Below are 72,089 nucleotides of genomic sequence, written 5' to 3'. Positions count from 1 at the left end.
GGAAATAAGGGTTAGCTATGGAAGTTGAGGGTTGAAAGTATAAAGAGTCATTAATACAAGTTGAAGGGCTGAGTTTATATTAAGTTGATATTGAAACTTTTCTTAACTTTCTACTTAAGTTACACAATTAACTATAATCAGCTATATATTTGGTTTGATGTCCGGTCTGATTTGATTATGATAACATTGGCTATAACATCATGAATTTATCATTTCCATTTTGTGAATAAAAGAATTAGTGCAATAAAAATGTAATATTACTAAAACTTTTTGGGTTTGAAATTTAATGAATTAATAATTTGAATCATGCCACATCAGAAATTGTCTATGAAGCAGCGATAGGAATACACATACTGATACATCAAATGACATTTAAAAAAATATGAGACACATGTACGATGGAAATAAGTCATATATATATATATGCATTAATTCATAAAAAATAACATTCAATAGTTCGAACTATTTAAACTAAACTATTTTAAGACATTTTCATGATTTTTCTATAAACATTTAGCAATGATTAGCATTTAGTTTTTTTTTTTTTGCAAATTAAAGTGTGAGTTCGGACTAGTTTGATTAATTATTTACATTAGAGATTTATATATGATAATGGTGTTATTCCTAGTTTATATTACACCGAGTTTTTTTACCTAGTTCGGAACTATGTATAGAGGTAGAGTTAGGCTAGGTTTATTTTAATGGTTTTTGTATGTATATATTTTGACAACTCTCTCTCAAGGAATATAGGAGTGAATTATTTCAGAATTCAACATCTTTCAATATATTAATTTTTTTTATATAAAGCCCTATTTTTGAAAAGTTATTTAAAAAAACCCTAAACTTTACCAAATTTACTCTGAAACGTATTTGGAAAGTATCTCCGCGTATCCATGCATATCCACACCATAGTATCCCTATAATTAAAAGAAAAAAAGAAAAAAGAAAAAGAGGGATACTTGTTTTGCCATATCCGGTATATATCTCGATGTATCCCCAACGTATTTGTATCATATGAATATGTCAACCTCTTAGAAGTATCGATGCTTTATAGGAAATTATTCTTATAAATTTCCATGTAGTGTTTAATTCTTGGGACTAATAATAACTTTGTCTTCAGTCTCAAATGACTACAGATCTTCGAGACTTGAATATTGTTTCTAATGAGAACTACTGGGATTCAAACAGAACAAGTTTTAATTGCTTGACTTCACATCTAAAGATTATTGAGATCAACGGTCTCTCGGAGAGTGATGATAATTGGAACCTTGTTCTCAACTTTGTTGAGTTCCTTCTCAAAAATGCAATAGTACTGGAAAAGTTGGTTGTAATATTAAAAGACGTTAGAAATGATTTTATGATTGAAGTTTCTCAACAATTATTAAACTTCCCAAAACGTTCAAAACATGCAATGGTGGAGCTATTATGTTCAAATTAACTTGGGGATTGAGAGGATACATAAGATCCGTCACACCGTTGGGTCTGATTAAAATTAATTTGTATTTTTCGGTCCCTTGCGATTAAAAATGTTTTATCTTGCACTCTATTGCTTGAATAATTGGAATTAAGGTGTTGTTCATTCAATCGTCTCGTCATTGAATTATTGGAAAGATTCCATATCTTTGAAAAGATTGGTTTTGTTTGCCATTGTAGTTGTTGGAAATTTTAGGGAAAATAACAGTTTACATGTTAATTTTCATCACTTTTGAGGCTTATATACACAAGGTTAAAATTAGACCCGGCAAAGTGACACACGACCCGATGACACGACACAAACACGACATGTTTTTTTAGTGTTAGTGTTTAGGGTCTTATGACACGACACGAAAGTTGAAGTGTACAGTTGTGCTTGGATGGAATAAAAATATAGGCTTTCTTCCCACATCCCACATAGGAAAATTGGAGAGAGGCCGCTTCGAAATGGGCATTAAAGGCACTAACGGCCTGAAATAAAGAATGTATCATTAAATACATTGAAGGGCATTAAATGAAGGTCTACTTCGATGGTTGTGGAATCTAGTATAAATACCCTCACTATGAGGTATTTAAGGTACACTTTCTGATTCCCGACTATGTGCTTATTGTTTATTCTTAAGCCATTACTAACTTAAGCATCGGAGTGTCCTCGGCCGAACCCAACCACGCCTCACAGGGAAGAGCTCTGATCAATGATCATCATAGAATGTCTTCCTTAATTGGATCTGCTAATCCCTCAGCCACCTGCATGGGCTTACCCTCTGCTAACCAGACTGTCTCTAATGATCCAATAGGCTCCCCTTGTTCCCTCAAGGAGGCAATATACGTATGATGTGCTACCAATTGGTTCCCTTGGATGATAGCCATTCCTTCGTCCATGAGAATTTGCCAAGTCGGGTGTCTAATAGATAAGGCTCCTGCGGAGCTTGATAAGAGTGGCTTCCCAACAATGGCATTGTACGAAACATGGTGTCGACTACTAAGAACTCTTCTTACTTAGCCACTTAGGCCCTGAATCTACAACTTCCACCTCTAGGCTGATGATTCCAAGTAAGGGAACCGTGTGGCCATTAATCCCCACAAGGGGGGCCATGCTCTTATTCTGCTTCAGTTCCCTAATGTTGAGGCCCTCGAAGATCTTTGTTGATCCGACGTCGTGTTGAGCCTACAAAATAGTGTGCAGGTCAAACGGGCCGAAGTCCGGCAAATCCGCTCCGATATCTAAGTTAGTTTCTGGTTTAGGGAAGAATGGAAAGGTACAAACTAGTTTAGGGATAATAGTCCACGTATCAAACCTTATGTCTTTACATATTTATTTATAGTGTTCAATTAGGTTTACGGTTGTCACCTTGATGGGAATCCTTACGAAGCTAGGATTCCTGATCCCTTAAAGAGTCCGAATCTTGGGAGGAATCCTTTGTCTTGTAAGTTTCTAGAAGATCCCTTGAAGTTTCGAGGTTAGAACCTCGTAGGTCGCGATGGGTTACCATTCGTTAGGCTTGGGCCATGGTGGTTATCTATGTGCTATTGAAATGGGTCAAGGGCCATCTTGGTGTTATGTGGGCCCTTATTACGATTGGCTTGGGCCGCAATGAGAATGTGATGACGTCACACGTGTGACATCACAAGACATCACTTAGCTTGGTTATGATGTTACAAAATATAAGGAGAATTAATGGTTCCAAACATTATAAAATAGGGTTAAACTACATATATAGATGTCTTGTTGTTTCGCCGATTTACAGATGGGTACTTGTTATAATTTCTTTTAATATAAATGCAACTTTGTGATTTGCGACGTTACCAAAATCAAGGCAATTGTCTTAACTCTGTTAAAAGGAAAAGTTAAATTTTCGACACTTCTTCTTCTGGAATTGGATTCCAGCCTTTTGAGAATTGTAAAAATTCCAAAATCAATCGGTGAAACCACATGGTTGCGTTTGTAAATAAAAAAGTATCACATGTATCCATTTAGAAATCCGTGAAACCACAAGACATCTATATATAATTGATCCTATAAAATATAAGGAAAATTAAAGCTTGCAACGTTACCAAATATAATAATTTTTAAATCGTTTATTTGCCCTATCTTAATTCTCATAACCATTATTAATTTAATAAAAATTAAAGCAATTTGAAACATCATTTATCATAGCAAAGGCTTAATACAATAGTTGTCCTCTGAACTTGTCCAAAATGGTTGATTGCCTCCCTGAACTTGCATGTTGTCTTATTAGCTCCCTAACTTTCTTAAAATATCGTAATTAAGTCCCTAAATCTATAAAAAAAAAAAGCTATGAAAATGTATAAAACAGAAAGTTCATTTGTTTTAAAGACTTAAAATCATGAATTATGTCTTTGTTTTTTAAGTTTTGATTTTTTTTACAGATTTAATCAAATTGCAATTTATATCACTTTAAATAAGTTTAGATGACAAATGATTCACTGTAAGCAAGTTCAAAGTGTCAATAGGCCACTTTAAACAAATTCAGTTGGCCAATAGATTATTTTAAGCAAGTTGAGGGGACTAATGAGACACCATGTAAGTTCAAGGGGCAATTAAACTTTCTGAACAAGTTCAATGGGCTTTTGTTATATTAAGCCTTTGTCAAATAGTACAAATATTGGTGTCTTCTATGGTTACTTTGTTTTTGAAAAGTAAACCTTACTTGGTTATTTTCACCATTGGATGATGGAGTATAAAATTCATCCAATGGTGAAAACAAACAGAGTAAGGCTTACTTTATTAAAAACAAAGTAAGCATAGCCTTTACCACAAATATTAGACGTTATACGATGGAAAAGTTATTGAAACATTACTGATAGTTATATATTTTCAAAAGTGAGTTTTTTTTTTAAGTATGGGTTTTTTTTTTTTTTTGAGAAATTTTTTAGTATGAGCTAAGTTTCATTAAAAATACAAAATCACATTAAATAAAGTAATTTAACTACTTTTAAACTTGAATTTAATTACTTTTTAACGTTATAGTATAACTAATGGTAATTAAGTAGGGTAAATTATACCCATGAACACTAAATTTTACCCATTTTAAAATTTATCGTCATTGAACTTCAATTCTTAACAGTATGACCACTGTATTTTGCACTTTCTATCACTAGTTGCTACTCAACGCATCAAAACGACTGTTGACAGTCTCAAAATAAAAGATTTAAAGAGTCAAAGATATTATAAGGAACTTTAATTCTTGAATTTTTTTTTCGTTTTAGATGATTTGGTATTGTTTGGTTATGAGAGAGAATGAACTTTTAAAGGATGAGAGCTCCAAAAAAATGTAATTTTGGAATGTGAAAAATGTGGTTTCATGGTAAATGTGGTTTTGAACAACTTTAATTCTTCAATATTTTTATTTTGAGTTCCTCAATGGTCATTATGAGGAGTTAGTTAAAATTGAATGACAAACGGTATTAAAAAGTGTAATATTAAGTAGCTATACCTTTGAGACTTAAAGTTCAGTAACCATAATATTAAAATGGGTAAAATTGTATAATTTACCCATTATTTATGGTTGTTAATTATGCGGCCTAAGTGGCATTAATAAGTATTAACAGCATTTATGGGTGTTCAAGTATAAAAAAAATGGACGATTACTTAATAAAACAAGACCGAGAGGATAATAATATTGCCAATTAAGTATTCCAACTTTCTTTCCACAATAGCATTAAGTGGTTGGTTGGTAGCGGTTAATAAAAAGTAAATGAGAGTAATGGAAGGTTAATTAGTAAATTAATCTTATTTGAGAGTTGTTTTTTTAGAATAAATGAAGGTTAATGGAAGTTAAACGTTTATTTCCTTTAACCTCAAAACTTTAACCTCCAAATTGAGGGTTAATGAAAGTAACGTAGAATTTAACTTTCATTTACTCCATATTTAAACTCCTAAACAAAGTTAAATATTTAACCTAATTTATATTCTATAAGATTCTAAACAAAGTTAATTTTTAACTTTCATTTCCATCAAATTCATTCGCTTTTCATTACCTCCTTTAACTCTAATCTCCATTGACTTCCAAACTCGCTAACAAAGATTAGAAGTAATTGAGAAAATATTCCCAAGTTTTGGATAAAAAAAAAGAAGTAATTGAGAAAATGGAAAGCAAATGTGTGGAGATTGAGGACAAAGTAGATCGAATCAGTGCTCTACCAAATGACATCATTTACCATATTCTCTCGTTTCTTCCATCAACCAAAGAAGCAATTCAGACTAGCGTTTTATCGAAACAATGGCACAAACAATGGATTCATGTCCCTGCTCTTATATTCGATTGCCATGATATTTCCTCTCAACACATTGATAATGCTCTAATTCTTCATAACTCCTCCAAGCTCAATAAATTTCACCTTCAATTTCGGTGTACCGACGAAAATGATCCTCTGTTTATTTCAAAGATTTTTTTTGCTACAAGGAAAAAGGCGGGGGAGTTATATTTGCGTTCATGGTTTCTTAAATACATGTTGCCGGAAATCTTTTTCAACAATTCTTCACTAGTTAACTTAGATATAGATGGTGCTATTTTTAGGCCTAATGGAAAGGTAAATTGGGGATGTTTAACAAAACTGTATATGCAAGATTGTGACTTGACCGATGAAGCCATGGAACATGTTCTATCGGGCAGTCCGTCACTTAAATCGTTAGAATTATGCGTTTGTTGGTCATTTGATAAGCTTGTCATTACTTCTAAATCTTTGAAAAGATTTGTTGTACATTACCCAATCGGTCTACGACATAAAATTTCGGCTATTGAAATTTCATGTCCAAACCTTGAAGAATTATCTCTAAGAGATCTGATTATGGATGATCCGGAGTTTGCTCAAGCGATTGAAAATGTTCTATCACACAGTTTATTACTTGAATCATTTGAATTAAGGGACTGTGGTGATTTCCAAAAGCTTGTTATTGCTTCCAAATCTCTGAAAAGATTGGTTTTAAGAGATACTCATTACATCAATGGTGATATTAAAAACGTATTATTGAAATTTTATGTCCGAAGCTTGAGGAATTGAAGATTTTAGGTAGATTAAATATTAAAACGGCTAAACTACTGAATTTGACATCTTTAATTTGTGCTACTATGGACTTTTACCATATTATGGGTCTTGATGATGAAATTCGAGAAATTGAACAAAGTTTAATTAAGGACATTCTGCAGCAGCTTAAGCATGTTAAGCATCTACGTATTGGTTCTACGTTTATCAAGGTAACTTTTAAGTATAAAGTATACATTCTTTGTTCTTTTAAATTTAATTGGGTTATTATAAATTTTTAATTATGACTTTTTCCTTTTTCTACATTTTTGTAGATCCTGTCAATTATAGAGATGGGAGGTCAGTTATCTTCGGTGTTAAACATCAAATCCCTGACTTTGGGTTATCCTGATTTTGAAGAGCACTATCCTGGATTTGCATGTATTCTTCGTAATTCACATGTTCTCGAGGAATTAGTTATTGATAACCTGCTCTATAGCCCGGTAAGGTCACGAAACTTTTTAATTCTTAATGCCAAATTTGGTTCAACTATTATTATGAATGTTATATCATATATATATATATATATATATATATATATATATATACGACGAGGAGGATGGAGGGGTACTCGGGGTTGTTGAAACACCTTTCCACATAATTTTGATTTGACAAAATTGTTTAAGTATAATTTAAAATACATATTCTAAACACACTAAGTTTAAATGCTTTGATTTATTATACTAATGTGTTTGTTCAATGTTGAGTTAAAACTGTTATAAGACATAAGAATTAAAAGGCACAAGCCCAATACGGAAGCCAATGCCCAAGTCAAACAACTCAGTACAACTCGGCCCGCGTATGTCAAGACGTTGCCGTTTTGAACAAAACGCAACTCAGCAAAAGGAAGGATCTAGAAGACCTTCGAAAACAACTTCAAGATGAAGCTGCTGAGTAGTCTCGACAAAGCGTACAAGACAGCAGCTGGCGAAGCAAAACTTCCAGACAAAGTATTTCCCCTTTTGGCAAAGTTCAGACGACACAGTATGCTGTCTAGTTGACTTTACCATAAAAGGAGAGACAGTTTGTTGAGCTGACCGAGGACAGAAGATACACAATTCTGATTGGCTGAGAGCTCTAAGCAAGTCAGGATGACAACGACATATAGCCGTTTCCCTCCAACGGTTATTTTGAAATTCGAAATGACCGATGCCCAGACGTCTCTATAAATAGGGCCATCAGAAGCTTCACTCAACACAGAACTTGATCAAGCAGTTACGCTGACCAAATTTCTACACAAGTTCTGCAAGCAAGAAGCAAAGCAAAATCTTACACTACAATTCTTATATCTGTGTAAAAGTCTAGAGTGATTGTTTCAATCGTCTAAAGTGTCTTAGCAGATCTTTGTATAGGACAAAACACTTATCATTTCTAGAGATAGAAAGGAGAGGCTGAGTACTCGGTTTTAGTACTCAGCAAGAGATTAGGATTGAGTAGAGGTATAGAGGAAGGTACTCTTGTCATACTCAGTTGCTGATATTGTAAAAGGTTTGAGGCTCTACCTTTAAAGAGCTCAGTAGAGGATTCAAAATCTCAGAACGTGTTCCGGGGACAGGACGTAGGCTTAGAAGAAGCCGGACCTGGATAAATCTGCTGAGTGAAGTATTTCTTACCTTTAACTCCTTATTTATATTGCTTGCTTGAAATAACTAAAAACTGACCAAGTAAAGAGGTCAAGTTGAGTTGTGCGCGTTGAACGTCTGAGCTCAGGAATAGACTCTAAGTGCTATCTCCTGACTCAAGCTAAGAAACTGACCTAGTCACCAGTTGACTAAGCCAGTATCTTGCTGTTTACTCAACGCCGCTGTTAAAACCTTTTTCCTTAGAAAAAGAAGTCTGCCCTAATTGCAAAAAAAGTTTAAATAGTTCCTACCCCCCCCCCCCCTTGGAACTATACTTGCAACCTTACAAGGGAATTAGTTATTGATAACCTGCTCTATAGCCCGGTAAGGTCACGAATGTTATATCATATATATATATATATATATATATATATATATATATATATATATATATATATATATATATATATATACGACGAGGAGGATGGAGGGGTACTCGGGGTTGTTGAAACACCTTTCCACATAATTTTGATTTGACAAAATTGTTTAAGTATAATTTAAAATACATATTCTAAACACACTAAGTTTAAATGCTTTGATTTATTATACTAATGTGTTTGTTCAATGTTGAGTTAAAACTGTTATAAGACATAAGAATTAAAAGGCCCAAGCCTAATACGGAAGCCAAGGCCCAAGTCAAACAACTCAGTAAAACTCAGCCCGCGTATGTCAAGACGTTGCCGTTTTGAACAAAACGCAACTCAGCAAAAGGAAGGATCTAGAAGACCTTCGGAAACAACTTCAAGATGAAGCTGCTGAGTAGTCTCGACAAAGCGTACAAGACAGCAGCTGGCGAAGAAAAACTTCCAGACAAAGTATTTGCCATTTTGGCAAAGTTCAGACGACACAGTATGCTGTCCAGTTGACTTTACCATAAAAGGAGAGACAGTCTGCTGAGCTGACCGAGGACAGAAGATACACAATTCTGATTGGCCGAGAGCTCTGAGCAAGTCAGGATGACAACGACATATAGCTGTTTCCCTCCAATGGTTATTTCGAAATTCGAAATGCCCGATGCCCAGACGTCTCTATAAATAGGGCCATCAGAAGCTTCACTTAACACAGAACTTGATCAAGCAGTTCCGCTGACCAAATTTCTACACAAGTTCTGCAAGCAAGAAGCAAAGCAAAATCTTACACTACAATTCTTATATCTGTGTAAAAGTCTAGAGTGATTGTTTCAATCGTCTAAAGTGTCTTAGCAAATCTTTGTATAGGACAAAACACTTATCATTTCTAGAGATAAAAAAGAGAGGATGAGTACTCGGTTTTAGTACTCAGCAAGAGATTAGGATTGAGTAGAGGTATAGAGGAAGGTACTCTTGTCATACTCAGTTGCTGATATTGTAAAAGGTTTGAGGCTCTACCTTTAAAGAGCTCAGTAGAGGATTCGAAATCTCAGAATGTGTTCCGGGGACAGGACGTAGGCTTAGAAGAAGCCGAACCTGGATAAATCTGCTGAGTGAAGTATTTCTTACCTTTAACTCCTTATTTATATTGCTTGCTTGAAATAACTAAAAACTGACCAAGTAAAGAGGTCAAGTTGAGTTGTGCGCGTTGAACGTCTGAGCTCAGGAATAGACTCTAAGTGCTATCTCCTGACTCAAGCTAAGAAACTGACCTAGTCACCAGTTGACTAAGCCAGTATCTTGCTGTTTACTCAACGTCGCTGTTAAAACCTTTTTCCTTAGAAAAAGAAGTCTGCCCTAATTGTGAAAAAAGTTTAAATAGTTCCTAACCCCCCCTTGGAACTATACTTGCAACCTTACAAGGGACCAACAGGGGTAAGTTGCACCCATGCCTATTAATTCACCCTAAGCAAGGGCAGAGCCGATCCAGGGCTCGGGCACTCCAGCCCCCTGGCCGCTGGCTCCACCCTTAAGTAGTATGGTTTTGGTACTAGACAATCTTCCTAATTTTAATGAATAAGTGTATTTGTAGTGTTATTACAATATATCAAGATAGTTGAGTTGGTTATATATATATTTTTAATACAATAAATCAAGGGTTTAAACCCCATAAATTTTTGCTTCTTGAACCTTCCTATTCTTAATTATTTTGAAATCCTCTTTATCTATTTAACCCTTTTGAAATAATTTTTTCCTAAAATAATTTTTTACTTTTAAAACCCAAAAAACTTAATTTTTAAATTAAATTTTACTTTATAAACATCATAAGGAATTCATCCAAAGTGGCAAAGTTTATGAGATTGAGGCAAAAAAAAAAGTGCAGCCCTAACGGACTCGATTTCGAAAAAATTCACAGACACTAGTTGCAATGTTAAAATTAGTCCACCCGAATATAAAATCCTGAATACACAACTGCTCTATAGTAGAGAAGGTAGTGTGTATGACTCCTTGGGAATAGAGTTTGGGGTTTACAATTGCACCTCCATAACGTGGCTCAACCATGTTTTTATATTGCTTAACCCTTATAGCTACTTTTTAATACCTCGTATGTTAGAAAGTTTTAACATTTCATGGGTTTTTTAGTTTTTTAGTTTGCGAACAAAATGCAACAACTAAAAATGTTGTAACTTGTTAATTTGTAGCATTTAATGTATAAATAAACCTTGTTACGTCATGAGAAATAATTCCCACGCATTTTTATGTTCCTTTTTCCCTAACAATATTTTTTTTCTAGGGCTATGAGCGTCTCCCAAAGTTGAATTATTTGGGGGAAAACTATTGGAATTCAAATTTGACTCCATTCGATTGTTTGGCATCCGATCTAAAGACTGTTAAAATTGTTACCTTTCCAGAGTGGGAGGACCAAAAGAAGCTTCTGCAAAACTTTGTTCAATTTCTACTCAAGAATGCAAGAGCATTGGAAAAAGTGGTCATTATGTTGGAAGATCCTCAAACAAGTTTTCCCTTTGAAGTTTATCAAGAATGGTGTTCTCAAAAGCCTATTGTTGAGTTGGTAAACTGCAAGTAAATAGGACATGTCTAGATTTAGAACTTTACTGCTTTTGTGAAAATTTGTGTTTCTAAGTATATAACATTTTGGAAAATATAATGAAATAATTTTAGTACCGGTCTGATTCTAACTTGCTATTTTTCAAATATAATAATTTTGTTTCAGCTATATGGAGTTTGTTTACATTTGGGTTAATACATAATTTGTCTGTCCAAAAAGCTTGATTGGTCTGTGTAGCACTTGCCTTAGAATGTTATTATGTAATTCATAAAATAGATTAAACCATATTAAAAAGGAAGCTCTGACTTGTTCAACCGTAAAACTTGTATTCTCTAATATTGGAATCGCATACTATGACCTTGGTTGTTTTAATGTTAAGACGCGTGCAGCAAATTTTCCACATTTAATTTCTTTTTTTTAGAACCAAGTGATTAATTGATTACATTTTACGTGAGTTCGGGAAGTTAACGGAATTATACAAGTTCACAGGTTATGGGAACATTTTGAAAATTTAGGGGGTCAATCGATCTTTTTAAACGAATTCAGGAACCTTACATGTTTCACTAAAATCATGATATAGTATGTGGCGGATCTATGCATTAAACATAATACATCACATAAACGACTAAAGAGAGATGAGGATTTGTTTGACATCTCAAAAATAGATTTTTCTTGTGATTTGTCTGAGATTGAATTTAAGTTGTTGAAATTTCATTGTGAATATGAGGATAATCTTTTCTAACATTCTTGTATTCTTCGAGACAAAATTTACAAAACTGAGCACAAGATTAATTCATTAGTATTTATCTCAAAAAAGAAAAAAAAACCATAAAGTTGAGAAGAAAATTCCTTCTGTTCTGAGCCGAGACATCCCGGAGCCCCTCAAGATAAATAAATTAGTACTTATAACATAAGACATGATTATATAACACAAAATTAATTTTGCAAAGTTGGTCTAAGTGGTTGCTAAAAACTACTGCATAACCAATAAGATTCCAGGTTCGAAATTCCTTCTTCTTTTGTATCTAATTGTAATTTTTTCCAATTTCCCTTAAATCTCCTTTACATCAACTATAATTTTTTCCCTTAGTTCCCTTATATCAAAATGTATTTTTATCCAATTATAAACTTTTCCCTTAAATCTCATTTAAATAAAAAAAATGTCAATATCAAATTTTATTATTTTTCTCCATCATTGTTTTTATTTCCAATTTTTTTTCATTGTAATTTTTCCCTTAAACCCCCCTTAAATCGAAAAGTGTTTTTATCCAATTATAAAAAATTTCCCTTAAATCTTATTTAAATCAAAATGTGAATATTAAAATTTGTTATTTTTTTCCATAGTTGTTTCTATCTAATTGTAATTTTTTCTTAAATTAAAATGTTAATGTTATTACCTAATTTAATTTTTTTTCATCATTATTATTAATTAATTTTAATTTTTTTTAATCAAATGTAAATGTAAATATGATAGGAATTTGGAATCAGACTAGTAGGGATAACAACAATAATTAAAATAACACGCACATATAAATTGTTTATTTGACAAGTGTTGACAACGATTATAATAACTCACAACTCATATGGACCCCAATTACACTAAAGAATTTTTCTCTAAAATTCTCTTAAAGCTTCTCTCTCTCTCAACTTTATGTTTTTCTTTTCTTTTGCGATTATTACAATCGAGAAACTTGTTACCATTTTATACTGAAAACTAATCCTAATAACAGTTAGCTAGTTTCTCTCCACTATCAATTTTTTTTTTCTTTTTTTTAAGGGGATATTTGGTTAGCTAAATTTAAGTTATGGAATGGGAATTGGAATGAAATATTCCCTTTGTTAGTGTTTGATTAAGAAAATATAATTAGAGAATGGTAATCTCATTCCCCCAATTATGAGAATAGTTGAATCGCTCATCTCTTCTCATTAATCAAATTTCATTCCCTTTCCAATTGATTTATATATAAAAAAAACATTACAACCCACGTTTTTTTGAAGCAACAACAACCCACGTTTTTTAATCAAATGGCTATTTCTCAAAAAAAAAAATTATGGTTATTATTTTGTTTGAAATGGTTATTTTTTTGCTAGAAAGTAAAGGATAATTATATTTCATATACTAATATCTTTATATTTATATAACAATGTTTATTTTCTTTGAATTTATAATATAATTTTTTATTTACAATAATATTAAAAGAGTAATCAGTAAAAAACCATTAATTTTTATTTTAATATATTAGATTTTTTACATTAATAAATGATTTAATATTTTTTATATTTATTTTTAATTGATGTTATAATAATAATTATTTATTCGTTCCGATTCGGATCATTAAAGAACCAAACAACTTCAAAGAGAATCTCGTTCCGATTCCAAATTGAAGTAAACATAATAAATAAATAGTCATTCCGATTTCGATTATGTTTGCATTAATTTTTCCAGCTTTTTCTCCTCACTTTTATTTTAGTAATTAATGCTTGTTTTCCTCAGTTCCACTAATGAGGAAATAACCCATCAATCTCCCACTTGAAGACCGATTTTAATATGTTTTAATTCACACCTTACTCCATGTAGCAGAGCTTTCTCGTATGTCACTCAGAGCTTTCTTCGTCAACATATCTTCCGGATTCTTAACCCCTTGATTTTTCTCCATCTTTAACACTTCATCTTCTAATAATGACCGCATAAAATGATACCGAAGTCCAATATGCTTTGTTCTAGAATGAAATGTTGAATTCTTTGCCAAATGTATCACACTCTGACTATCAATCTACAGAACATTATTCTCCTGCCTGAATCCTAACTCAGTTATCAGACCTTGAAGCCATATTATCTCTTACTAGCTTCAGTTACCGCTACACACTTAGCCTCTGTAGTGGATATAGCAACAATCTTTTGTAACTACGACATCCAACTAACCGTTGTATTTCCAACCGTGAATATATAACTGATGGTGCTTTTTCTATAGTCGATTTCACCTCCAAAGTCAGCATCTATATAACCTTGTACTTTAATTCACCTTTACCAAAGTACAAACACTTATCTATAGTACCTCGTACATACCTCAAAATCCACTTCACTGCTTCCCAATAAACTTTTCCTAGATTTGATATATACCTGCTAACAACTCCCACTGCATGTCCAATATTTGGTCTTGTACAGACCATTGCGTACATCAAACTCCCAATGACCGAGGCATAAGGAACCTTAGCCATGCAATCTTTATATTCCCCTGCCTGAGGAGATTGATCCTTGGATAAACGAAAGTGACTTGCCAATTGTGTGCTAACTAGCTTGGCGTTATCCAGATTGAATCTATGTAAAACACGCTTAATGTATTCTGATTGAGATGTTTACAACGTACCTCTATGCTTATCTCTTATGATTTGCATTCCAAGAATCTTCTTTGTATGACCTAAGTCCTTCATGTCAAATTCCTTTGACAATTGCTGCCTCAACTTTCTGATATCATCCATATCTGAGCCTGCTACTAAAATATCATCAACATAAAGTAGTAAAATGATATAACTGGACTGATATCTCTTGATGTAGCAACAGTGGTCAGTATTGCACTTCTGGAAATCTTCCCTATGCATAAAGCTATCAAACTTTTTGTACCATTTTCGTGGAGCTTGTTTTAAGCCATACAAACTTTTCTTAAGTCAGGATACCAAATTTTCTTTCTCATTTTCCAAGAAACCTTATGGTTGGTGCATGTATATTTCCTCACCCAAATCTCCGTGAAGAAATAAAGTCTTCACGTCCAACTGTTCAAGATAAAGATCTTCAATGGCAACAATACTCAACATTGTTCTTATGGTATTGAGTTTCACAACATGAGCAAAAATCTCATTGTAGTCAATTCCTTCTTTCTGTTTGAACCCTTTGACTACTAATCGATCTTTGTATCTCTTTAAGCTATCGTGTTCCTTTTTCACATGATACACCCATTTGTTGCCAAGTGCCTTTTTACCTATAGGTAACTTAGTTAGTTCCTATGTCTGGTTTATAATCAACGATTGCATCTTATCTTTCATTACAAGCTCCCACTTGCTCGCATCACTGGTTTGACATGCTTGATGGGGTCGTATAACGTACGGTAGAGTTTCTACGAAGAAATATTTATATTATGATAAGTGCGTTATGACTATGGATGTGATCTTTCTAAATGCTCTAGCTCTACTATACGCCACAACTTAGGGGCAAGTGTACCCCGTCGTATCAAGTAATAATCCGGTTAAGACCGGGTATCGAATCCACGGGATTTATAATTACAAGTATTAGACGACTCGGTTTTATACGTTATCTAAGTGGTGAATACTTTGAGTTGATTCGGGGAACAACTACAAACTACTCCTAACTACGGGTGAGACAAGTTTATATAGCAAAACTCTTACGAAATGATATGGATGGCGATAAGTTATATGTTGGAAATTAGGCTAAGGTATAGCAGCGGAAATATAAAAATTTAAACCTATTTCCATAAACCACAAGATCCCTTAACCGTTATTTCATATAAAGAGGGATAAGAAGAATTACCTCTTGATGATCAATCTACCGTTGTTAATGAAGTGCCCACAACTCTTCTCTGAGTTCTCCAACACGAAATAAAACACGGAGGATTAATTTGGAATCAACCGTTGAATAGCAACCAAAGTAGATTGCTTCTAACTAATCAACACAAGATCAAGGATAAAAGAAATAGATGAAAATCAATTGATCAAACGAAGCCATAGAGAAATCTCGTCCTCGAACTAGGGGTGTCGAATTTTCTCTCTCTTGGACTAGGTGAATTTCGAAAATCACAAGTAGGGTATGGCTTGCTTGGATTTCGAAAATCTCAAGGGAAAGGGTATTTATAATCTCTTGTATCTAATCCCTAGTTAGATAGAATTAGGTTACTGAATAGGAATTCCATTCGGAATAGAATTCCTAATCATTATCTCACTATATATCTAATATATTAAGGATAATAATAATAACCTTATTGGATAATAATAGGAGTATATTAATCTAATTAAAACTCCTAACTTAATTATCTCTTAATTAATTTAATTCATATTCCTAATCTAATTAGGATTAACAAAATCAAATTAATTATTCATGTATATCACTACATGAATTTCGACCCTCTTATGTCCATGGGCCTTATTGGGCTCAATTGGGCTTCTATCAATTAATTAACATCTATCTCTCTTTTAGGTTCCAAGTCTTATGTGTGATCCATTAGGTTCTTATTGCTTCTAGCCGTATGCAACGTTATTAAATTAATTTTCAAAGAATTATATTTAATCTTTGCATAACGGAATGATGTACAGAGTATGTGATTAGAAAGTCCGTAATCATTCCCCCAGACCTATAAGAAGACAGGTTGATTCTGTCGTTAACCTTTCCGTATTAGTTACAGTATAATTCGATCCTTTATCAACTACATCCTTGAAATGAATCTTATGACTATGGGTGATGTCAAGTCACATATAGCGAGACGTTCGTTTTACTTGTACATGCCGAGTCAACTCAAAAAGATAGGTTAAGTGAAATCTGTATTTCTTACTCTTAAGCTATCACGTTGCAAGGATTTAGAGTCGAGTCTTCCATAAGCGATCCATGGATGTATCTCCCATTTATCGGGAGTGATAAATGCTCAATCCAATATATAACGACTCCGTAATTACTTCCTGTGATACCCAACGTCTACTGTTCACACCCCAGAGTCATCTCTGTTAAGGATCGTGTTACACCAGAGTCAAAGCATCAATTCCGTAATCCAGAATACCAATTAATATTCCTTTAGGTCTGAGGATTAGTTATACCTATTAATACCAATGAGATGAACAGGTGACAAGGATGAATCTACCCATCCTGTTATCTCAAATTGGATCCCCAATCCTAATGAACAATGTTTCATCGGATCTATGTAACTGTCCAGATATCTGTATATATGAAGCTTGTGAGATCAGCTTTCTGTCGAAGACATTGTTACATACAAGTCTCAATAGTGATATGTCAATCCCAAACATATCACTTGACTTGGGGTGGTTTTAAGTTTATCAGTTTACTATAAAGTTTTGTCTTACTTCATGCTTGTATGAACACTTTATAATCACTTTAAATAAACTTACGGATTTCCTTTTATTAGACTTTATTTAGTGCTTAAAAGAGATTGCCTTTATATAGTTATATAACATATATCTCATTAAACAAATGATATAAAGAACAATTCATTTACATTAAGTTTGTATCCTAGAACAATTGTCTATAGGACACTAAACCCCAACATACTCCCACTTGGACTAAAGCCAATTGTTTCTAAAACTTATCCCAGTAGAAGTTAAATGACGATCATGTATTCTCTGGGTTAAAGGCTTTGTCAATGGATCTGCAACGTTGTCCTCTGTAGGTACTCTTTCTATTCTCACATCTCCTCTAGCCACAATCTCTCTAATGATGTGGTATCGCTTAAGGTAATGCTTGGATGCATTATGAGACCGTGGTTCCTTTGCTTGCGCAATGGCTCCATTGTTATCAAGTACAGTGTAATGGGATTGACAATGTCAGGCACCACACCTAGTTCTGTAATGAACTTTCTAATCCAAACCGCTTCCTTTGCTGCTTCCGCAGCTGCGATATACTCTGACTCGGTCGTAGAGAAAGCTACTGCTTGGAACTCTTCCAACTGACCGCACCCCCATTCAAGATAAACAGGTATCCTGATTGGGATTTATAATCATTCTCATCTGTGAGATGACTTGCATCTAAAAATCCTTCTATTCTTAGATCACCTTCTCCGTACACTAGGAACATATATTTAGTTCTTCTCAAGTACTTAAGAATGTTCTTGACGGTAATCCAATGCTCGTCTCTCGGATTCCCTTGGTAACGACTCGCTATAGATAACGCGAACGCTACGTCAAGTCTAGTGCATAGCATAGCATACATAATCAAACCGATTGCGCTGGCGTACGGGACTACAGCCATACGTCGTTTATCATCATCGGTTTTAGGACATTGATGATTGTTTAACTTTACTCCATGTAACATGGGTAAGTTACCTCGTTTCGATTCAAGCATGCTAAACCGATTTAGCACCTTTTGAATGTATGCAGCCTGTGAAAGACCAAGCAGTCTTCTTGATCTATCTCTATAGATCTTTATACCAAGTATATAAGCTGCTTCACCAAGGTCTTTCATTGAGAAGTTACCAGATAACCATACTTTCACTGACTGTAAGAGAGCAACATCATTTCCCATTAATAATATATCGTCCACATATAGTATGAGAAATGCTATATAGCTCCCACTTGCTTTCTTGTAAATGCAAGCTTCTTCGCAATTTTGTTCAAAACCAAATTGTTTTATGGTTTCGTCAAAACGCTTATTCCAGCTTCTAGATGCTTTCTTGAGTCCATAAATGGATCTCTGAAGTTTGCAAACTTTATTTGCATCCTTCGATATGAAACCTTCAGGCTGCATCATATATACATCCTCAAGCAGGTTTCCGTTTAGGAAAGCTGTTTTCACATCCATTTGCCAAATCTCATAATCGTAGTGAGCGGCAATTGCAAGCATGATTCTGATTGATTTGGACATAGCCACATGAGAGAAAGTTTTGTCATAATCAATTCCTTGCTTCTAACGATATCCTTTCGCTACTAACCTAGCTTTGTAGGTGCTAACCTTTCCATCCATGTCTGTCTTCTTTTTGAAGATCCACCTGCACCCAATGGGTATTATCCCTTCAGGTGGATCAACCAAAGTCCACACTTGGTTAGTATACATGGAATCCATTTCAGAATCCATGGCCTCAAGCCATGCTTTAGAATCTGGACTAGTAAGAGCCTCTTCGTAGTTTTCGGGGAGTTCACGAACTCTTTGTGATCTACGAATAGGTGGCACTGGAGCCTCATCTAATGGGACTCCTTCGGGTACCTCAACCGCCTCTGTTATTTCAGTCAGTGTTTCTTCTTCTTGAACTTCGTCAAGTTCAATCATGCTTCCCTTTTGTGTTTCTTCGAGAAACTCTTTCTCTAAGAAGGTTGCGTGCTTGGATACGATTACTTTTTGATCATCTGGATGATAGAAGTAATATCCCATAGTTTCCTTAGGGTATCCAATGAAGAAACATTTATCAGATTTCGAATCTAGTTTATCGGACGCAATGCGTTTGACAAAAGCTGAACAACCTCATACTCTCATAAATGAAAACACGGGTTTCCTACCAACGAACAATTCATATGGTGTGGAACTAGCGGATTTAGTTGGTACTCGATTTAGGGTGAAGAGGGAAGTTTCTAAGGCATAGCCCCAGAACGTCTTTGGAAGTAAGGCCATACTCATCATGGATCGTACCATATCTAATAGGGTACGGTTTCTCCTCTCGGACACACCATTGTGTTGTGGTGTATAGGGAGGTGTCCATTGTGAGCATATCCCACATTCAGTTAGATAATTCAGAAAATCATCTGAAAGATATTCGCCACCTCGATCAGATCGAAGCGTCTTTATTTTCTTTCCTAATTGATTTTCTACTTCATTCTTGAAGCATTTGAATTTCTCAAAAGCTTCTGACGTGTGCTTCATCAAGTAGATGTAACCATATCGGGTATGGTCATCTATGAAGCTTATGAAGAATCTGAATCCTCCTCTTGCTTGGACTGACATAGGACCACATACATCTGAATGAATGAGTCCTAGAGTGTCAGATACACGCTCACCTTTATTGCTAAAGGGTGTCTTTGTCATTTTACCTTTTAAACATGATTCGCATGTTTCCAATGATTCAGGATCGATTGGATCTATAAGCCCATCTGAATGTAGCTTAAGCATGCGTCTCTTGTTTATATGGCCTAAACGACAATGCCACAAGTAAGTTGAATTATCTAGCTTATGTCTTTTGGTATCAATTGGAAAAGCAGGAATTTTGTTATCTAACACATAAATCCCATTTTTTGAAATTCCTGAAAAATAAAAGATCGAATCTTTATAAAAATTGCAACTCTCGTCTTTTATTGAAATATGAAAACCGTCGTTGTAGACACCGAGTCGGAGGACCTGTGACGAAAACCTGTAAACAAGACGGTCGAAGCGGTTGATTCCGGAAGTTTTAAAACAAAATATATAATAAGGAAAGAAAAGTTAATGTGTGGTGCGGTCGTCAAGTGGACGGCTCGCAAGTGCTCAGCGGCGTGGTGCGAGCGCCTGGCGGCAGCCGATGCGTGTCCGACGACAGTTGGACGCACGCCCGGCAGCGCGGGGTGCAAGCTCGACGTTCGTGAGGCGCGGATGCTCGGCAGCGCGGAGCGCGCGCTCGACGACTGTGGGGCGCGCACGCCCGACAGCGCGAGGCGCGCACCCGACGGCCGCGGGGCGAGCGCCCAACGATCGTCGGGCGAACGCCCAACGTTGGTTGGGCGCGCGCCCAACTGAAGTTGGGCGTACGCCCAACAATAGTTGGGCATTCGCCCAACCATGTTGGGCGTTCGCCCAACTAATGTTGGGCGTCCGCCCAGCGAAAGTTGGGCGTTCGCCCAACATAAGTTGGGCGTTCGGCCAACGGACTTTGGGCGACCCCCAATTTTCTTCGGGCGTCGCCCAAAGTTTCCGGGGATCCGATGCCTATATAAGGCACGGATCCCCATGCATTTAAGGGGGGACTTTTGGGAGGAACTTCTCACTCTAAACATTTTTAGAGAGAGAAAATCTTTTTTTGGGAAAAAACATTTTTTTTCCTAAAAATTCCAAATTTCCTAAAAGTTAAAATTTTACCAAAAACACAAAAACACCGGAAAAGCACGATTCGTGGAATCAACCGACTTCAACCGTCAATACCGAACTTGAGGTATTATCCGAGGACTAGACTCGTTTTATTTATTTCATTTATTTTATTTATTTTATTTATTTTTATGTTATAATTTTATTTATTTATTTATTTGTTTATTTATTTATTTGTCACATTTTATTTAATTTCCCGTATTTATTTATTTTCATCCCATGTTAAATAAAAATTCGGTTTAGTTTTGAAATAAAAACCTCGTTTTGATATCCCAATACGAACTAGGATCCGATTCAAAGGTAGTTCGGGTATTAAAAAACGTTGTAATTATAGATTTTAAAATTTTCCCAAATAACGTTTTAAATAAAAAACATCGTTTAAGAACCTCCGTTATAGACTATGATCCAAAACGATCGAATTAGACTTAATTTAAAGCTTTTGAATAAATCTGGAAAGTTGTGGACTGTTTCTGTAATTCTTCTTTTTCTGTCACTGATTGCTGTTTACCTACGGATATTCCATCGGTAAATCTGCTGAAATGTAAAAAATGATGTTTTGGTCCCTCCTTCTCAACTTTTAGGCTTTTGATCCTTTATACATATATGTATATTTATGTAATATATACTTTCAAGCTATTTTTAAATACTTTATACATATGTTTATTTAATGTGTTTATATACTTTCTTTCATCAATTTGATTTAATTAAACTATATGTATATATTTTCTTTTTAATTCATTTAAGCTATGTTGAGTATTATTTTAGAAGGTTATTTACTTGGATATTTTGGGGTAATTAATTAGTAGATGTTTTGAGGATAATTAGATGTTATTTTGATGTTTAATGTATATTTGGGAGAGTTATTTCCTATATATTTATTATAATAGTTATTTTGGGGATAAAGGTTATTTTCTTATGTAAAAACTATTTTTGTGTCAAATGCTATTTTCTCATTTATAAACATTATGCGTTATTTTTTATAAGTTTTTAATTAGGATAATAAGTATACTATTCTTAGTATTATTTTCCTTTTTGTTGGTACATACCCATAACTATAGTGTATATTAGGTTTTACCTTATTTTTAATCTATAGGTGTAAATACCATTTTTATCCAAAATGTATCTATTTTAAAATGTATTTAGTGGGGTGAATCTTGGGTTTAATTTGTTATTTGTTGCAATTACATTCAAGTAAGGGTTAATTGAGTGAAAAAGGGGAAATAAATCACAAAAAGAGAGTTTAATTTGTTGGTGTAAATTAAAGTTTTTCTAGATGTTCCTAAAGTGTAAATAACGTTTTCTTTGCATTTTTAAACCATTTCTTAAAACATCACGTTTTAAAACCTTAATCCGTTCCAACGACGGATTAGGCGAGCCTTGTAATTAAAATCGTTTTTATTGTAAATAATAAAGTTTTGAATTGTTTTCTTAAATGATTTGTACAAAATAAATTGATTTGTATGCCTAACCACGTTTTTGGGTTAAAATTCTTTATTCCACGTCTTCAAACGCTCAAGTCGTTCCAACGGCGATTCAAGTAGATGCCATGTAAATCAACAGGGTTTTGAAACGTACCTAGATCGTTCCAACGTCGATCAAGGTACGAACCATGTAAATAAACTCGTTTTCGGGGAGTGAGTTTAATGTAGGGTTAACATATGAACCGAAGCATAAGACACACTGTAAAATAAATCAATTCTTCCTTCTCCCCCTCTCTCTTTTATATATATTTAGCATCAATGTAAATGGGTGATTCTTTACCAAAGTGGCTTTCAATAATATATGCTCAAAACGGCTTTCAAAACGAGAAAGAAAAGGTTTCAAATGAATTTTAAACTTAAAGAAATATGCGATTAGTCCGTTATTGCCTAACATGCTGAGTAGGAGGCCGGTGGTTCATAACTAGGCGATGTCGGGGTGCCTAGTAGCCTTTCTCCGGAAAGGAGCTAGCCTTCTCGGCTCGTACCTAAGTTTCCCGAACCCTCACCGGTCTCCCACAAGGGATGGGTGTTCATTTTCCCATTCATGGGTGGCGACTCTTCCATACTCCGAGCTCCGGTCCTACCGAGCAGCTTGATTCCACGATTGTTTGCTTTCGGCGCCAATCACCGTTTACGTCTCCATGAGGTGTCCACCCCCCGATCCGCCCGGGAGATTAGGCCGCGGCACCTCGTCTAACAAGTGGCGACTCTGCTGGGGAAGCGAGAAATTTGATTCCGGAAGGCGTGTATTAAGCCCTTAACGGGGACGGATCGTATTATTTCTTTTCGTATGCATTCATGTGCATTATTGCAAACCTTTTGGGTAATTTCCACGAAACCTCTAGCGAGAGTCCATTCGTCGCTCGAAAGAGGCTAGTGTAAGTTCCCCCTTACAGTAAGGCGCCAAAGGGTCCCCATCCATTCGTTAGGGGCGAATTTGTGCGGTCCTGTGAGGTCCCGCGATCAGCCGTGTCAGCATATAGTAGCCTTAGAAGTTTCCATAGGATTACCCGTTACTATTTTTGATGTGATAAATGAATCAGTTCGTGTTTTCAAAATCGCCATGATACGTTTCTAAATCCTAAAATAGATAAAGAAAATGAAACGATACGTTAATATATACTCTTGAACCGATGTACAAACTACCCAAAAATATCGAAACGATTCGATCTAAAGACGACTTAGTCATCTCGTATGAATGAACTCGTGCGACCCGCCTGGTCCCTTTCCGTGTCCCGAAGAAGGCACATGTTCAGGAAATACGTTATGACGTAAGCACGTATTAGTACGAATCGGTTTAGCATTAAGGATAGTTATATCTCGATTCAAAAGACTATATCAACAGTAGCCATTATTCACATTCTTTAAATAGGTTGGGATAAAACGAGATTATGACGAAACGAAAACGAAGAACATTTCTGTTTTGAACGACCCCGTTGTAACGTAAAGAGTTTCGCAAACGTGGCCCGTCCCTTCCGAATAAAAGACGAGCTCTTACGTTATGCCTTGTGTCGTTCTTAAGAGAAATGGACGTGTTCGCAAAAGTGACTAAGAAAGGAAATAAAAGCAAAAATAAATTAACGACCAAAGTCATTCTGTATCTACGATACATATCCATCCCGAGGGTAGTTAAAGAAAATGAACCAATACCGTTAAATACGTGCCTCGAACTGGTATATACGCCGTTTAAAATCATAAAGCTGAGTTAAGCTAAAACCGCATGATTGCACCATATGGACGAGACTGTGGGTTTGATTAAGGGCTCGATCATTTCGACCGTTACCAAAACTACAAGAAATATGGCCCGATCTGCATGTTTGCTTGACTCGTGCCTAACTGAAAGAGAACGGTAATATCCCTGCTTCGAATAAGCATGCGATTCAAACGAAACGTTGATTTTCTATAACCACGCTAAGATGATATGTCCCGTAAATTGGAAAGAATAAAAAGTTGTTAGCCGAAAGACTACCGTGCGCTCAAATAAGACTCGCCGTCTTTTTACATATCCAAAACGAGCAAACGGATTCTTAACGCTAAAAACAAACACGTTACGCGATGAGTCCGTTCCCTAAAATAAAAAGTGCTTTCATCACTGAATGAACACGTGGTTACGTCTCTCGATAGATCCAAAAGATCCCGTCGTAATCCAAAAATCGAGACACGAACGCACGCGAATGAAAGGGAACGAGTCATTGTCAATAACGAATGATTGGACTGAAAGAATAACTCGTACCACGTCTAAAAAACCGAGATGCGCCCAAAGGGAGTCAAAACCCGAACTAATGCGTCTCGTAAAATGACAAAAGACGAGTTATTCCGAAAGTACAATCCAACTTGGTCGATATCTTAGTCACTGAACGTCGATACGTCAAAAAACAAAGTGTATTGTCTGATGGATGATTTACTTTTCCGCAATAATCGACGGCATCACGCGTCCCTTGGACCGCAATGTGAGCCCCAAACCAAAATCCTAGGAAAGAGACTTGGACCATCGAGTGTGTGGAGGAATAAGGGTGGAAGAGAGATGTTGTGATACGTGTAAATTAGACTAACGTTTGTTCTTCATATCTTATATATCCGTAAATAAATAAACACACACACCAAAAATCATGCATATAAAATCATGCATACATACTAATGGATACCATTCGCGCATACTTCATCATTAAGCGGTTGTGGTTTCGCGAGAGTAACCGGCTAGTCAGGCAGTTTGATCAGCTACAGATTGATAGTTCTGAATCGGCAGTTGTGGCTTCGGAATCATCTTCGTCCGAGTATACTCAGTCTTCCGTCAGCATGTCTGCGACCGACGAAAAAGTGGCCGGATTGGAAAACTCTGTGAACAACATTAATGAGCAGTTAGCCGCAATAGTGGCCCAGATAGCTAAGTTGGCCATGAAGGATGACAAGAGTGGCAGTAAGCATGCTGAGAACGATGTGAACGATGGTCCTCGCTTTGGGAATGAGGATGATTATCAGGATTATGTCCGGAATTAGCTAGAGAAAGAGAAAGCTAAGGAAGAGGAGTGGAAGCAACACATCACTCAGGAGGTGCAGGAGCTACGTGGGGGAAGTTCCGGGAGCCAGGACTTTTATAACTTGAAGAATTGTTTATCGGCAACTGCTTTGCCTTTGAAATTCCGGCTCCCTGACATGAAAAAGTTCGATGGAACTGGAGATCCCACTGCCCACATGAATCAGTATGTTGCTATGATGAAGCACACGATCCTGACCGAGGATCAAGTCCTGGGGCTGTTTAACACTTATCTGGAGGGGGCTGCCCTCACATGGTTTCATGCGTTGCCAATGGTGACGAAGAGAGATTGGAAGGAGTTAGCGAAGTCATTCATCGCTCAGTATAGCTTCAACAGAAGCCAAGGCCGCAGTTATGAAACAGAAGCCGCTTGAGCAGGATCAGATCCGAATGGTGGTCGGTAACACATTGCCGTATATTAAGAACGAGCTGCGGTATATGCCTTTTACCGATTTCAATCAGATGTATAGTTGTGCCTTAACTGTTGAGGGGGATGGAGAACCCAAAAAGGCGTACACTAAATGGACGAAGTCTGGGTATAGTGCCGGAGGGCCAAGTGCGAGTGCAGAATCGGCAGCATTGAAAGTGCTTGATCTCAATGCTATCGAAAAGAGGCAGTTCGCCAAATTCGATCAAACCTACCCAAAAGTTTTCGAACGATTGCAGAAAAAGGGGTTGCTGAAAGCTCTTACTCCTTATAACAAAGTTCCACCTTCTCCGCAGATACAGGCTAGAGGATATTGCGAGTTCCACAGTAATTATGGGCACACTATTGAGAACTGTGAGAGGTTGAAGAACGAGATCCAAGATTTGATTGAGGAGAAGAAGATAGCCGATCCTTCGTCAGTGAACCCTTCCACTAGGCGTAATCCATTGCCTAATCATAGGGTGAGCATGATCGGAGTCGGTCTGGAAGAAAGTATAGTGATGGAATCCTTCGAGGAAAATGAAGAGGAGTTGTTGGACTCCGAAGAAAAAAGCAATGTAGGAAATGGTTTATATGTGTCCTTCCTTGGCAAAGAACCGGAAGGCGAACCGATGGATGAAGGGTTGGACGGTGGAGCACCGTATAATGAAGATAGTGCCGAAGAGACCGGGGAAGGGTCGTCTCGAACTATTGTGCCTGAATTGGGTCTGTTTAGTGGTGGAGAGAATCTCGATGTGCACTTGCGTGAATATATACGCGATATGTTTAATGAATCCTTCGGGGTGGACGAGATTGCTCAGTGGTTCCACCATTCGCTGATAGGCGAGCCTTTGGGATGGTTCCACTCATTACCCGACTCTTGCAAGTATGATTGGGAGCGATTATCAGATTTATTCCTAGAAAAGTACCAAAGAGCTGAGGACAGGACAGCAGAGCGCTTCGCGATGCAGATCGGACCTATCAAGCGTCCGCTACCGAGGGTTAGTAAGTATAATGGCAACAAAGATCTGATGGAACACCTTCACTTCTACCTGTCGGCCATGGGGCCTTTGGGTTTTAAGGAAGAAGAGATCACTAGTTTGTTTTGTAATTCGCTGATGGGTGAGCCGTTGATGTGGTATATGTCACTTCCGATGCATGTCAAGACCGATTGGGCGGCAATGACAAAAAGGTTTATCAAAGAGTATACAGTATGGATGCTGGCGGAGCAAACCCCGGACTCACCCTCTTATGAAACACCCGAGGCAGTGTTGGCAATGCCTAGGTATGGTGGATACCGAGATCCGGTTGAGCATGAGAGGTTATTCTGCAACCATATGTATGACGTCGGGTTCCCGCAATGTGAATTACATGAACATTTCTCGAAAACCCTAATGGGAGAGGCCTTGTTGTGGCACCAGGGCCTATCAGAGGAAGAAATGGGTCATTGGATACCGCTTAGGAGTGCTTTTGTAGCAAGATATGAAATGTATGTTCCATGGACGGGATCCCTGGAAGATCTGGATAGGATCAGGCAATTCCCCGAGGAACCATTCGTGGATTATGCTAGAAGGTGGAGGCACCGCTATGAGCAGTGTCATGAAACAATGAGTGATAAGGTGCAACTTATGTGCATACAGAGAGGCGCTATTCCGTTGGCAGCAAGAAGGATGAGTAGAGTATCCCTCAGGGATTATGATGATTTGATAGGCTGGGCTTTGTATGGATCAGCAGACCCCTTTTATTTGAATCCGAACGTTCCTCACGTGATGGATCTAATGATTGTGGACATTTGGGAAAGTTCCTCGAATGAGGAAGATGCTAATCAAAGGATTCCTATCAATATTTGGGATGAATCTGATGATGAGCCGGAAATCGCCGTCATGACAAGATCAGGTCGAGTGGCCGAGGGAAAGGCACCTATGGTTGAGACTGAGATAGGGGAAGGATCGGCCCCCCAGCCAGATGACCAAGTTCTCGAGCAGTTGAAGAAGACACAAGCTAAGTCTACGGTGTGGGAAGTTTTATGCCATTCCAAGTACCATCGTGAAAATCTGATGAAAGAGCTGCAGAATTTGGTTATTTCCACCGATACTGAGCCGGCAGCGTTAGTGGGGGAAATTATGGCTCGAAAGAAAACCGAAATCACGTTTATTGATGAAGATCTCCCAGAAGAGGGGAAGGCTCATAACAAGCCTTTGTACATCCGAGCTGAAATTAACGGGAAAAAGACTAGTTGTGTGATGGTTGATGATGGATCGGCCATTAATGTTTTCCCGCTGAAACTCTTGTCTAAGTTGGGAGTAGAAAGAGGAGACCTGACGGCCTCGGAAACCGTGATAAGGGCTTATGATGATAGCCGTAGGCACATCGAAGGAGTTTTTAAGGCCAAGCTGAAAGTGGGGCCGCTTGAGAAAGAAACAGAGTTCACAGTGCTGGATATCCCGGTAACCTTTACTATATTGTTGGGACGCCCATGGTTCCACAAGTTGGGAGGTGTGCCCTCCACGCTCCACCAAATGATCAAATTCCCCTTCGGGGAGGAGATAGTGACGATCAGAGCGGAAAAATTGAGCTCGGTGGTGGCATTGGGAATTGAGCCTCAGCTTTTCTCCGGATTCCAAGTTTCTGGGATTTACGAGTCTAGCATGACCACCGGTGTGGTGAAGATGATGAAAGGAGGCTTCATCCCTGGTATGGGCTTGGGAGCACACCATCAAGGGTTGCCAGAATTTCCGGACTTCAAGAGTCAGAAAACCCGGAGGGGTTTAGGATATGAGCAGGGAGGTCCGTCCAACGCAAGTAATGAAGGAAAAGTGGGCCTAAGGAAGTATTTCGTGAATGAGGGGAACGAAAAGGTTTATTCGGGGACTCCCGAGTCATGGACTAGCACCGAAGGAAAGATTCTGCCAGGTTTTGAGATCTTCAACGATGTGACCGGCTGGGGCAAAGGAAAGGCGAGCTGCTTCGTCGAGGAGATTATGATGTTAGATTTAAATGCCGAGGAGCAGGTCATTACTATTGAAGCGACTGCGGGAGCGGCGGATGAACCCGGAACCTCCAAAGCCTATGAGAAACCCGAGAACCCTGACGATGAAAATTGTATTACTGCTTTATTTGAATCCGATGATGTACTCGCCAACACTATCAATGAAATGAATTCTGATTTTGCTTACTTGATTGATGTTGATCGTGATCATTCCATGCATTCTCATTCACATAACATGCCTACATTTAAAATCAATACAATAGAAATGTCAACTTTCAATCTTGGCACGGATGAAAATCCTAAACTTATACAAATTGCTCAAGAATTAACTATTGAAGAGAGGAAAGAATTTGAGAGAATAATTAAAAAATACGAAATAGTGTTTGCTTGGACATACGAAGACATGCCAGGAATTGATCAATCAATCGTAACTCACCGTATTCCAACATACCCCGATGCGAAGCCCGTAAAGCAGAAACTCTGACACATGAGACCGGAATGGGCAGATAAGATCAGAGAAGAGGTGAAGAAGCAGTTAGAAGCAGGGTTCATCGAAGTAATCGACTATCCCCCTTGGGTCGCAAATGTAGTGCCCATCGCAAAGAAGGACGACAAAGTGAGAATGTGCGTCGATTATAGAGATCTTAACAAGGCGTGCCCCAAAGATGAATTCACATTGCCTCATATTAACGTATTGATCGACAGTGCAGCATCGAGCGTCTTACACACGAATGTGGACGGTTTCATGGGCTACATGCAAGTTCAGATGGCTGAGAAACACAAAGCGAAAACCTCGTTCACAACTGAGTGGGGAACATACTGCTATAGGGTGATGCCGTTTGGTTTGAAAAATGCCGGGGCAACTTACCAGCGAATGGCTACGGCACTATTCCATGATATGATACACAAAGAGGTAGAGGTTTACGTGGATGACATGATGGTCAAGTCGGAGACAAGAGAGGGGCATTTCGCTGCACTCGAGAAGTTTTTGGCCCGAATTGCATAATTCAAACTAAGGTTAAACCCGAAAAAGTGCTTCTTCGGTGTTTCATCGGGGAAAATCTTAGGCTATATAATCGGAAACAAGGGAATTGAGGTAGATCCCGACAAAGTAAAGGCCATACGAGAAATGCCAACGCCAAAGAATGAGAAAGAAGTGAGAGGATTTCTAGGATAGGTTCAGTATATCAGTCGGTTCATAGCACGACTCACTGCGATCTGCGAGCCGATCTTTAAGCTGCTACGGAAAGATCAACCCACGGTTTGGAATGATAAGTGCCAGCAAGCATTAGAGAGTGTCCGGAACTATTTGTCTAATCCACCTGTTCTAAGACCGCCTAAACTGGGAAAACCGCTTCTCCTCTATGTAGCGATCGAAGAGCGATCTATTGGGGCAATGCTGGCCCAGGAAGGGGACACCGGTGTGGAGCACGCGGTGTGTTATCTGAGTAAGAAGTTCCTAGAGTACGAGCTTAAGTATAATATGATCGAAAAGACGTGTGTGGCAGTAGTATGGCTAATAAAGAAACTACGACACTATTTTCAATCGTATAAAGTGATCATTATTTCCCGGATGGATCCCGTGAAGTATCTGTACCGAACTCCGTCTCTAACAGGGAAGCTAGCCCGATGGTTGTTGCTTTTGTCCGAATTTGATATCGAATATGTAACGAAGAAGGTTATCAAGGGGAGGGCCGTAGCAGAATTTCTGGCCAACCAACCTCTGAACGCAGAAGGGGAAGAGATAAACTATGATTTCCCCGATGAGCACTTGAACGCAATAGAAGTCATACCATGGAAAATGTTCTTCGATGGAGCAGTTAATTCGAATGGAGCCGGAGTAGGAGTGCTACTTATCTCACCGGAGGGAGAAAGGATCCTGATGGCAAAGAAGCTATCATTCCCTCTCACTAATAACATGGCCGAATATGAAGCGTGCATCTATGGGTTGGAGTCATTAGCAGCACTGGGAGCATCATATGTTGAAATCTGGGGCGACTCAAAGCTAATCATCGAACAGGCACAAGGAAACTGGGAAGTGAGGGAAAAAAGGTTGCGTCCATACCTAGACCAGTTGGAGGGATTGGCACTAAGATTCAATGAATGTCGTTTTTATCATATTCCTCGGGCACAGAACCAGGCAGCGGATGCTTTGGCCACTTTGGTGTCAGTTTGGGACAACCCTCGGAACCTGGCCTCGAAGCCTTTGGTATTGAAGAGATCTCACAAACCGTGCTACGAAGACGTAATGCTATTAGGGGCAGATGAAAAGCCATGGTATTTCGATATCGTAAACTTCATGAAGAGTGGAACATACCCGGCAGAATCAGAACTTAAGGATCAAGCTGTGATTAGAAGGTTAGCTCAGCAGTTCGTCATCCACAATGACTTGCTTTACAAAAGGCACGCCGATGGGTTACAACTGAGGTGCTTGAACGAGGGAGAAGCCCGCGAGGCAATGGAGTTAGTACACTCTGGAATTTATGGAGCCCATATGGGAGGAGCAGTGTTGGCAAAGAAAATCATAAGGCAAGGCTTCTATTGGCTCACCATGGAAAGAGACTGTAACGAGTATGCGAAGAAATGCCATGATTGTCAAATCCACGGAGATTATAATCATTTACTAGCCATGGAACTGGACGTGTTAGCACCCATTTGGCCGTTTGCGGCTTGGGGTATTGATATTATCGGAGAGGTGAGGCCTAATGCTTCGAACGGGCACAAATTCATCGCAGTGGCCATTGATTACTTCACCAAATGGGTAGAGGCAGAGTCGTTTGGCAAGTTGGGGTCTAAACAGATGAGGAAGTTTATTGAAAAGCACTTAATCACCAGATTCGGAGTGCCTCATCATATGATCACGGATAATGGGGTCCAGTTTCAAGGAGAAGTGAGAAGTCTCTTCCGAGAGTACGGTATTGAACATCATAGGTCTTCTCCATATCGCCCGCAAGCTAATGGCGCAGTTGAGGCAGCTAATAAGAACCTTAAAAGGATTCTCGTAAAGACAGTAGAATCGCATCGGAACTGGCACGAACAGCTTCCGCTCGCTTTATGGGCTTATCGCACGACAGTTAGAACGTCAACTGGGGCAACACCGTTCTCCTTGGTATACGGTGCAGAAGCCGTTCTCCCGATTGAGGTTGAAAAGCGATCGTTGAGAATCGCAGTAGAAGCAGAGATTCCCGAGACGGAATGGGTGATGAAGCGGTATGAACAGTTAGCATTGGTGGACGAGAAAAGGATGGAGGCCCTTTACCATGTGCAGTTATATCAGCGAAGGATGGCCCGAGCCTTCAACAAAAAGGTCAAGGCCGGTCCTATCAAAGAAGGGGATATGGTGCTAAAACAGATCCGTGTGACGCACACCGACCCGAGGGGCAAGTTTAGGCCAAATTGGGAAGGGCCGTTCTTCGTGAAGAAGATACTAAGCAAAGGAGTGGTGAAGTTAACTACTATGGACGGCATGGAGTTCTCCGAACCTACCAATCTGGATAGGCTTAAGAAATACTTTTCGTAAAAAAAAAAAAGAGAAAGAAAAATTCCTGATAGGTCGAAAACCCGCAAAGGGCGGCCTATGCAACAATAAGGGACATCCCAATGGGTGAAAACCCGAAAGGGCACTCATTTGAAAATTCCGGGATAGTAAAAGGAGAGATGAAAAATCGCTGGGATCTGAAAACCGAAAAAAAAGGCAGGTCCTGGTAACGGTAGTTATATCTTGAGCAATTACAAAAAATAATGTATAAGCGGCTAAGTATTTCTGTTGTTTGTAAATAAATAAAGGCATGAATATATTTGAAGAGAATGATTGGAATCGTTATAATCTACTGAATGCATGGTAATACGAATCATGAGTTATACATTTCTTACCTTTCTTTTCACAATAAAAAGCCTACATGCTATCCACCCCACTCCCTATACACAAGCTATACATCGGGGTAATTCTAATAAAAACAACAAAGCTATACATGATAAGCCTAATAAGGAGGGAAATCCTAGTGGGCCTCAAAATCCCTCAGATGTGATGCCCGCTCCACAGATAGGGACTCCTCGGCGACTCGAAGTCTCTCCTCGGCAACTCGCACTCTCTCCTCAGTGGCAAGGCGTCCGGCAGTCTCCTCCCGCGCCCTCTCCTCGACAGCAAGGCGTCCCTCGATCTCTGTCCACATCACCCCTGACCAGTAGTCGTTCCTCTCCCGGTAGACCTGGCCAACCCTGGCATCGGCCTCCCGCACCGACTCGCTCCGTCTCTACTCGTGTGTATGAAGATCACTCTGAAAAAAAAAAGAAAAAAAAAGAAATGAAAAAAAAGAAGAATACTAGCAAGAATAGAAATCATACATACATATATGCATGCATTCCACTACACTAAAATAAAATGAAGATACTTACCAGGTGGTCAGCACAGCGAAAGCTGAGTCGATCTCGGAGGTAACCGGACAGCCCCACATAATCAGTACAAGTCTCCCTCGAAGTCTGGAGAGCGTCTGAGGGATCAAACGGTATCCTCGACGTAAAGACAGGAGGAGCCATCTCGACACCGGCATAGGCCACCCCAGACTCGTCATAGCAAACAGTCGCGAAATCCCTCCCAAAGTCTGGGACGGGTACGCCTAGAGGGGATCTCTCCGGTCGGGCGGCGCTGGAGGACTCGCCGATATAATAGGGCGGCTCGCTCGTAGACGTTTGAGCTTGGGCACCATCGAAGAAGTCTGATAGGTGAACCCTCCTGCAAGTAGAAACACAATGAACACCACTAACTATCTCGTAAATAAAAATAAATAGGTCGAAACACTCATCGGAACCGCCTCCTGACCAAAGACCGCAGCGACAGCCTCCCCCGAAAACACATCCGCCACGGGGTCCACCTCCATCGCCACCACTGGGGCATCCCTCGCGCTCAATAATGTCGATAAGTAGAGAGCACGGCCCCCGGCATGAACCCACACACCTCTACCAGTAAAGCGGCGGGTCAAATCCCGACGAATGACCGATAAGGGCATGGTCCGCACCGCAAACATGGAGACGGGGATCTCGCATGGTGTCCAATGCGAGGCACTAACCCCGGTGATGCCCCAGTCGCCCAAGTACCATACCCGCACACAAGGGCCGGTGAGCACGCTCTGCTGCTCCTGGATTAGGGTAACGTACGCGTAATCGGGACCGAAATCAAGGTCGTCCCACCTGAATTTAATCTAAAGACACAAAGAAAAAGTCAGGTCCGGTCAAACAAAAATCTAGCACGATTAGAAGATATCTACCTGCCCCAAGGTCCGTGAATCAATCCAATCTAAGAGCTGAGCCACCGTCGGCCTCTCCTCGGTACCTAAATCGAACTCTCTCCACCGAGCCATGAGTGGGGGCCTCGGTACCCGTGGCCTGCGCCGATGCTTGCTGGGAAGAATCCGCCTCTCGTGCCAAACCTTCTTGTAACAACAAAGGTTATGAACGGAAAGCGCGAAGAAGATAAAAAGGGCGAGTCAAGGATGCACCACGTACCAAAAGAGCAAAAGTGTAACCGCCAAAATCCTTGCGCTTTCGGCAAGTCAGATCTAAAAACTTGTACATGAAAGCTAGACCCACTCCTGACCAATCGTAAGACGCCACCGCGTCCAAATCACTGAAGGCCTGAATAAGACCTGCATGAATCGTTCCGCTCTTGGTACGGAAGATCGTCTCGCCCAAAGCGTATATCAGGAAGCTGCGGACAGCCAGGTCAGTATTGTCGGTCCCGCAAAAGTCCCTACGACTCAAAAGCCCCGATGTAGTGATGAACTTCGTCGGGGTGGATTTGACACCCGTGTAAACTCCCGGCCCGATCAAAGCAGCCAATCTAGCACGGTCAACCCGTGGGCGCATCGTGTCAAAAGAGAAGGGAACCGGAGTGCCACTCCCCCGCAGCCCGGTCAGTAAAGAGAAGTCGCGGGGCGAGATGGTCATCTCCCCGAAGGATAGGTGGAAGGTGTGGGTCGAGTCAACCCATCTCTCGCATAAGGCCCGTAGGCCGAAACGGTCGCACACCCCGTTAGCGCAGGGAAACGCTAAAATAAAGGGCTCGAAGCCCAACTCTCGCACATGGGCTCTCGCCGCGGCGCCTAGCATGGAGTACCACATGTGAATGTCGGCTGTAGTCCCGGAAATGCCGATGAACTAGAAAGAACGGAACAGGAAAGTTTAAACGTTGTTCCTAGGTTTGCATCTGATGAAAGCACGTTAATCTACCTAGAGACACTTTGTCAATTTAGGCCGTCATTTCGTGAAATCTCTCCCTTAGGGTTGTTGGTATAGGATTTGATTAATTCATTATTCTTTCATCTATTCACGTGCATTAGTCAAGTTTTACTATTCACGGGCATTAGTCAAGTTTTTACTATTCACGTGCACGATTCGCGTTTTTACTATTCACGTGCATTAGTAAAGTTTTTACTATTCACGTGCACTATTCACGTTTTTACTATTCACGTGCATTTTTCACGTTTTTACTATTCACGTGCACTATTCACGTTTTTTTACTATTGGCATGCATTGTTCGTAGTCTTACTATTCACGTTTTTACTATTCACGTGCATTATTCACGTTTGTTTTTACTGTTGGCATGCATTGTTCGTAGTTTTACTATTCACATGCATATGGTCCGCATTCTTAAAAAAATAAATAAAGTATTACTTGCGTGCAAAGAAATTCATGTTTTCTAACTAAAGTCTTCTAAGGCAATCTAGAGGTTAGCATGCAAATCATGTTCAAAGTAGGGATACTAAAACCTAGAAATTTAGTCAAAAGACGAGGAAGTAAGAAAGTACTTACCTGATTACAGCGGGTCCGGCTCAGATGAGATGTGGGGTCCTGAAAAGGGTCCACTGTAGTAAGGTTCACAAAACCCTCCTCCATGCCCTTCGTGCCATCATGTTGATCCAAATCCATCCCGAGAATAATCCAAATCAAAAGTTAGAGAGAGAGAGAGAAGAGAGAGAAGGTGTGGGGTTGAAATGAAACCCCACCACCTTATATAGAAAACGGGAATGGCATTCGCGTAGATATTGAAAAAGGTACGATGTGACATAAAGGTAAAAAGTAAATAATTAATTACCAGGTGCACAGACCTCCGATTTGCAGTCCGTTTTAGCCTGCGCTTCTGCCAGACAGTGACCAATAATATCGAGATAGAACTCCAGATGACAGCCAATTTTTATAGAACAGTGGCACCAGTCAAAATACAGACGACAGTCGATGAAAAATAATTGTTAGTAGGAATCATTCCGGACTAAAAAGATGTTCCTATCGAACCATTCAAACCTCCAAGACGCTAGCTCCCGTGAGAAAATACAGACAACGGTGTTTTAAAAGAATTCAGAAAGAACCTTTGCTTTTGAGCCATCTTACCCACAGTCGTAGACTATGGTTGCTTTTGAGCCATTTTCACCCGCGGTCGTGGACCAGGGTTGCTTTTGAGCCATTTGACCCACGGTAGTAGACCGGGGTCGCTTTTGAGCCATTTTACCTACGGTCGTAGACCGGGGTCGCTTGTGAGCCATTTTTACCCGTGGTCGTGGACTAGGGTTGCTTTTGAGCCATTTTACCCCGGTCATGAACCGGGGTCGCTTTTGAGCCATTTTACCCGCGGTCGTGGACCAAGGTCGCTTTTGAGCCATTTTACCCACAAGTCGTAGACTAGGGTAGCTTTTGAGCCACTTTCACCCGCGGTCGTGGACCAGGTTTGCTTTTGAGCCATTTGACCCACGGTAGTAGACCGGGGGTCGCTTTTGAGCCATTTTACCCACCGTCGTAGACTAGGGTAGCTTTTGAGCCACTTTTACCCGCAGTCCACTTAGGCTAGGGTCCGTAAGAAGAACATCCGCGGGCAGCCGATTCAAAGGCAAGGATGGAAAGAATCGAGAACGACACCCGAACGCGCAGCGCAAAGGTCAGGTATTCTTCCTCCTACTCTTTATGTGTCTCTTACTTTTATATGTTTTACATTGCATGTGTTGCGTTAGTAAAAAAACGTTTTTCAAAACACACACATCACTGTCAAAATAGGAAAGTAGGGGCAACTGTAGACACCGAGTCGGAGGACCTGTGAGGAAAACCTGTAAACAAGAAGGTCGAAGCGGTTGATTCCGGAAGTTTTAAAACAAAATATATAATAAGGAAAGAAAACTTAATGTGTGGTGCGGTCGTCAAGTGGACGGCTCGCAAGTGCTCAGCGACGTGGTGCGAGCGCCGGGCGGCAGCCGACGAGTGTCCGACGACAGTTGGACGCACGCCCGGCAGCACAGGACGTGCGCTCGACGTCCGTGAGGCACGGATGCCCGACAGCACGGAGCGCGCGCTCGACGACCGTGGGGCGCGCACGCCCGACAGCGCGATCGTCGGGCGAATGCCCAACGTCAGTTAGGCTCGCGCGCCCACCGTTGGTTGCTCGCGCGCCCACCGTTGGTTGGGCGCGCGCCCAACAATAGTTGGGCGTTCGCCCAACTAATGTTGGGCGTCCGCCCAACGGACTTTGGGCGTCCGCCCAACGGACTTTGGGCGACGCCCAATTTTCTTCGGGCATCGCCCAAAGTTTCCGGGGATCCGATGCCTATATAAGGCACGGATCCCCATGCATTTAAGGGGGGACTTTTGGGAGGAGCTTCTCACTCTAAACATTTTTAGAGAGAGAAAATCTTTTTTTGGGAAAAAACACTTTTTTTCCTAAAAATTCCAAATTTCCTAAAAGTTAAAATTTTACCAAAAACACAAAAACACCGGAAAAGCACGATTCGTGGAATCAACCGACTTCAACCGTCAATACCGAACTTGAGGTATTATCCGAGGACTAGACTCGTTTTATTTATTTCATTTATTTTATTTTCTTTATTTATATTATGTTATAATTTTATTTATCTATTTATTTATTTGTCACATTTTATTTAATTTCCCGTATTTATTTAATTTCATCCCGTGTTAAATAAAAATTCGGTTTAGTTTTGAAATAAAAACCTCGTTTTGATATCCCAATACGAACTAGGATCCGATTCAAAGGTAGTTCGGGTATTAAAAAACGTTGTAATTATAGATTTTAAAATTTTCCCAAATAACGTTTTAAATAAAAAACATCGTTTAAGAACCTCCGTTATAGACTATGATCCATTTTTGGTAGTTCGGAGTTCCAAAACGATCGAATTAGACTTAATTTAAAGCTTTTGAACAAATCTGGAAAGTTGTGGACTGTTTCTGTAATTCTCCCTTTTCTGTCACTGATTGCTGTTTACCTACGGATTTTCCGTCGGTAAATCTGCTGAAATGTAAAAAATGCTGTTTTGGTCACTCCTTCTCAACTTTTAGGCTTTTGGTCCTTTATACATATATGTATATTTATGTAATATATACTTTCAAGCTATTTTTAAATACTTTATACATATGTTTATTTAATGTATTTATATACTTTCTTTCATCAATTTGATTTAATTAAACTATATGTATATATTTTCTTTTTAATTCATTTAAGCTATGTTGAGTATTATTTTAGAAGGTTATTTACTTGGATATTTTGGGGTAATTAATTAGTAAATGTTTTGAGGATAATTAGATGTTATTTTGATGTTTAATGTATATTTGGGAGAGTTATTTCCTATATATTTATTATAATAGTTATTTTGGGGATAAAGGTTATTTTCTTATGTAAAAACTATTTTTGGGTCAAATGTTATTTTCTCATTTATAAACATTATGCGTTATTTTTTATAAGTTTTTAATTAGGATAATAAGTATACTATTCTTAGTATTATTTTCCTTTTTGTTGGTACATACCCATAACTATAGTGTATATTAGGTTTTACCTTATTTTTAATCTATAGGTGTAAATACCATTTTTATCCAAAATGTATCTATTTTAAAATGTATTTAGTGGGGTGAATCTTGAGTTTAATTTGTTATTTGTTGCAATTACATTCAAGTAAGGGTTAATTGAGTGAAAAAGGGAAAATAAATCACAAAAAGAGAGTTTAATTTGTTGGTGTAAATTAAAGTTTTTCTAGATGTTCCTAAAGTGTAAATAACGTTTTCTTGGCATTTTTAAACCATTTCTTAAAACATCACGTTTTAAAACCTTAATCCATTCCAACGGCGGATTAGGCGAGCCTTGTAATTAAAATCGTTTTTATTGTAAATAATAAAGTTTTGAATTGTTTTCTTAAATGATTTGTACAAAATAAATTGATTTGTATGCCTAACCACGTTTTTGGGTTAAAATTCTTTATTCCACGTCTTCAAACGCTCGAGTCGTTCCAACGGCGATTCAAGTAGATGCCATGTAAATCAACGGGGTTTTGAAACGTACCTAGATCGTTCCAACGACGATCAAGGTACGAACCATGTAAATAAACTCGTTTTCGGGGAGTGAGTTTAATGTAGGGTTAACATATGAACCGAAGCATAAGACACACTGTAAAATAAATCAATTCTTCCTTCTCCCCCTCTCTCGTTTATATATATTTAGCATCAATGTAAATGGGTGATTCTTTACCAAAGTGGCTTTCAATAATATATGCTCAAAACGGCTTTCAAAACGAGAAAGAAAAGGTTTCAAATGAATTTTAAACTTAAAGAAATATGCGATTAGTCCGTTATCGCCTAACATGCTGAGTAGGAGGCCGGTGGTTCATAACCGGGCGATGTCGGGGTGCCTAGTAGCATTTCTCCGGAAAGGAGCTAGCCTTCTCGGCTCGTACCTAAGTTTCCCGAACCCTCACCGGTCTCCCGCAAGGGATCGGTGTTCATTTTTCCATTCGTGGGTGGTGACTCTTCCATACTCCGAGCTCCGGTCCTGCCGAGCAGCTTGATTCCACGATTGGTTGCTTTCGGCGCCAATCACCGCTTACGTCGCCATGAGGTGTCCACCCCCCGGTCCGCCCGGGATATTAGGCCGCGGCACCTCGTCTAACAGTCGTCAACAAGACGGCTAATAGAAATAATGTTGCGAGACATTTGAGGAACGTATAAACAATTCCTTAATTCTATTACAAGCCCAGAGGGCAAATTTAAAACATAATCTCCAATTGCGAGGGCGGCAACTCTTGCTCCATTTCCTACTCCCAAGCTTATGCTTTCTTTCTTTAGTTCCATAGTCTGATTTAGCTCGTGCATATTTGTACAAATATGAGATCCACATCCGGTATCTAATACCCAAGATTCAGACAGTGAAACTGTATTTATTTCAATATAAAACATACCAGATGTTGAAGCACTGCCATTTCCCTTCTTGAGGGAGGCTAGATACTCCTTGCAGTTCCTCTTCCAATGCCCGTCTTTATCACAGAAGTGGCACTCTCCTTTGGGCTTCTTCACTTCCTTTCCCTTAGCTTTGTAGGGCACGACTTTCTTACCTTTCTTAGGATAATTAGGATTGGGATAGCTCCCTTTCCTTTTCTTTGATCCCTCAATGACAAGAGCCGGTATGGCTTTGTCTTTCTTCATATTGGGCTCAACTGACTTGAGCATATTTGCAAGCTCTTCAAGAGAGGTTTGCAAGTCATTCATCTGATAGTTCATAATGAACTGTGAATAACTTTCTAGGAGGGATTGAAGAATTAAGTCTATACTTAATTCGTTATCCATCGCAAATCCAATACTAGAAAGTTTGGTAATGTAGCCAATCATCTTGACACAATGTGTCATGACAGATGTGCCCTCTTGCATCCTACTACGATATAGCAACTTGGATATCTCGTAGCGTTCGCACCTGGTTTGTTTCCCAAACAATTCCTTTAGGTGCATGATGATGGAATAGGCATCCATTTCCTCATGTTGCCTTTGTAATTCCGGTGTCATCGATGCAAGTATGATGCATCCGGCATGATCATCATCAGCCTTATGCTTTTGGTAAGCATCAATTTCCTCAATGGGAGCATCATCAGCAGGGAGAGGGGGTATCGATGTATCAAGTACATACCCTATTTTATCGAACTTCAAAACAATTTTGAGGTTACGAAACCAGTCGGTAAAGTTTGAACCATTCAATTTGTTATCGGTAAGAATGTTTTGCAAATTGGTTTTAGTCATGATTATAAGAGTGGGTTTAATTAAACCTGAGAGTGAGAAAGAGTAAACGTATGTCATTCATTTGCTTAAAGTATATCAATCTAAAATTATAGGCCTTTTAGTTTATTTTAGATTGCTCCCACTATTTTGCCAAATTAATAGCCCTCCATATTAATTCGAAGAGTTTCACAAATCCTTTAGTGAGCTAGGATCCTAACTCCTGAGATTTCGCCTTGAGTTTTACTGAACAAGCTAGTCTCATTCATTAGGTAGATTCATGTAATCAATCACATCTTTAATGTGATTCCTAGGTTATTGGGTTACTAACCACATTAGTAACTAATATGATATTCATATTAATCCCAACCGTCTTGCCCATTAGTTTATGACAACATGAGTTTACTCATCCAATTATCATAATCTAATTTAAGTATTACCCCATATTCATGAAAAATGATTTTCGATAATTCAGGTGTTACCGAAAGGACCCCGAGCTTGAGTTTACTCAACAACCCAAAGGCCTTCAGCACTGCCGGCTGAATTATAATATTAGGGAGGGGCAACCGATTTTAATAACTTGTTTATTTACTTAACTTTTTAATGAGGGATTTTATTTTAGGTCTTATAATCTAACTTAGTCTTGATTTGCTTTAGCATACATCAGACACATACATTCACATACATTGGCATTATGGATATATCATCTAAATTATTCCGTCGAGCCAGAGACGGAATAAAAGGGCAAACTTAAGGAAATACTAACTATTACATATTTCTCTTTAGGTCCTCATTCTTCTCCATGGCGCCTTGAAATTACATATTAATTTCTATACTACTAAAGAAAACTTCAATTGAATTGAAGGAAATCAGATGAGAGGAGAAATTACAATAGATAATAGAAAGGCAGGACTCGCAGGCCCTATTTAAAAAATACCAAAAGACTAAAGAGGGTCCAAATATGTCCATAACTCCAAACATGCATAGACTCAATTAAATAAATTTAATTGGTTGATTACATAACTATCTTATGTAATATTTATGTTAATCACATTAACATATCAAATTAACTTTCATCCAATTTTACTTCTAATAGTTTCGTATCTTTTATATTAATCTTTAGATTAACATAACTATACAAAACTTTAATTATGCACGTCCCAATTATTTTGATTTTAATTCATTTAACATTTTGATTTACAAATTGGTAAAACAAACTTTTAAACGAATTTTTCATTCGATAATCAAAACAGAAAACTATCAATTTCTGAAACATATGTATTTAAAATATATAAAAACGATTTTAAACAGTTTAAAATCAAGTGGGCCTCGGGCCGGGCCCGAGAGTGGGTTGCTGCCAATAGGTAGCAGCCCTAGCGCGGCTGGACCGTCGCTGCCTTGTGGCAACGGCAGCCAGGCGCCGCACGCGGCTGCTGCCGTGAGGCAGCAGCCGCGTGATAGCGGCGCGACTCGGGCGGTCGTATTATTTTTTTTTTTAATTTTAAACATATATATATATCAGTTCTAAAATGGTTTTAAAACGATTTTCAGAAAATAGGAAAAACTACTATAGATTTCCGTTTTATCTTTAGAATTAATAAAACTGATTTTATCAATCTAACTATAAAACTAATAGATTTTGTTATAATGATTATCAACCAAAATAATTAGGAACATACGCATAATCTGTTTTAATTAACAATTAATTAAAACTTATTTATCTTTAGAATTAATTAATCAAAACAATTTGTTAATTAATCCTAACTATAAATATTTATTCAATCCTATTGAAAACTTCTAAATTTTCATATATGAAATAACGGATTTAACGTTGGCTCTGATACCACTGTTGGAAATTAGGCTAAGGTATAGCAGCGGAAATATAAAATTTTTAACCTATTTCCATAAACCACAAGCTCCGTTAACCGTTATTTCATATAAAGAGAGATAAGAAGAATTACCTCTTGATGATCAATCTACCGTTGTTAATGAAGTGCCCACAACTCTTCTCCGAGTTCCCCAACACGAAATAAAACACGGGAGGATTAATTTGGAATCAACTGTTGAATAGCAACCAAAGTAGATTGCCTCTAACTAATCAACACAAGATCAAGGATAAAAGAAATAGATGAAAATCAATTGATCAAACGAAGCCGTAGAGAAATCTCGTCCTCGAACTAGGGGTGTCGAATTTTCTCTCTCTTGGACTAGGTGAATTTCGAAAATCACAAGTAGGGTATGGCTTGCTTGGATTTCGAAAATCTCAAGGGAAAGGGTATTTATAATCTCTTGTATCTAATCCCTAGTTAGATAGAATTAGGTTACTGAATAGGAATTCCATTCGGAATAGAATTCCTAATCATTATCTCACTATATATCTAATATATTAAGGATAATAATAATAACCTTATTGGATAATAATAGGAGTATATTAATCTAATTAAAACTCCTAACTTAATTATCTCTTAATTAATTTAATTCATATTCCTAATCTAATTAGGATTAACAAAATCAAATTAATTATTCATGTATATCACTACATGAATTTCGACCCCCTTATGTCCTGGGCCTTATTGGGCTCAATTGGGCTTCTATCAATTAATTAACATCTATCTCTCTTTTAGGTTCCAAGTCTTATGTGTGATCCATTAGGTTCTTATTGCTTCTGGCTGAATGCAACGTTATTAAATTAATTTTCAAAGAATTATATTTAATCTTTGCATAACGGAATGATGTATAGAGTATGTGATTAGCAAGTCCGTAATCATTCCCCCAGAGCTATAAGAAGACAGGTTGATTCTGTCGTTAACCTTTCCATATTAGTTACAGTATAATTTGATCCTTTATCAACTACATCCTTGAACTGAATCTTATGACTATGGGTTATGTCAAGTCACATATAGCGAGACGTTCGTTTTACTTGTACAGGCCGAGTCAACTCAAAAAGATAGGTTAAGTGAAATCTGTATTTCTTACTCTTAAGCTATCACCTTGCAAGGATTTAGAGTCGAGTCTTCCACAAGCGATCCATGGATGTATCTCCCATTTATCGGGAGTGATAAATGCTCAATCCAATATATAACGACTCCGCAATTACTTCTTGTGATACCCAACATCTACTGTTCACACCCCAGAGTCATCTCTGTTAAGGATCGTGTTACACCAGAGTCAAAGCATCACATTCCGTAATCCAGAATACCAATTAATATTCCTTTGAGTCTGAGGATTAGTTATACATATTAATACCAATGAGATGAAAAGGTGACAAGGATGAATCTACCCATCCTGTTATCTCAAATCGGATCTCCAATCCTAATGAACAACGTTTCATCGGATCTATGTAACTGTCCAGATATCTGTATATATGAAGCTTGTGAGATCAGCTTTTTGTCGGACAGAAGACATTGTTACATACAAGTCTCAACAGTGATATGTCAATCCCAAACATATAACTTGACTTGGGGTGGTTTTAAGTTTATCAGTTTACTATAAAGTTTTGTCTCACTTCATGCTTGTATGAACACTTTATAATCACTTTAAATAAACTTACAGATTTCCTTTTATTAGACTTTATTTAGTTCTTAAAAGGGATTGCCTTTATATAGTTATAAAACATATATCTCATTAAACAAATGATATAAAGAACAATTCATTTACATTAAGTTTGTATCCTAGAACAATTGTCTATAGGACACTAAACCCCAACATTATAAATATGACAAATAATGACTCTCAATATATAAACGGTTAATGTTTTACTCTTGCAATGACGACTACGTGTAGTGTGACTGATAGCTCCCATTTGTATAGGGTTTTTAGGCCCCTTTTAGCTTCCTTTTGCTTTATTTGCTTTTAATTTCAGTAGCGTTTTACTATCTTTTAGTTTAAATTAGCAATTTCCCTTATTTTTGGCATTTTCGGTGTTTTCAGGGACCTTTCGTGCATTTCCGAACCAGACCCAGGCCTATTGGAGCATTTTCGAATCATTCAGGGACCATCAGAGCACTTTTGGGATTCGTCAGGGACCATTAGAGCACTTTTTGGAAGCCCATGGACCTAAACAGATAAAAACCGGAGCCACAGTTCCTCAAATAGGACCTGTCTCGGCGAGACATCACCTGTCTCGTCGAGACAGGCCCTTGTCTCGTCGAGACAGGCCTTGTCTCGACGAGAGGAGGCAGGGGAAGGCGCGCCTGTGCCTTCCCCTTTGCTGAAATTCGCGGATCAAGGCCCTAAAAGCCCATTTAACACTTTGTAAATGCCATTTTTACCCCTGAGGCATTAGGGTTTCCTTCCTAACTCTATAAATAGGGAGATAAACCTAATCCTTGAGGGGGGATTAACCATTGAATAAATTAGAGAGCCGATAGGGTTTTCTCTCCTCCACAATGTAGATTTTTATTTTTAGTTTAGCTTTTCCTACTTTCTAGATTAGGTTTATTTTCTGTTTTGTTATTTCTTTCAAGAACAATTGATGGGAGAAGCTCCAGATCTTCTATTTTTGTAATCAGAATCGACAAGCGGGTTTTGGATTTCTATCTTTCCCTTTTATCTTTTGCGATTATATTTAATTGAAGCTTTTTCCATTATTCCTATTATCATTTTTGCTATGATTGGTTTGTCTATGAACTGATCTCCATCCAATTTGGGATGGGGATGAAATTGGTTGTATGAATATGTATGATTAGGGATCTAGGACCTTTGATTGATCAGTTTATGCATGCTTAATGCCTAGACATTGTTAGAAACATGATTTATGCTAGAATGAACATTGATAATGATCAACTAGCCTTTTATGTATATAATGTGCTTAATGCCTGTGACCCTGACATTAAATAGGATTATAGATAGATGAGAACCTGACCACGGAATCGTCTATCCCGAATTTGTATTAACCTGACTTCGCTAGAGACCACTAGGAATGAGGCTTTGTGGCTGGGCTACGGCTTTAGCCTTAGTTGTCAATAAACCTAATGCTTTGCATGACCTAGGGTATATGCCTAATCAAGCCGTCACCCGAATGCATGTGAATAGGTTAGACAAATCCCGTATAAATTTGTCTTTCACTTAGGACAATTACCTTCAATCATTGGTAAAACACAAATCTGAACTCCCTAAACCTATACCTAAGATTTAATCAAAGGAATCCTCAACCTATGTTGTGCCATCCGTCAACTCACCTTCTACCCTGTCAATTGTTCACTTTATTTTGTTATGTTTATTTCCTTTAATTCAATTAGTTAGTTATTAAAAACCCAAATCTTTATCCAATCCTCTAAACAATTAGATCATTCTAGGTACATTTACTAGTTATAATGAATAGTCTTTGTCGTTCGATCTCGTGCTTAGCACAATATTACTTGTTGCGATAGGATACACTTGTCCTATTAAATGCTATATACTTTACGAGCATCAGTGACCGATCCATGAGGTCTTTAGACTACGTGGTTCCTAGTCAAGGCGTGTCTAATGCTTGGGACCAGAAATTAGGGCCCGTAAGTGCCGTGGTTTGTCAATTCCTACGGTTTCCGGAGCGTCACTTCCGGTAAGGCAACACCTATATGAATCCCTAAAGATAGCCTGAATGGCATCGGAAATCGCGTTCTCCTACACAATAATCAATTACGAGTATCAAAACAAGTAGCAACCATCAACACAAAAATAGAGAGAGAGATTATGAATCATAAATTATAAATATGAAGAATGTAAATGTGAAATACAACCAAGCCTAGTACATAGGAAGAGTACAAGCTAATTAGCAAGTGAAAAGGGAAGAATCCACCCTCGGAACTAGCTAACCGGACTCAAGGCCGTCTCTTAGGACTTGGAAGTGGAACTGTCGAGCTTGGTGAACGGAGATGGAACGGAACTTTGATGGAATGCCGGGATCAACGAACAAGCTCTCAGAGTGGAAGAGAATTGCTATGTAAACTAAAATCTCAAACTATCTATCAAGAACTATATTAAGTATCAAAAAGTGTATACAAAGTCTAAGATGTGTAAGGTAAAAGAGATGATCAAAGATGGCTAAATGAGTGCTACTCAAACTTATTTATACACATCAAGCTAGGGTAAAGTTGTAATTTCATAAGATACAAGCATGGAGGAACATGATTTTCTGCAGATTTCCCATGGCACGCCTCGCGTATGGTGGAGTATGCCCCGCATAATTGTCCATTCCATCAGAAATCTCCTGCATGTGGACCAAATCCAGATCTTGTTGTCTCAATCACGCCTCTCGTAGACTGGGACGCGCCTCGCGTGTTTGAGTTTCTGAGATTTTATTGCTTGAATTGGGCCTTTTATGCACCGCGTAGCTGAAGCACGCCTCGCGTAAATAAGGTGGTACGTCCCGCGTAGGGTAGTTGACTCAGGGAGACCATGCAGTCTGACTTTCAGGATTAGGCTTATCATTTCTGACACATGTTCCACGCCTCGCGTGGTGGTTGGTACGCCCCACGTATTGGTGACTAGATCCCACGTGGTGCCTGCGGATTGAACAATTATTTCTGACCAAGTGTTTCACGCCCCGCGTGAAGGGAGATACGCCCCGCGTATGTTGGTGGAATTTCACTCCTTGCTCGTACCTGAAATACAATTCTCGAGAGCCGAGTTAGCTTGACGTTTTATTTTCTAAATTAATCAAAAATAAGGAAAATTATCCGAAAGTACGGAATTTATTTTTATTTCGTTATTTTATTTAAAACACTCTATTTTTGCAATTAAACTTATTTATTTCATCTAAAACTAAACCGTAAATCACGCTAAAAGATAGGGACGAAATGCCCCTATCAAACCTCCTCGGACTTTAAAGTTTTACTTGTCCTCAAGTAAAAGAAATCGAAAGACAAGGGATTGAGATTATTAAGAAACAAACCGTCGGTTGGTTTTGCCAAGTGCGTGATTCCGAAGCTAAAGTTTTATACAAAGTTTTCGGTAAGTACCTACGCAAACAAATGAGTGACCAAAACTTATTTGAAACTTCCATGATCAAATTTAATAGGCAATATTAACGGGGGTTGATCATCTTTTGAGAACCCGATAGTACCTCACCAAGGGATTTCACTCTTACGCTCAAATCTTGGTGGGTCGGTGTTTTTGCACTCTTCTTTGCACTTACTCGAAGTCACTTTGAGTTTGCATTTTCATCCAGGTTTTTCCTCCTATGTTATGGTCTAGGCAATATTAAAAATGAACCCGGATGGGGGTTGTAATGTGGGTGGTTTTTTAGTGGTTAATTTTTTGAAACTCGAGTTTAAACACCATTTTGATGATCGCACCGTGTTTTTATTTTGGCCTTAGTAGGTTCGTAAAATAATCTCGAAATTGCTCAGGTGGAGCTTGAGAATGCCTTTTGCTCTTTATTGAGTTTTTCTTTTTCTTTTTGTTTTGAGAGCGGCAAAAAAACCATCTCGAGAACTTATGGTGCTTACTTATCAAGGCCTTGGTTTATTTCGGGTGCGAATTGATTTTGTTGGTATTTAAACAAGAGAAAAAAGGGTTAATTGTTAAAAGGGTACTAACAAGAAAAGTCAGTTAATAGGCTCGAGGGGGTTTCCTAGAGGTTGATGAAAACGAGAAAAATAATTTAGAAAAAGAATTAGACTAAGTGGGTTCGTTTTATCATCTATTGCCATTTAAACCAAAATAAGTGTACTTAACCGGTATTAAGTGCAAACTCTATGGGTCGAGTGAAGTCAAAGCTCTCGAAAAATTATGAAAGAAATAGAGTTCTCGTACGAACTCATTTAGGCTCAAAATTACCTCACAAAATTTCGGGTTAACCGTGTACGTTCAAGTTCTCGTCAAATTTTCAACTATCCCGTTTTTATTGCCTTTTTGAATTCCATTATGGAGATGACCTGTGGGTTAGGACTCAATGCTTTTGTTTAGTACGAACCTAGGCTTTGCATAAATTCTAGAGTTTCAGAATTAAGACTAAAATTTCTTACTAAAACCGATCCTTTGTATTAATGTCTTTACATCTAAGGACAAATAACGGAACTTTTAATTGATGTCCGAGGGGGTAGTGTGTCAGAAAAATTAAAGAATCAATAAATTAGTTTAATTATTTTGTTGTTTATTTAATTTTGTATTTTTGTTTTTGTTAGTGCAAAACAAACGGTAAGTGCGGGGTTGCACGTCCCTCCGCGTTATTAAAATGACGCCTATTCCAAAGGCATCGCAAAAGAAAAGAAAAACAAAAACAAAAATAAAGATGGAATTTAAAGTAAAAATAGGACCCTTGAAGGTCAGGTCCTACGCGAGGCGTGCCCAGGGGGGCGCCCCGCGTAGGAGGTGCATTTTTAGCCATTTTTGGCAGATACGTGGGGCGCAGTAAGAGGGGCGCCCCGCGTGTTTGAGTTGCTGGGCTTTTTATGCAAGAAAAGTGACGCGCACGCGGGGCATAAAAGGGAGTACGCCCTGCGTGATTTGCCAAAATGGTGCCAGAGACTCAACTGCGCGGGGCGTGCTGGTGTGTACGCCCCGCGTAAGAAACTTGGATTAGTATGGGATTTGTTTTTTTTTCGTTGATTTTAATTGAAGAAGATAAAAAAAAAGGAAAACAAACGGATATGATACATATAAACAAAGGGTTTGAGGAACGCAAACCAAGGCTACGTTTAGAGTCGGAGTAGCTCGACTTTCTCATGATGTGCGCATGCTTACGGTGTTTGGAGGAATGTGGCTTCGCCGTGTTGTGGAAAAGTGCCTCCGCAGTATATTTTCAGACGGTGGCCGTTCACCCGGTGGGTTGCGTTGTCGAAACCTTGGATGTCGACTGCTCCGGACGAGTGGGCCTCAATAACGGTGTACGGTCCCGACCACCGACTTTTTAATTTTCCTGGGAATAGGCTGATGCGTGCCGTCTAGTGGTCGTATTTCTTACGACGAAATGTATATTACGATGATTGCGCTATGACTATGGATGTGATCTTTCTAAGTGCTCTATCTTTACTAGACGTCACTACTTAGAGGCAAGTGTACCTCGTCGTATCAAGTAATAATCTGGTTAAGACCGGGTATCGAATCCACGGGATTTATAACTACAAGTATTAAACGACTCGGTTTTATACGTTATCTAAGCGGTGAATACTTTGAGGTTGGTGTGAGACACAACTACAAACTACTCCTAACTACAAGTGAGGCGAATTTATATAACGAAACTCTATGGAGTGATATGAATGCGATAAGTTATAACTATGACAAATAATGACTTCTAATGTTTATACGGTTGATGATTTGCTCGTGCAAAGATGACTACGTGTAGAGAAACTGACTTGTAAAGTACTTAGACTACGTGGTTCCTAGTCAAGGCGTGTCTAATGCTTGGGACCAGAAATTAGGGCCCGTAAGTTCCGTGGTTTGTCAACTCCTACGGTTTCCGGTTTGTCACTTCCGGTAAGGCAACACCTATATGAATCCCTAAAAATAGCCCGAATGGCGTCGGAAGTCGCGTTCTCCTACACAACAATCAATTATAAATATCAAAACAAGTAACAAACATCAACACATATATAGAAAAGAAGATTATGAATCATAAATTATAAATATGGAAAGTGTAAATATGGATCACAAACAAGCCTAGTACATAGGATGAGATCAAGCTAATTAGCAAGTGTAAAGGGAAGAATCCACCCTTGGAACTAGCTAACCGGACTCAAAAGCCGTCTCTAAGGACTTGAATGGTGGAGCTCTCGAGCTTGGTGTGCGGAGATGGAGCGGGACTTTGATGAAATGCCGGGAGCAACGGACAAGCTCTCGAGATGGAAGAGTTTAGTTACACAAAGCCTAAAAACAAATCTAAACTACAACAATCAAAACAAGTATAGTTTTTGCTCTCTCTAATGGTATATCAAATGAGTGCTAGACACTCTTATTTATAGATCAAGCTAGGGGCAAGATTGTAATTCCACAAGGTGCAAGCATGGAGGAACATTATTTTGTGCAGAAATCCCATGATACGCCCCGCGTATGGTGGTGTACGCCCTTCGTGTATGCCCATTCCGTTAGAAATCTCCTGCATGTGGACCAATTCCAGATCTTGTTGTCTCAAACACGCCCTACGTGGAATGGCATGCGCTTTGCGTGTTTGAGACTCTGACTTTTTATTGCTTGATTTGGTCCTTTTACGCCGCGCGTAGCTTGAGGCACGCCCTGCGTAAATGAGTCTCTGAGCTTTTTGCTTTGAAGAACTCCCTTACACGCCCTACGTGTAAGGTGGTACGCCCCGCGTATGGATCGTTGACTCGGGGAGACCATGCAGTCTGACTTTTCAGGATTAGGCAATTATTTCTGACATTTGATTATACGCCTCGCGTAGGTTGGCATACGCCTCGCGTATGCTGACTCGATCCCACGTGGTGTCTGTGGATAGGGCAATCATTTCTGACTTGATGTTTCACGCCCCGCGTATGGGATGATACGCCCCGCGTATTGGCATGAATTTTGCTTCTTCCTTGTACCTGAAATACAATTCTTGAGAGCCGAGTTAGCTTGATGTTTTATTTTCTAATATTAATCAAACATAAGGAAAATTAACCGAAAGTACGGAATTTATTTTTATTTTGTTATTTTATTAAAACACTCTATTTTTATAATTAAACTTATTTATTTCATCCAAAATTAACCCGTAAATCACCCTAAAAGATAGGGGTAAAATACCCCTATCATAGGCGGAGGCGAGAATTATATAGGAGGACTTGGTCTCCTTTGTTGAATTACCTGATTTGCACGTGCTTATCGTGCCATTTCTTCATAAGTTTCTTGTAAATCTTGGCATTTTTGTACGAACCGAGACGAAGTTCATCAAGGGTATTGAGTTGGAGGAGACGTTAGTCCCTCGCGGCCTGCACATCAAAATTTAAAAATTTCAGAGCCCAATAGGCCTTATTTTTCAATTCCACCGGTAAATGACACGATTTCCTGAAAACTAAATGATAAGGAGACATCCCGATAGGCGTTTTAAACGCCGTGTGGTAGGCCCAAAGAGCGTCATCGAGCTTTAGGCTCCAATCTTTCCTAGAGGAACTAACCGTTTTTTCTAAGATACGTTTTAGTTCGCGGTTAGAAACCTCGACTTGCCCGCTAGTTTGCGGATGGTAGGGTGTGGAGACTCGGTGTGCAACCCCGTATTTTTGTAAGAGTTGGTCGAATTAGCCATTGCAAAAGTGGGAACCCCCGTCACTAATGATGGCTCGAGGGGTTCCAAACCGAGTAAAGATGTTTTTCTTTACAAATTTCCCTACTAGCTTAGAGTCGTTTGAGGGTAAGGCAACAGTCTCCACCCATTTGGAGACATAGTCAACCGCCACAAGAATGTAGGAGTTTTTATGCGACTTAGGGAAAGGCCCCATAAAGTCTATCCCCCAAACATCAAAAAGTTCGCAAACTAGGATCCCTTGTTGGAGCATTTCATGTTTACGGGAGATGTTCCCGCTCCGTTGACAAGCGTCACATGATTTGACGAAGTCTTGGGAATCCTTGGACAAGGTAGGCCAATAAAAACCACATTGTAGAACCTTTGCCATGGTCCGACTAGGGCCAAAGTGCCCCCCCGGCTCTTAGGTGTGACACATATGCAACACATGATTTACCTCTTCTTCCGGTATGCACCTACGAATGATATTATCAGCACAAGATTTAAACAAGTAAAGTTCTTCCCAAAAATAGTTCTTAGCGTCGTGAAAGAACTTCCTACACTGCTCGTAAGTAAGGTGCGGGGGAAGAATATTACCGGCTTTGAAGTTCGCCATATCGGCGTACCAATGTAAAGGTGTTACCGCATAGAGAGTTTCGTCGGGAAAGGTCTCCTTGATCTCCACAACTTTCGGAGATGCGGCTTGCTCGCTTTGTAATCAGGAAAGATGGTCGGCTATGACATTCTCCACTCCTTTTTTATCCCTAATTTCGATGTCAAATTCTTGTAGGAGTAGAATCCACCGTATCTATCGTGGTTTGGCATCCTGCTTAGTAATTAGGTACTTGAGAGCTGCGTGGTCATTGAGCGTTTTGCTCGCATAAAAAATGGGGCAGAAAATTTTATCCACCCGTTGGCCCAAACAAGAACCTAGAGCCAAATCACTCGCATCACACATAAGTTCAAAGGGGAGACTCTAATCGGGTTTCACCATGATGGGTGCATTAATTAGTTTTTCCTTTAGCGTGTTAAATGCAAGCAAACATTCGGAGGAAAAACTAAATTCCGCATCCTTTAAGAGGAGTTGGGTCAAGGGGGTTGCTATTTTAGAAAAATCTTTAATGAATCGCCTATAAAACCCCGCATGACCTAAGAAACTCCGAATCCCTTTAACATTGATTGGAGGAGGCAATTTCTCAATCACCTCAATCTTGGCCGGATCGACCGCGATTCCTTCCTCGGACACCTTGTGTCCTAAAACAATACAATCTTGAACCATAAAGTGACACTTTTCCCAACTAAGAGCTAGGTTAGTGTCCTCGCAACGTTGAAGGACTTTATCAAGATTGCTCAAACAAATTTCGAAGGACGACCCAAAAACAGAAAAATCGTCCATGAAGACTTCCATGAAATCCTCAATCATCTCGGATAATATAGTCGTCATGCATCGTGGAAAGGTGGTGGGAGCGTTACAAAGCCCAAACGGCATCCGCCTATATGCAAATGTCCCATATGGACAAGTAAATGTCGTCTTTTTTTGATCCGAAGGATCAACGGGGATTTGCATATAGCCGGATAGGCCATCGAGGGTACAAAAGAATTTATGTCCCGCCATTCTTTCCAACATTTGGTGAATGAACGGTAAGGGAAAATGATCTTTTCGGGTGGCTTCATTAAGTTTCCTATAATCAATGCATACTCGCCACCCTGTTATCTTTTGTGTGGGAATTAATTCCCCTTGATCATTTTCCATCACCGTAGTGCCCCCTTTTTGGGAACGCATTGGACCGGACTAACCCACGGACTATCGGAGATAGGAAAGATTATACATGCGTCGAGGAGTTTGATTACCTCGGCCTTCACTACCTCTTTCATGTTGGGGTTAAGTCATCATTGCGGCTGCACGAAGGGTTTGACTTTGTCCTCCATAAAGATGCGATGTGTGCAAATGGTGGGGCTAATTCCTTTAATGTCGTGAATGGTCCATCCAAATGCGCCCTTGTGTTTTTGTAACACCGCAACCAATGCTTCCTCCATTTCCGCTGTCAAAAGTGAAGATATAACAACGGGTAAGAAATTAGGAGGTTGCAAAAACACATATTTTAAATTAGGAGGCAAGGGTTTAAGTTCCAAAGTCGGAGGCTCTTCGAGAGATGACTTTGATTTAGCTTTTCTATCCCGGTCCAAACCCTCGAACCGGCTCCTTGCCAACAAACATTGTTCAATCTCGGAGGAGTACTCAAATGGCTTGTTCAATGGCTCCTCATCCAAATGCTCATTACCATCTATTTCCGAAGAGGTTCCCGTTGAAGACCTATCACAAAAATCCTCAACAAAAAGATCAATAGAGTCTACGGAATTTAAAAAGTTGCAATCCTCCATGGTATGAGACGAGAATTTCATGGAGTTGTACACGTTAAACTCTACCTCTTCGTCTTGCAACCGTAGGATGAGCTTACCTTCGTGGACATCAATGAGAGTCATACCCATTGTAAGAAATGATCGTCCTAGGAGGATTGGTACCGAATCGTCTTCCGCCATGTCGAGCACCACAAAATCGGCGGGGAAAATGAACTTGTCCACTTTCACTAAGACATCCTCCACAACTCCCTTAGGCCGGGCAATGGATCTATCGGCCAATTGAAGCGTTATATTGGTAGGCTTTGGCTCTCCCAAGCCGAGCTTCCTAAACACAGACAAAGGCATTAGATTGATACTAGCACCTAAATCACATAAAGCTCTACTAAACTCAACATTTCCAATCGTGCATGGGATAGAAAAACTTCCTAAATCCTTGAGTTTAGGTGGGAGTTTATTCGTTATAATCGCGGAGCATTCCTCCGTAAGCGCTACCATTTCGTTGTATTCTAACTTCCTCTTTTTGGCGAGGATTTCCTTAAGAAACTTCGCATAGGTGGGCATTTGTTCTAATGCCTCCGCAAGCGGAATGTTAATGTGAAGTTTCTTAAAGATTTCCAAAAACTTGCCATATTGATGGTCCAATTTTTCCTTTTTAAGTCGTTGTGGAAAAGGGAGCTTCGGTACATAGACCCCAATTGGATCACACACATTCTTATTCTTATCCGAGGAAGTCGTGGGTTTTGGAACCGAACCGGGGTTGCTTACCACTTCCAGTTCGTCACTTACCTTTGGAGCGGTTGGAGTCGCCTTTGGAACCGGTGGTTCCAAACCCTTACCACTACGGAGAGTTATTGCTTGTGCGGTCTCCCGGTTCTTGGGTCTCGGGTTTTGCTCGGTGTTAGTCGGGAGAAACCCATGTTGTCTCTCTTGTTGTTGGCGACTTAATTGGGCCACTTGATGTCCCAAATCCCTGCAAAAAGCTTCATTGTCAGCAAGACGGGAAGATATCTCCTTGAGGAGATCAATTACCGTAGAGTCTTGCGCATTGCTAGGAGGTTGAGGACTTTGTCCTCCTTGGGCGTTGGGGATTGGCCCGAACCTTGCTCCATGAACTCATTATGGAATCCGGATGGGGGCTTCAACACCTTTTGATTGTTGCCATAAGACAAACTTGGGTGTTGGTGTTGAGGTCTCCATCCGCTATTATTATTATTATCACGGTGGGGATGAGCATTCGAGTTGTGAAAGGAGTTGTGATTAGAATTATACCTTGGTTGTCCTCATACATAACTTACGCTCTCGGCATCACCGGTGAAAGGACTTCCGGCTTGACAATCCTTGCCATGGCAGTTGCCACTGTAATGTGAGCACAATAGGACTTGTGCTGTATTCTGGAGGCTCAATTGCGCCTTTAAGGCGTCTACCTTTTTATTCATCTCATTCATGGAGATCTTAGGAGCCTCGTCTTCTATGGCAAAAGTTTGATGTCGCGAGGGTCCGGCAAGCCGATCCTCTTGCCATTGGATACTCTTCCTAGCTAATTCGTGGATGAGCTCGTAAGCCTCGCTTGCCGATTTTCGAAACAAATCCCCACCTGCGGCGGAATCAACAGTTGCACGATTAGTGGGAGTTAAACCATGGTAGAAGGTACTTACCAAATCATGCTTAGGGATGTTATGGTGGGGGCAGTTTCGGAGCAACTTCCGGAACCTAGCCCAAGCTGAATGGAGGGCCTCGTATTCAAGTTGGCTAAAGGATGTGATATCGTTCCTCAACTTAACCGTCTTGGAAGGCAGTAAGTAGTACGAAAGGAACTCCTTCTCGAGCTCCTCCCATGACGTGATCGATCCCGCCTCCAACGAGTGCAACCACTCCAACGCTTGTCCTATCAAAGAGAAAGGAAACAACTTTAGTTGGATGGCCTCAACCGGAACCCCGTTTTGCCGAGAAGTTTCGGCACACATAAGAAATTTATCAAGGTGTTCATTAGGGTTTTCATGGGGTTCCCCTCCGAATTGACCAAGTTGTTGGATTAGTTGGATCATGCTAGTCTTTATTTCATATGTGTGGGCTGGAATGGTGGGGGAAATGATTCCATTGCGGTTTTGGGGACGGTGCGGAGCAAGAATCTCCATCATCGAGCGCACGTCATTGCCTCCACCATTGCGGTTGTTATTCACGGGTTGCACCAGCGGCCTTTGGTTGACCTCGGGCTGGTTAGGTTCATTGTTGAGGTTTGCCATTTTCTCTCTCTGAATTCTACAAAGAGTACTTTCAATTTCAAGATCAATAGGAACGAGAGAATCACTCCGAGATCGGGTGTGCATAAAATAAATAAAGAAAGTAATTATAAACAAGAAAAAAAATGTGGTTAGTACAAAGTATATATAAAAAGTATATATGAACAATTTATACAAAAATAATGCCCAGACTAACAATAAAACGGTTTTGTCTAATATTGCAAGAAATTATAAATCCCCGGCAACGGCGCCAAAAACTTGATGGGGTCGTATAACGTACGGTAGAGTTTCTACGACGAAATATTTATATTATGATAAGTGCGTTATGACTATGGATGTGATCTTTCTAAATGCTCTAGCTCTACTATACGCCACAACTTAGGGGCAAGTGTACCCCGTTGTACCAAGTAATAATCCGGTTAAGACCGGGTATCGAATCCACGAGATTTATAATTACAAGTATTAGACGACTCAGTTTTATACGTTATCTAAGAGGTGAATACTTTGAGTTGATTCGGGGAACAACTACAAACTACTCCTAACTACGGGTGAGACAAGTTTATATAGCAAAACTCTTACGAAATGATATGGATGGCGATAAGTTATAAATATGACAAATAATGACACTCAATATGTAAACGGTTAATGTTTTACTCTTGCAATGACGACTACGTGTAGTGTGACCGATCCGTGAGGTACTTAGACTATGTGGTTCCTAGTCAAGGCGTGTCTAATGCTTGGGACCAGAAATTAGGGCCCATAAGTTCCGTGGTTTGTCAATTCCTACGGTTTCCGGAGCGTCACTTCCGGTAAGGCAACAACTATATGAATTCCTAAAGATAGCATGAATGGCGTCGGAAATCGCGTTCTCTTACACAATAATCAATTATGAGTATCAAAACAAGTAACAACCATCAACACAAATATATAGAGAGAGATTATGAATCATAAATTATAAATATGAAGAATGTAAATGTGAAATACAACCAAGCCTAGTACATAGGAAGAGTACAAGCTAATTAGCAAGTGAAAAGGGAAGAATCCACCCTCGAAACTAGCTAACCGGACTCAAGGCCGTCTCTTAGGACTTAGATGTGGAACTTTCGAGCTTGGTGAACGGAGATGGAACGGAACTTTGACGAAATGCCGGGATCAACGAACAAGCTTTCAAGGTGGAAGAGAATTGCTATGTAAACTAAAATCTCAAACTATCTAACAAGAACTATATTAAGAATCAAAAAGTGCATACAAAGTCTAAGATGTGTAAGGTAAAAGAGATGATCAAAGATGGCTAAATGAGTGCTAGTCAAACTTATTTATACACATCAAGCTAGGGTAAAGTTGTAATTTCATAAGATACAAGCATGGAGGAACATGATTTTCTACAGATTTCCCATGACACGCCTCGCGTATAGTGGAGTACGCCCTGCGTAATTGCCCATTCCGTCAAAAATCTCCTGCATGTGGACCAAATCCAGATCTTGTTGTCTCAATCACGCCTCGCGTAGACTGGGGTGCGCCTCACGTGTTTGAGTTTCTGAGATTTTATTGCTTGAATTAGGCCTTTTACGCACCGCGTAGCTGAAGCACGCCTCGCGTAAATAAGTTTCTGAGCCTTTTGGATTGAAGAACTTCCTTACACGTCCCGCGTGTAAGGTGGTACGTCCCGCGTAGGGTAGTTGACTCAGGGAGACCATGCAGTCTGACTTTCAGGATTAGGCTTATCATTTCTGACACATGTTCCACACCTCGCGTGGTGGTTGGTACGCCCCGCGTATTGGTGACTAGATCCCACGTGGTGCCTGCGGATTGAACAATTATTTCTGACCAAGTGTTCCACGCCCCGCCTGAAGGGAGATACGCCCCGCGTATGTTGGTAGAATTTCACTCCTTGCTCGTACCTGAAATACAATTCTCGAGAGCCGAGTTAGCTTGACGTTTTCTAAATTAATAAAAAATAAGGAAAATTATCCGAAAGTATGGAATTTATTTTTATTTCGTTATTTTATTTAAAACACTATATTTTGCAATTAAACTTATTTATTTCATCTAAAACTAAACCGTAAATCACGCTAAAAGATAGGGACGAAACACCCCTATCAATGCTTCGTCATAACATTTAGGCTCCCCTTCATCGGTCAATAACAGATAATTTAGATATTTTCTATTAGGCACATGAGGTCGAGTACTCCTCCTAAGTATAAGAGTGGGACTAGGAGGTTGTGGTGTGCTAGATTGCGGCATACTACTGTCATTATAGTCTCCAGGACATAATCTTCTTCTACAAATATTGGCCCACACTCTTATCTGAGCCGTTAGCGTCAATTTTATGTATATCCTCATACATGAATTTTCATTGAAAATTACATCTCTAGTACGGGTCACCTTTTTGTTTTCATCATCCCAGATGCGGTATCCAAACTCATCCCCTCCATAGGCAATGAAAGTGCATTTTTTTTTTTGGATTTAGGATCAAGTTTATCTCTTTTCCACTCCATACCTCCTTTGGTATTTTGTATTCTAATGGAGTCGATGGTCCTCAATTGATTAAGTACGCTACCGTGTTGATGGCTTCAGCCCAGAAATGCTTCGGTAGACCTGACTGTATATGGATGCTTCTGGCTCTTTCTATCAACATTCGATTCATACGCTCAGCTACACCATTGTGTTGAGGTGTACCTGGAACGGTTCTCTCCATCCCGATTCCATGCTCATAGTAAAAAAAATAAATGAATGCAGTTTCTTCATATTCACTACCATTGTAAGATCTTAACTTTTTAATCTTCAAACATGTCCTATTTTCAACCATAGCTTTCCACCTCTTGAACGCCTCAAACACTTCAGACTTATGTTTTACAAAGTAGTGTTTTCCACCAATTGATGAAGTAGTTGTTGGTCCCCATACATCGGAGTGAACAAGCTCTAACTTTCCTTTCTTTGGGGTTCTACCACTTGTTTGAAAGGTTACCCTCTTTTGCTTTCCAAGTATACATTGCTCACACATGTCAATCTTAATTAATTGTAGACATAGGAGTTTCCCCTTTGAATGCATAAGCTTCACCCCCTTTTCACTCATGTGTCCAAGTCATTGGTGCCACATATTAGAACCTTCATTACCTATTGCAACTGCAACTGAACAACACAACCACGTTGTCATATAAAGAGTACCAGTCTTTTTACCATGCGCAACTGTCATTAAACCTTTTAAAATCTTCCAACTATCACCTTGGAAGTTTGTAGTGTAACCTTCACTGGCCAACTAGCCTACTGAGATCAAGCTCTTTCTTAGATTGGGAATATGATTGACATCCTTCAACTCCCAAATCGATCCGTTTAACTTAATCTTCACTACACCTTTACCAACAATATCACATTGTTTATCATCACCAAGTTATACTTTTCCAAGGTTTCAGGGACATACCTCTCAAAGAATTCTTTCCTTGAAGTAGCATGGAATGATGCCCTAGAGTCTAAACCCCAAGACTCTTCATTTCTCTCTAAAGAGCATATCAACGCATCATCTCCTTCTAAGGAAGAAGTAACATTTGCATATGCCTTCGTCTCCTGTTTTTTCGGTGGACTCCTGCACTAATTTTTATAGTGCCCAGTCTTCCCACAATTCCAACACTCAATACTCTTCGATTTTGATCTCCTATCTCTGGATTTCCTTTGATAGTTTAATCATCCACGACCATTATTTCTGGTTGAATTTCTTCCTCTTGACTCTTTATGCAAAACTGAAGAGGTGGATGATTCACCCGACTCTCTAGTCGGATCTCTTCACTGAGAACCAGATCACGAACATCATCAAACTTTAACTTATTGCTTCCCGATGAGTTACTCACAGCCATGACAGTAGGCAGACAACACAAAAGTATTAATGCACATACTTCATCATCAAATTCAATTTCGACTGGACTTAATTGAGTTGTAACTGAATTAAGTTCGTTGAGATGTTGAGCTACCAACGCGCTTTCCGTCATCCGCAAATTGAATAACTACCTCATTAAATGAGCTTTATTAGAGGCATATGGCTTCTCATACATATAGAAAGATCTTTCATAAGACCTGTTGTGGTCTTTTCCTTTGCTATATTAAAAGCAACATTGCAAGATAACAGCAATCGAATAACTCCGAGGGCTTGTTTGTCCAGAAGATTCCAATCTTCATCTTGTTAGGGTTTATGTCCTATAGACAATTCTTTTAAGATATAAATATTAATGAATAATTTTTTTTTATTTAGTCATTTGTTTTAATAAGATATAGTATAACTATATATAAAAGGCATTAATCTTTCATAAAGAAAGTAATCCTAAGTTTATTTAAGTAGTTATAAAGTGTTCATACAAGCATGCAATGAGACTATACTTTATAATAGACCAATAAACTTAAAATCAACCCAAGTCAAGTAATGTGTGTTGGGGTTTAGTGTGCTATAGTTAATTGTTCTAGGATATAAACCAGCTGTAAATGAATTGTTCTTTATATCATTTGTTTTAATAAGATATGGTTTCAAACTATATAAAGGCAATTACTTTTAAGAACTAAATAAGTCTAAATAAAAGGAAATCCCTAAGTTTATTTAAAGTGATTATAAAATGTTCATACAAGCATGAAGTGAGACAAAACATTATAATAAACTAATAAACTTGAAACCAGCCCAAGTCAAGTAATATGTTTTGAATAGGGATTAACATAATACTGTAGAGACTTGCATGTAACAATGTTTTATATCAAGACAGAGAGCTGATCTCACAAGCTTCAGATATGCAGATATCTAGACAATTACGTGGATCCAGTGAAGGAGTTCATTAGGATTGGGGACCCGACTTGAGATAACAGAATGGATGGATTTATCCTATGTCACCTGTTCATCTCATTGGTATTAATAGGTATAAGTAATCCTCAGACTCAAAGGAATGTTAATTAGTGATTCTGGATTATGAAATGTGATGCTTTGACTCTGTTCAAACACAATCCATAACAGAGATGACTCTGGGGTGTGTGCGGGCATACGTTGGGTATCACATGAAGTAATTGCAGGATAGTTTACATTAGATTGAGCATTTGTTAGTCCTGATAAATGGGAGATACGTCCAAGGATCACTTGTGGAAGACTTAACTCTAAATCCTTGCAAGGTGATAGGTTAAGACTTGAAATGGAGATTTCACTTAACCTATCTATTCGGAGTTAACTCGGTCTGTATAAGTAAAACGAACGTCACGCTATATGTGACTTGACATAATCCATAGTCATAAGATTCTATTCAATGATGTAGTTGATAAATGATCGAATTATATTGGAACTAATACAGAAAGGCCAACAACGGAATCAACCAGTCTTCTTATAACTCTGGGGGAATGTTTAGGGTTCTACCTATCATAGTTCGCGCACTCATTCCGTTATACAAAGATTAAATGTAATTTTGGGAAATTAATTTAATGGTTGTATACGGCTAGTAGTAATAAGAACCTAATGTATCACACATAAGACTTTGAACCAAAAAGAGGAATGGATCTTAATTAATTGATGCAAGCCCAAATGAGTCCACTAAGGCCCAATACATGAGGGGGGGGGCGATTTTTATGTGTTACATAAATAATTAACTTGATTTTAACAATTTTAATTAGATTATAATTGTGGATTAAATTAATTATAGGATAATTTAATTAGAGGTTTATTATGATTAAATTACTTCTAATTATTATCCTATTAAATAAGATAATATTATCTTATAATTAATATTTAGATATAATTAAAGATAATAATAAATAAGAGTTTTATTTCGGATACAACTCTTAATTAATAACCTAATCCTGTCTAACTAGGGTTTTGATTCAAAAGGTTATATAAGCCCCCCCTCCCAATTATGTAAACTTCGTCAACCCTAGTCTAATCGAGGAGAGAGAAATTCGAACATCTACCGTAGTGGATTGATTTTCATCGCTTGCTTCCGATCAATTGATTTTCATCTCTTTATCTTTACCCTTGATCTTGTGTTGATTAATTAGAGGCAATCTATCTTGGTTGCTATTCATCGGTTGAATTCTAACTTGTTTGATCTTGTGTTTTGTTTTGTGCTCGTGAACTCGGATCTAGAGTTGAGGGCACTTCGCTAGCAACAATAGATAGTTCTTCTGAAAGGTATTATCTTCTATCCTTCCTTATATGAAATAATGATTAACGGATCTTGGAAAAAGGAAATAGGTTAAAAATTTTATATTTCCGCTGTATTTTTCATCAATGTGTTATAGGAGTTGATATATTACTGTCGAGACTTGCATGTAACAGTGATTTCTATCGAGACAGAGAGTTGATCTCATAAGCTTTAGATATAGAGATATCTAGAGAGTTACATGGATCCGATGAAGGAGTTCATTCGGATTGGTATCCGACTTGAAATAACAGTATGGATTGATTTATCTGAGTGTCAATTGTTCATCTCATTGGTATTAGTAGGTATAACTAATCCTCAGACTCAAACATTCATTAATTAGTGATTCTAGATTATGAAGTGTGATGCTTTGATTCCGTGCGAGCACGATCCACTATAGGGGAGGCCTTGGGGTGTGTGAGAGCAGAGTTGGGTATCACATAAAGTAATTGCAGAATAGTTAATGTTAGATTGAACATTCGTCACTCCTGATAAATGGGAGATATATCCATATGGCCGCTTCTAGTGAATTGAATGAAATCCTTGTAAGGGGGTACAGTTAAGAGTAGAAATAGAAATTTCACTTCTTTCAGAGTAAATTCAACCTCTACAAGTAAAAACGGACTCTTCGTTATATGTAACCTTAACACGTTCCATGGTGAAAGAATGTCAAACTCTTGAATTGAATGTGTGAGGAGGAAAGGAAGGACATGAAAATGTATGAGGTAAGCATGCCAACCTCTTTCGAAGTCACTTCTTGATCATTCCTTGGCTTATCACTCATCACTTTCCACTGCAATTGCAACAGAGACCTATGTCTGTCTTCCTGTAATGTAGCATAATAAAACTAAATCCAGGACTCAGTTTTTTAAATTGTAGCAGTTGACAAAACTTCATACCTTGGTTTTCTAAAGATTCAATTCCTCTTGTAGCCTCTTGCACTCATCTTCATGCTCAGTCCTCAAAGCTTTCATCTGAACATCATGTTCATTCCTCAGTTGCATGGTTTTCTGCCAAAATTAAGAAGAAGAAAAAAAATCATATGATCAGTAACTCAAGCATTTTAATTTCATGTTAACAGAACCTGAAGCTATATACACCTCTGACATTACCTCCCTCATCTCATTTTCAGCTATAAGTTGGGTATGCTTTAGCTCTTCAGTGTGAGCACCTTTGACACTCATTTCCTTTATGGCATGCTCCTGCTGGATGCCCAACACCTACAAACAAGAAGCACTAAAATTAACTAGAGATGAGGGTTGAAAATACAAATAGAAGATCATGTCCTTAATTTGCAAATAAAGTTTTGCAATTACAACTGTCCAATCATATGCCTCATGAATCACTACCATTGTATACATGATTGAGGAGTCTTGGTTGGAGGTGCAAATCTATTTCCTAAAATCTATAAATTACTAAAATATGTCAAGGAAGCGCAAAGCATAAACCTTTTTGGTCGCCTAATATACAGGTTTCAATGATACAACAGAATAAAAAGTGAGATGCATTTGAAAGAAACCATTGTCTGCATATCTAAGAAGCATGAAAATGTGCAGAGTGTATTAGCACGACTGGAGCAGTCATATGAAACAGAAAATCCAAGGCCATTGCATTTTACAAATGCAGAAAATGAAATGTTCAAAACTTCTTTTGCAGTGTCAAAACGATAATTCATATACTTTTACTTCTAGTCGATCCTCCAACCCTCCTCCGACTCAGACACCAAACATTAAAACACAAACTCGCACATATCAATCAAATGAAGCACAAGTTGCAAGCAATGCGGTAGGAAGAGTAAGCACATTGAGCTTGAATAGCAATTACAACATAAAATGTGATTAATCATCTCACCCGCGATTTAGAAGGTCTCCTCACATACACACTAACATCCGTCTAAATTGCACGAAATGTGATTAATTGCTATATGTGAAGGATAATTTCATAAAATAATATGTCTAAGAGGAAAAATGCAAATATTTCATAAAATTAACACCGGATGATTGAAAAAAAAAACAAAAACAGGACAACAATAATCACCCAGTTAGACTTCATGAAATTGAAACCCTGTACTACCCTCTTCCAAAAGAGGGATCGCTTTTGTTTTTTCAATGATCAAATGCCTACATCCTACTCAACAACAGGGTTCCAAACTTTCCAGGATTGTAAAACCAGATCATTTTGCGTAATGATATAACAAAATAAATAAATTCAATAGCGAAAAGAAGAATCAATAATTACATCATTGTTGTGAGGGAAAACTTTAACGCCGAAGGACTCGAAGGCAGAGCATCGATCAGGATAGGAGTGAGCTGTACGAATGCGAGAAGGAGGTAGAACTCCTGATTGAGCAACTCCTTTTGCTATACTCTCAACCATTTTTCCAGCTCCGATAAACCCTAGTTTGTAAGTTTCAATTGGAATTGGAATAATCTCCACAATTGTTGTTGAGCAGAATGCAGGATTAATCTTTAGACAATGCCTTCTGCTCTTCGTTCCGAACTTGCTCCGATCTACACTATATGCGAATCGAATCTGAGAGGAAATCATTTGCATCAAAATCGCGAATTTGATAGGAAGACATTTGCTTCAAAATCGCGGTGAAGAGATCGTACGTATGCCCATAGAAGATTAAGTGAAATAACCTAATTGCTTTAGTCATGGGCTTTACACTATGTTCAATATTAAAGCCCAGTGGATCACAAAAATAAATTGCCAAAAGCCTATTGAGACAGTCAACCAAAATGCTGCCATAAAAAAACCACTAAAACTCTGATTTTTTTGTACTGCTCTCGGATGCCTTGAAAATATTTGCAATTAATGTATAAATTATAAGACTTAATGCTTCTTTAGCCCCCTTAACTTGTCCAAATTGGTCATTTTACCCCTCCAACTCATCGAATGTCCTATTTACCCAATTAACTCCATAAAAATGGTATTTTTTACCCCTTAACTTGTCCAAATTTATCATTTTACCCCTTCTCCACTCATCGAATATCTTATTTACCCTCTTAACTCCATAAAAGTGGCATTGTTCACCACTTATGATCCTATTTACCCTCTTAACTCCATAAAAATAGTATTTCTTATCCCTTTATAGTAGTAAAAAAAGTTGGAAAAAGAAAGAACGAATAAAAAATACAAATAACACGAATATTAATATAAACAAGTTAAATACATTATATGTAGGGATAATGTACCAAAATAAGCCTATGATTTTTGGGGAAGTATCAATTTAGGTTTCACTTACAAAATAACATAAATATAGGTTTAACGTTTAAAAAAAGTTATCAATTTAGGCTTCGATAACGGATTGTAAATGGTGAAAAATACAATTTTTATGGAGTTAAGGGGGTAAATAGAACATTCTATGAGTTGGGGGGATAAATGGACAAGTTGAGAAGGTGAGAAATAACACTTTTATGGAATTACGGGGTAAATAGGACATTCGATGAGTTGATGGGATAAAATGACCAATTTGGACAAGTTAAGGGGCTGGAGAAGCATTAAGCCAAATTATAATAAGCAGCAAAAAAAAGTTTCCAAATTTTAGGAAGTACTAGCATCTTACAACTCTCAAATCATACGAAATTCTAATCTTACAACTCTCAAATCTGCATCTTCATATTACAAGTCTTAAGGATTGCACCAAGCCAATGACACAAATTAACAAAAGAGAAATGCTTTCTCTTAATAATCAAAACACTGTCTAATATATATTACTGCAATTAAACAAACGTCAAACCAGAAATGAGAGAGCTATATACCCAGAAATCTGTAGATCGAGCTCAACATAGAAATCTTGGTGCTAACACGAGAAGAGGATAAATAGCCAGACATTGCAAATCAGAGGTTGGGAATCAAACAAACCTAAAGTTGTTTTATTTCTACTCTTAACTATGGTGGGGCGTGATGTTCATACGCCCCCACCTGTGGTGGAAGCATATTGTTAATATGTCCCGACACGGAAAATTGATTTTTTAAAATTCATTCGACTTTATTATAACAACCATAAATAAAACATATTTTCGAACAAAAATACGTATCATTAGTCATTTCCCATGTTTTTTCTTTACCAAATTAGTCCACATTAGATTTTAGAGAGTTTTGAGTTTTTGAGAGGATTTGGGAATTTGAGAGGATTAGTGAATTTGTTGCAAGGGCAGTTTCGTCTTTTCACAGGACTAAATGTAGGAATTTGTGGCTAGGTTTAGTAATCCACGTAAGAAATGGTGAAGAAGAAAAAGAAGAAAGTCAAAGGTCAATTTTCTCCCAAAATACCTCTCTACCACGTTATCCACTTAACAGATTTCATCGCATTGATTTTGGTAACGGTGCAAACCACATAGTTGCGTTTGTAAAAAAACACCTCAGATATTAATCTGCAGACCGATGAAACCACATGGTATATAGATATAATTAACCCCGTAAAATATAAGGAAAAGTAAAACTTGCAACGTTACAAAATATAATAGTTTTTAAACCATGAATTTTCCTTATCTTACATTCTTATAACTATTTTTAATTTAATAAAAAATTAAAGCAATTTAAAACAGTATAAATATTAGAAGTTATATATTATGAAAAAGTTATTGAAACATTCATGATATATATATGTGATATGATAGTTTTATATTTTTCAATGTCAGTTTTTTTCTTTAATGGGTTAAGTTTCATTAAAAATACAAAATCACATTAAAAAAAATGTAATTTAGCTACATTTAAACTTGAATTTAATTAATTTTCAACGTTATCGTATAACTAATGGTAATTAAGTAGCGTAAATTACACCAATGGCCATTGAACTCTATCCATTTTAACATTGTGGTCACTGAACTTCAATTCTTAACGTTATGATCACTGTATTTTACACATTTTGATACCGGTTGCCACTCAAAGCCTCAAAACGACCATTGACGGTGTCAAAATCAAAGATTCGAAAAGTTAAAAGATATATTATAAGGAACTTTAATTCTTGAAAATTTTCGTTTTTAGGAGAGAGAGGATTTTTAGAGAGAGAAAACTCCAAAAAAAATGTGATTTGGGAATTTAAAAAATACAGTTTTATGGGAAATGTCGTTTTAAACAACTTTAGTTTTTGAATATTTTCATGTTGAGATCGTTAACAATGATTTTGAGGAGTTAGTTAAATTTAAAGTTGAATGATCACCAATGTGTAAAGTTCCGTGACTATAATATTAAAATATGTAAAGTTCAGTGATCATAAGTATAATTTCCCATTATTTATGGTTCTTACTTATTATGCCTAGTTAGCATTAATAAATAACAAAGGGTTATTACCAGCATTTATGGGTGCTCTAATGTATAAAAAACGGACTTATGCTTAATAAAACAACACAGAGACAATAGCATACCAACTTTTTTTGCACAATAGCATTAAGGCGTAATTGAGAAAATGGAAAGCAAATGGGTGAAGATTGAGGACAAACTAGACCGAATCAGTGCTCTACCAAATGACATCATTTACCATATTCTCTCTTTTCTTCCATCAACCAAAGAAGCTATTCGGACTAGCGTTTTATCGAAACAATGGCACAAACAATGGATTCATGTCCCTGCTCTTATATTCGATTGCCCTGATATTTCCTCTCAAGACATTGATAATGCTCTAATTCTTCATAACTCCTCCAAGATCAATAAATTCCACCTTCAATTTTGGTGTACCGACGAGAATGATCCTCTGTTTATTTCAAAGATCCTTTTTGCTACAACAAAAAAGGCCAGGGACTTATATTTACGTTCATGCTTTCTTAAATACATGTTGCCGGAAATCTTTTTCAACAATTCTTCACTAGTTAACTTAGATATAGATGGTGCTATTTTTAGGCCTAATGGAAAGGTAAATTGGGGATGTCTAACACAAGTGTATATGCAAGATTGTGACTTGACTGATGAAGCCATGGAACATGTTCTATCGGGCAGTCCGTCACTTAAATCGTTAGAATTATGCGTTTGTTGGTCATTTGATAAGCTTGTTATTACTTCTAAATCTTTGAAAAGATTTGTTGTACATTACCCAATCGGTTTACGACATAAAGTTTCTGCTATTGAAATTTCATGTCCCAACCTTAAAGAATTATCTCTCAGAGATCTGATTATGGATGCTCCGAAGTTTGCTCAAGCGATTGAAAATGTTCTATCAAGCAGTTTATTACTTGAATCATTTGAATTAAGGGACTGTGGTGATTTCCAAAAGCTTGTTATTGCTTCCAAATCTCTGAAAAGATTGATTATAAGAGATACTCATTATGTCAATGGTGATATTAAAAACGCTATTATTGAAATTTCATGTCCAAAACTCGAAGAATTGAAGCTTTTGGGTAGATTAAATATTAAAACGGCTAAATTACTGAATTTGCCATCTTCAATTTGTGCTACTATAGACTTCTACCATATTATGGATTTTGATGATGAAATTCGAGAAATTGAACAAAGTTTAATTAAGGACATTCTGCAGCAGCTTAAGCATGTTAAGCATCTACGTATTGGTAGTACCTTTATCAAGGTAACTTTTAAGTATAAAGTATATATTCTTTGTTCTTTTAAGTTTAATTGGGTTATTATAAATTTTTAATTCTGATTGTTCCTTTTTCTACATATTTATAGATTCTGTCAATTATAGAGATGGGAGGTCAGTTATCTTCAGTGTTAAACATCAAATCACTAACTTTGAATTATCCTCATTTTGAAGAGCACTATGCTGGATTTGCATGTATTCTTCGTAATTCACCTATTCTTGAAGAATTAGTTATTGATGACACTTTGTTCTATAGCCTGGTAAGGTCACGAAACTTTTAAATTCTTAATGCCAAATTTGTTTCAAGTATTATTATGAATGTTATATCATATATATGTATAGGATGAGGAGGATGGAGGGGTGCTTAGGGTACGTTGCACCGCTGCCCTAGTAATTCACCCTAAGCAAGGGCGGAGCCAATCCAGAGCTCAGGGGGCTCCAATCCTCTCTCTGCCACCTCCACCCTTAAGTAGTATGGTTTTGGTAGTGGACAGTCTCCCTAATTTTAATTCATATGAGTGTATATATAGTGTTATTACAATATATCAAGATAGTTGAGTTGGTTAGATATAATTTTTAATACAATAAATCAAGAGTTTAAACCCCATAAAATTCTTTTTTTTTCAACCTTACTATTCTTAATTATTTTGATATCCTCTTTATCTTCTTAACCCTTTTGAATTAATTTTTTTCCTAATCAATTTTTCACTTTTAAAACTCAAAAAACTTAATTTTTAAATTAAATTTTACTTTATAAACATCATAAGAAATTCATCCAAAATGGCGCAGAAAAAAAAATGCGTAGCCCTAATAGAATGGATTTCGAAAAAAATTCACTGACACTAGTTGCAAGTTTAAAATTAGCCCACCCGAATATAAAATCCTGACTACACCACTACTCTATAGTAGAGAAAGTATTATGCATGACTCCATGGGAATAGAGTTTGGGGTTTACAATTGCACCTCTATATACGGGATTGTGGCTCAACAACGTTTTGTATATGGGTTAACCCTTATAGCTACTTTTTAATACTTTATGCGTTAGAAAGTTTTAACATTTCATCGGTTTTTTAGTTTTTAGTTTGCGAACAAAATGCAACAACTAAAAATGTTATAACTTGTTAATTTGTAGTATTTAATGTATAAATAAACTTTGTTACGTCATGAGAAACAATTCCCACGCATTTTTACGTTCCTTTTTACCTAACAATATATTTTTTTTTCTAGGGCTATGAGCGTCTCCCAAAGTTGAATTATTTGGGGGAAAACTATTGGAATTCGAATTTGACTCCATTCGATTGTCTGGCATCCGATCTAAAGACTGTTAAAATTGTTACCTTTCCAGAGTGGGAGGACCAAAAGAAGCTCCTGCAAAACTTTATTCAATTTCTACTGAAGAATGCAAGAGCATTGGAAAAAGTGGTCATTATGTTGGAAGATCCTCAAACAAGTTTCCCCTTTGATGTTTATGAAGAATGGTGTTCTCAAAAGCCTATTGTTGAGTTGGTAAACTTCAAGTATATAGGACATATCTGGATTTAGAATTTTACTGCTTTTGTGAAAATTTGTGTGTCTAAGTATATAACATTTTGGAAAATATAATGAAATAATTTTAGTACGGGTCTGATTCTAACTTGCTATATTTCAAATATAATAATTTTGTTTCAGCTATATGGAGTTTGTTTACATTTGGGTTTAATACATAATTTGTCTGTCCAAAAAGCTTGATTGGTCTGTATAGCACATGCCTTAGAATGTTATTATGTAATTCATAAAATAGATTAAACCATATTAAAAAGGAAGCTCTTACTTGTTCAACCGTAAAACTTGTATTCTCTAATATTAGAATCACATACTATGACCTTGGTTGTTTTAATGGTAAGACGCGTGCAACAAATTTTCCGCATTTAATTTATTTTTTTTAGAACCAAGTGATTAATTGATTACATTTTACATAAGTTCACGAAGTTAACGGAATTATGGAAGTTCACGGGTAATGGGAACACTTTGAAAATTTAGGGGGTCAATCAATCTTTTTAAACGAGTTCAAGGACCTTACATGTTTCACTAAAATCATGATACAGTATGTGGCGGATGTTGGGGTTTAGTGTCCTATAGAAAATTATTCTAGGATACAAACTTAATGTAAATGAAGTGTTCTTTATATCATTTGTTTTAATGAGATATATGTTTTATAACTATATAAAGGCAATCCCTTTTAAGCACTAAATAAAGTCTAATAAAAGGAAATCCGTAAGTTTGTTTAAAGTGATCATGAAGTGTTCATACAAGCATGAAGTGAGACTAAACTTTATGATAAACTAATAAACTTAAAACCACCACAAGTCAAGTGATATGCCCAGGATTGACATATCACTGTTGAGACTTGCATGTAACAATGTCTTCTGTCCGACAGAAAGCTGATCTCACAAGCTTCATATATATAGATATCTGGACAGGTACGTGGATCCAATGAAAGGGAGTTCATTAGGATTTGGGGATCCAATTTGAGATAACAGGATGGGTAGATTCATCCTTGTCACCTGTTCATCTCATTGGTATTAATAGGTATAACTAATCCTCAGACTCAAAGGAATGTTAATTGGTAATTCTGAATTATTGAATGTGAGACTTTGATCCTGTTGTAACACAATCCTTAACAGAGATGACTCTGGGGTGTGAACATCAAAGGTTGGGTGTCACAGGAGGTAATTTCAGGATAGTTATACATTGGATTGAGCATTTATCACTCCCGATAAATGGGAGATACATCCAAGGATCGCTTGTGGAAGACTTGACTCTAAATCCTTGCAAGGTGATAACTTAAGACTTGAAATACAGATTTCACTTAACCTATCTATTTGAGTTGACTCGGCCTGTACAAGTAAAACG

General features: G+C 38.2%; 1 protein-coding gene across 7 annotated transcripts; it reads right to left on the bottom strand.

Moving 5' to 3' along the window:
• Positions 1–32,590: 32,590 nt before the first annotated feature.
• Positions 32,591–65,288, bottom strand: LOC136228059 (pyrroline-5-carboxylate reductase-like). 7 transcript variants are annotated; one of them, XR_010688396.1, is made up of 7 exons: positions 64,901–65,288; positions 63,775–63,882; positions 63,562–63,672; positions 63,402–63,488; positions 42,728–42,771; positions 33,141–33,477; positions 32,591–33,022 (listed from the first exon to the last, which is right to left on the bottom strand). XR_010688396.1 is itself a non-coding variant. In XM_066016888.1 (4 exons), the coding sequence occupies exons 1-3, from the start codon at positions 65,213–65,215 to the stop codon at positions 63,571–63,573; spliced, it is 525 nt and encodes a 174-aa protein (XP_065872960.1). In that variant the 5' UTR covers positions 65,216–65,288; the 3' UTR covers positions 57,642–58,408; positions 63,562–63,570. The 7 variants fall into 7 exon arrangements, 2 of the variants coding, with proteins under 2 accessions (XP_065872960.1, XP_065872958.1); XR_010688399.1 differs by lacking the exons at positions 32,591–33,022; positions 33,141–33,477; positions 42,728–42,771 and adding an exon at positions 46,050–46,373; XR_010688398.1 differs by lacking the exons at positions 32,591–33,022; positions 33,141–33,477; positions 42,728–42,771 and adding an exon at positions 46,494–47,353.
• Positions 65,289–72,089: the final 6,801 nt, after the last annotated feature.

This window comes from Euphorbia lathyris, chromosome 4 (assembly GCF_963576675.1).
Source record: "Euphorbia lathyris chromosome 4, ddEupLath1.1, whole genome shotgun sequence".
Classification (NCBI taxonomy): Eukaryota; Viridiplantae; Streptophyta; class Magnoliopsida; order Malpighiales; family Euphorbiaceae; genus Euphorbia; species Euphorbia lathyris.
Note: the sequence above shows the minus strand (reverse complement) of the source record. Positions and strands in the feature narration are given on the sequence as shown.

Bases quoted from the DNA above. Each gene is read 5' to 3' on its own strand.
- LOC136228059 (XM_066016888.1), bottom strand. From the start codon at position 65,215: ATGCAAATGATTTCCTCTCAGATTCGATTCGCATATAGTGTAGATCGG. The intron at 63,883-64,900 runs GTAATTATTGAT...TCTTGTTTGTAG, and splicing joins TTTTCCCTCACAACAATGAT to GTGTTGGGCATCCAGCAGGA. The intron at 63,673-63,774 runs GTAATGTCAGAG...TAATTTTGGCAG, and splicing joins CTGAAAATGAGATGAGGGAG to AAAACCATGCAACTGAGGAA.